The sequence below is a fragment of the Leuciscus leuciscus genome (genome assembly GCF_965113295.1).
Source record: "Leuciscus leuciscus genome assembly, chromosome: 22".
NCBI lineage: Eukaryota > Metazoa > Chordata > Actinopteri > Cypriniformes > Leuciscidae > Leuciscus > Leuciscus leuciscus.
The window spans coordinates 4,723,467-4,795,555 of NC_138746.1; the positions used below are offsets into that span (position 1 = coordinate 4,723,467).

General features: G+C 37.4%; 1 protein-coding gene and 3 long non-coding RNA genes across 4 annotated transcripts in view; 2 read left to right on the forward strand and 2 right to left on the reverse strand.

Moving 5' to 3' along the window:
* Window positions 1–2,441: 2,441 nt before the first annotated feature.
* On the reverse strand, window positions 2,442–9,632 carry syf2 (SYF2 pre-mRNA-splicing factor). The gene is made up of 7 exons (XM_082153498.1): window positions 9,544–9,632; window positions 9,204–9,302; window positions 7,402–7,527; window positions 6,271–6,388; window positions 5,916–6,006; window positions 5,047–5,145; window positions 2,442–2,890 (listed from the first exon to the last, which is right to left on the reverse strand). The coding sequence occupies exons 1-7, from the start codon at window positions 9,559–9,561 to the stop codon at window positions 2,725–2,727; spliced, it is 717 nt and encodes a 238-aa protein (XP_082009624.1). The 5' UTR covers window positions 9,562–9,632; the 3' UTR covers window positions 2,442–2,724.
* Window positions 9,633–10,222: 590 nt separating this feature from the next.
* On the forward strand, window positions 10,223–41,948 carry LOC309486279. The gene is made up of 3 exons (XR_014201445.1): window positions 10,223–10,367; window positions 14,718–14,882; window positions 41,466–41,948. It is a non-coding gene; the product is annotated as an uncharacterized lncRNA (long non-coding RNA).
* A 15,704-nt stretch (window positions 41,949–57,652) lies between these two features.
* The window catches only part of LOC309486284, an 84,804-nt gene continuing 70,367 nt past the window's right edge, over window positions 57,653–72,089 (reverse strand). Inside the window, exons 2-3 of the long non-coding RNA XR_014201450.1 lie at window positions 60,255–60,423; window positions 57,653–58,119 (exon numbers count right to left, since the gene is read on the reverse strand). This is a non-coding gene — a long non-coding RNA (uncharacterized lncRNA). The remainder of the gene's footprint in view (window positions 58,120–60,254; window positions 60,424–72,089) is intronic.
* On the forward strand, window positions 64,592–70,517 carry LOC309487143. Its single transcript, XR_014201785.1, has 3 exons — window positions 64,592–65,881; window positions 68,410–68,499; window positions 68,589–70,517. It is a non-coding gene; the product is annotated as an uncharacterized lncRNA (long non-coding RNA).

The following is a 72,089-nucleotide window of genomic DNA, read 5'->3' on the forward strand; positions in this document are numbered from 1 at the left end:
CAGTTGCTAGCGTGCCTTTTGAGGCCAGGGGAGTGAGGTTTACACGCACAGCTCTTACAGGCCGATGTACGTCACACTCACCCTCCTAAACCTCACTCCCATCCGGGTCACGGCACCAAATGTAAACGGTCCTCCTCGACCCGCTCCGAGCGGGACTCGAACCTGCGTCTCCAGCGTGGGAGCACACTAAACACAATCTATAAGTGTTGCATGTGAGTTTACGCAGAACAAATGTTATCATCTAGAAGTGGCACAGCCAGAAATATCAGTTCCTATACAGTTCCATACATTGTTGTCACTTGAACTCACTACACTACATGAACGCATGTTCAGCGGGTGTTGTCTACTCGGAAATAAAACCCTCATTTTACATTTGCATTACATTTTGCAAATCAGCATATTATAATGATTTCCTGAAGGATCATGTGACACTGAAGACTGGAATAATGATGCTGAAAATTCAGCTTTGATCACAGGAACAATTTACATTTTACATTTAAAAAAAAAATATTTGAAAACAGTTATTTTAAAATCTTTTTTTTTTTTTTTTTTATCAAATAAATGAAGCTTTAGTGAGCATAAGAGACTTACCGATCCCAAACTTATTTGAATGGTAGTGTATTTTCATACATATTGCATACCACAGAAATACTACAACACACAGTATTCTCTATATATACACATTAATACAAAAATCTCTCTCTATCTGTATATACATATATATATTTGATTTCCACAACCAAACACAGAGCGACAGATAAATCTAAAGGTTAACACACATAATTGGTCCAATCCTCCAGAAACAGAACAAGACTTCCTTCCGGTGATTGGGAAGGGCCATTGGGATCGTAAAGCAGGCACCAGTCGGACATGACGAGCCTTTGGCAGACATTTGTCACTCTGTGGTAACCAGTAAAAACACCCCCAGCACTGTTTCAGTCATGACTGCGGCTCTTGTGGATTGTGACACATGGTTTTGAGAAACTGTTGAATGGCATTCTTTCTCACAATGGAAGGCCAATTTCTCCATATTTGAAAAAAAGAGGTCTATATGAAGAACTCAAGTCAAAGTTGCCCAATGAGCAGCTCAGATATCAAAGGGTTTGATTTGTGTGTCCCCCTTCATCTAATCACCCGCAGCCAATACTGCCACTGAGAACAAAAGCAGGAAATCATAAACACGCATGGCTCTAATTCTCAACACACCGAGCTTTGAAAGCAGCCGCCCAAAGACAATTACCCCTGCTCCCCCCACAGGGATAATTCATAACATATTCATTTATGCAGATGCCAGAGATCTCTGATACACGTTCAGTCCTATGATTCTTGCTTGTGGATTTGAACGGGGCCTTGATGAATGCAAATTTGATGAACCGTTTACTTTAAATCATACTAGAAAGTTCTGTGATGACGCTTTATTATTGATATGATTTACAGTAACAGACAGTTACAACAGTCTGGGAAGATCTGTGATTCGCTTTGAAGTTGGTTCAGGTCACAAGCCTCTTCTCTTATCTCACGTCGCTTAAGGGCAACGATGACGGAGATATAACACAATAATTGACACTTTGATGTTGAAGGAATCTTCAATAAAAGATAAACGACCACGTCGAGTTCTCACACTCACTGATGCAGCCGCTTTAATCGCTCTCTTTTTTCCGATATATGCATGCAATAATTCAATTTGGATGGAATTATTGCAAATTAATACACACCCCTGGTGGTCAATGTGGCTCTTACACCTCAAGTGTTCAATGATATTCTAATAATGCTAAATAAAACTGTCTGGAGTCAATTTCCTTTAATTAGTACACGGTTAACAAATGAACATGTTTTCATTCCTAAAATGCACTTGTTTAGAACGACTTCTTTATGCCAACAGTGAAGTAATAAACAGCCATAACTAGTACAGAAAGAACATGGCGCATTATTATTTTAGTATTATTTATCAAATATTATAGTATTCATTTATATTTTGAATTAGCTTTGATTTTTATCATTTAAATTTAGTTTTAGTAATTGTCATTTTTATTATTTTTCTAAATAGCTTTGATTTGATTTTGTCATTTTAGTACTTTAACAAAGTTATTACAATTATTTGCCAAAGTTTTTCACCTAGTATTTATATTTACTTAATTCAATTATATAATTCAGCTATTGTCAGCATTTAGAACTGAATACTTACTACTAAATGAATACTGAGCAGTATATACTATAATACTGCCAAATATTGTGATTTAAAACCTTCATAGGCATTATTCTATCATGAACGTTTCAAACAATAGTAAGTTTTCATGTGAACATCACTTTGCATACGAGTGGAGTCCAGATACCGTCTTGAAACGTAAATTAAATTTTGTTGAACAACAACTTTCCAGTCACATCTGTTAACCAACCAGAATCAACAATCATAAAACATCATAAAACCCCATTAAAGTCAATTGTGTTTGATATGAAATTGCTTTATTGAAGTAAATATCAACTGCTGCGGAAATGACTTAATTTACACACACTAAAGCGAAACTCTGACAGGTAGACATCTGCTTTCCCACTGCAGGCAAATCATTTTGCCGGAATGAAAACTTTTCTAAAATACAATATGAAGAGGAAAAAGAAAAGAAAAAAGTACCACCGTAGAGAAAAACCTCAATGGAGCACATCTTAAAAATATTTGCGAATGACTTCTTAGCGGATGTGGAGGCTTGGAGTCGATAGTAACAGTCTCTACACGGCTGTTCCTCTCTCCAGGTTCTGTTTGATCTCTGCGGTGTATTTCCCGTAGAAACGCTCAGCCTTCTTGTTGAACTTGGCGTTCCTCTCGTTGATGTAATCGATGTCAGCGTCGTCGTTGTAGGCCCTGCGGCGACTGTATTTCGAGCGCTTTTCAATCCTAAACACACAAGAACACATTAATGGAGATCACATGCACATATATGAACTCTAAAAAGGGTTGGAAAATAGTTTAAAAAAATAAAATTAAAAAATTAAAATCAATCTGAAGAACCAGAATGAAAGAACTAAAAACACAAAAACCTAGTTACAAATAATCCACACTGTTTTTCAGTAAAAAAAAATCATTAAAACGATTAGTTACTGATTAATCAGTAATCGATTCATTAAAACGAATGGTTTAAACTGATTCACACACACAAAAAAAAACTTAAAGAATTGAATCGCTGTTTTTGACACTGAAGTTGAAATCAGAGATTAATATTTCATCTAATATTATAAATATTAGATAAAAAATAAAAAAAGTTGCCTCGGCAACTAATTGAAATAAAATAGGTGAAGTTAAAGAACTAAAATTACTAGAGATGCACCGATACTACATTTCTCTGCCAATATCGATATCAGATTATTCCGTATATCTGCCGATACCGATACCTATAGTTTGATTTACTTAAGGAAAAAGATCTTCCCCAACTAATGCTGTAAACTATAAAGGAAACCCTCTCATTTGGTACATTATTATATTATTAGAGGTTACAATTAACAACAGAGCTATTATACTCAACTGCTATTTATTTTTCAGATGTAATTAAACAAATAAAAACTATAAAAAAAAGTAAAAAAAAAAAAAGTGTATAACTTACTGTAACCCAGTTGCACATAGTAGTTTTCATAATCACTTGTCTTTATGGCAAGTTTATGCAAACAAGCATATATCATACATTCACAATTAACAGTAAATGATCTCCTCTCTAGTGTTTCTTTGATAGCTAACTAACAAACTGTGAACACTGAGAACTTTCCTGAGGTACGTGCAACGTTACGTGACATTGTTCATGAGCTGTTTTACTGCCGTCTTTCTGCGGTTGAAACACAGATTGAGTGATTGCACGAGACATGATTCATTTTGGCAAGTTGTACATTGTATCTTTCAAAATACCTTTTGATGTTCATGCATGTATTTATCATGCTATAACATGTATTAAAGTGAAAGAAAAGACTCTTCTTAAACTGAGGTGCTACAGCGATCTGTCACGTCACATTTAAGAGCGTCAAAACGCTATTGTTTAAATTTAGTGATAAAATGGGCAGAATTTGAAAGCTGAGACTGTTTATTATCAGAAGTAAAAAGCTCTTCACGATTATTGGATGAAAGGTGCGCTACAAATAATGTTTGGTGTAGGGAAAAACACGGATCTGGCAGCTCTGGCTTGAACTACGGGTGCTTCATAGGGTCAAATAGAGTTATGTCGCATTAACTTCGACAGCCCTAAATTCAACACAAGAGAGGATTTCTTTACACACAGTGTTCACTTCACTTAACAGACATTCTTCTGCCCCTTTTTGATTGACAGGATGTAATCAGTCGATAGTGAAAATAATTTATTTTATCGGCTGATACTGATTATTGGCATCGATACATCTGTGCATCCCTAAAAATGACTAAGACAAATCACGAAAAAACCCTCTTTAAAAAAAAATATTAAATGAAATACTACAAAATATTGATAAATACTATAATAGAATATAAATTATACAAAAATAACACTGTCTTTAGGAAACAGTAAAAAAAAAAAAAAAAAAAAGCACATTACAATTTGACATCAAAATCATCACAGAAGCACCACACATCTGATATATTACCCAGTTACACTCTTTTCTAAAAGTTTGATGCTTCAACAGACAATGTCAGTTTAGTCCATCAAAGAGACTCGCACGCCCCCCCACGCACACACACACACACAGACGTTTCTTCAAACATCTTCAAAGAGTGTTTGTGCGTCACAATCTGGCAGCCGTAGCCCTGTCTAATGTTTCTCAGAAGCTAAAAGCAGCTCCTCCAAAATAGAAGAATGCCTTCTCACGCATAAACAAACCCTCGGCGGCGCACACATGCATGTGCGACAGGCACGCAACGGCACAAACACATCTGGAGCGGGGAACAAACACACACCAGGAGGCTGAGCTCTCAAACATCACATTGAAAAGAGCCGCTATCTGCTGTGTCTGTGAGGTGTGTGTCAACAGATCTGCTCACCAGGTGCTTCTGCTGAAACTGAGCAGATTCCCTACGGAAAAACAAACACAGATTCTTACTGTTTCTCCACGTCGTCCACCATGCGGTCGATGCTCTCTTTGGAGGGGACGTGAGTGCCGTGAATCAGACTGTTGGAGGTGGGGTGGAAATCTTCTCCACTAGGAGTAAATGAAATCACACAAAATCATCAACTTCTTATTTTTATATATAGTGTGTAGTTTATGTACCACTAGCATCAGCAGAACAGACACAAAATTTGACCTTTGACTCACTTTCTAATCTTCATTAGACTTTTCCTAATTCACTTTTGAAGATGCGCCACACCAGACGTAACGTCATTAAATGCATATTCATTGGAATGAAGGTCTCATAATTAAAAGACTTCAGAAGACTTGGAATATAGTGCACAAGTTGTATCGACTTTTATTTTTATTTTATTTTAATTGGCATTTTGTAAGGCTGACAACTATCAGTCTCCATTCACTTTCATTATAATGCAAAAAAACACTATTTATTATATTTTATGAGACAAAAAACCTTCATATGACTAAATAAAAGTTATTGCTCAAGGATTCCAGTATCAATCCATATTAAATAGGGCTACAAAATTTGGGAAAAGATGTGACTTAAAATGTGGCTTTAAAAAAAGCTCTAGGTTTGCTGGGCTGCACAGTTGTGCAAAAAAAAATTGTGATATCAATATGACTATAATAATAACATTTTACAGTAAAATTGCAAAAAGAACACGGTGTAAAAGAAGCTCTTCACTCTAAAACATGCAGCATATATTTGTTTAATTAGTAATTACACCGCAGGCTTTGCGATTTGATAATTGCACTAATCCACATTGTGATTTCAGTGTTGAATTAGAGTCTCGATAGAGTGTGTGAATATTTCAGAGGATGAATGAGAATAAATGAAGTCTCACCACTCCTCTCTCTGTCTCTCATAGTTGTCCATATCTGGCTTGATCTGCCTCGTCAGTCTCTGGTACTGTCTCAACTGGGCCTCAGCGTACCCTACACACACACACACACACACATGAATAAAAACACATATCCAGCTGTGGGGGTCTGGAAAAAGGGTCTTACAAGGAGAAGCAGAAGGAAAATTATAATAATTGCCAGAACCAATGATAACCAGGCGTGAAACACAAGCTCTGCATGTTTTCATTTTCACATTTTTAGCATCACACATGGCAGCCACATTCCCTCTTTCTCTCAGCCAATCAATCAAGACTGCTTAATAATATTCATGATGTAACTGAGATGAGTGTTTTATACCGGAGAACCCTGGATCAGGGTTTCTCTTCTTTTTCTTTCTCTCCCATCTCTCTGCATCTTCAGCGCTGATCTCCAGGAGCTTCACGCGGTTGTAGTCCTCGCCACGCTCCGCACACTCCTGACACACAGACAGAAATCACTGCGTTACACACTCGTCCTCACAGACTGCATAAACAGAATCAGTGCTTGACTGATGACAGCAAATAGCACGACTGGTTGGGGTCAGTGAGATTAATAAAAAAAATTATATATATATATACTTTTTTTCAGTAACAGTGCATTAAATTGACTAGTGACAGTAAAGACATTTATAATGTTACAAAAGATTTATATTTCAAATAAATGCTATTCTTTTAATCTTTATATTTTTTATCAAATTCAATTCACATTTATTTATCAAAGAATCCGGAAAAAAATCTATCACTGTTTTCAAAAAAGCACAACTGTTTTTAACAATGATAATGATCAGAAATGTTATTATCATCATATTAGAATGATTTCTGAAGGATCATGTGACACTGAAGACTGGAGTAATGATGCTGAAAATTCAGCTTTGATCACAGGAATAAATTATATTTTAGAATATATTCAAATAGAAAACAGCTATTTTAAATTTGTACTAATATTTTACAATATTACTGTTTTTACTGTGTTTTTCCATTCAATAAATGCAGCCTTGGTGGGCATTCAGTGAAACTCAAAAACATTAAAAAAAAATCTTACAGACTCCAAACTTTGAATGGCAGTGTATGTACCGAAAAAAATTGGAAATTAAATGAAAACGTATTTTATACAATATTTATTCAAAAGTCACCGATTCAAATAAAAAAATTGCTGTTAGGGACCAACGCTGAGTAATAGTCTGACCCTTGCTGATGACATAAGAGATTCAAATCAAAGACAGACAGACAGAAAGTTATGTCTTAGTATAATGAACTCATCTATAGCAAAGCATCAGAAAACGTTCAATTGAAATCTGGATGACCAGCGCTGTGGCTCAAACATCTTTGTGAGTTTGGTCACTATATGATCATTCGCAAATAGCGTGAGTGTTTGTGTTGTCATTATTATTGCAGCTCCGTTTGATGGAGCAGAAACAACACACTGCAGGTCTGAATCCAAGTCCTGTACCTTCTTCTTTTGGTCCACCACGAGTTCATACTCTAGACGAGCTTTCTTGGCCTCCCAGTTTGAGGGCAGCTTCAGTCTCTTGTCCTCCTCCACCACCTCCTGATGATTCAGCTTACGGGCCTCATTCTACCAACAGAACACAATCACATTTCACACGGATGTAATAGAGCAGGTTCTGTTTTTCACCCAAAGCAACAACAGTACAGAGTTTGCTCTCGATCTACACCAACTAGACTAAAGGTCCTTACACATGACTTACATCAGGGATGCGACACATGCCTCACAAAGTAGGCAACATGCGCCATTTTGACTAAGACTCACCTCTTAAAGGTGCAGTAAGCGATTTCTGAGAAACGCTGTTGAAAGTGGATCAGACCGAGCACCACAACACACTTGTGGCCAATCAGAATTAAGGGGTGTGTCCACTCATGATGGGGTATAGAGAGAGAGAGAGTGAGCAAGAGGGAGAATTGAAGACTGTAGAAAGAGAGATGGCTGAGAGACATTACAAAAGAGAAAAGGTCATAGGAATATCACTGGAAAAAGAAGTGTTATGATCAGGCAAGATGATCAGCGCTGGAGAGACCCAAGCAGGAAGTCCTGATAATGGAAGAAGAGGTTGCGATGTTTCTGCCTGAGTAACATTGGTTTTGTCATTTCACAGAACCAAGCTGTTGTTGTAAGGTTAACTACAGTAACAGGACAGTTTACTTTTGAGTGTAGTTGTTTGTCTGGAGCTGGAGTGCTGTTGGCGACTAATAACCAACTCTTGCTTGTATATACTCTTGTGTACTGTATGTTCATTTTTTGTTCTTCCTTGCCGTTCACTCGTCATCTTCGCTTTATTGCCTGTGAAGCACTATTTTGCTTCGCTTCAGCTATGATAAAGAGACTTCCACTCTTGCATTGCGTGTTCGTGCATTTTGGGGGCGGGAGAATGAAGAGAAGATTGTGTTTGTTTGTGTAATTTCAAATATCAACAGTGTTTCTCAGAAATCGCTTTCTGCACCTTTAAGACAAGAGATTGCAAGTGAATAGGGTAAAATATCTTAACTAATAGATCTCAACATACTTCCTCAGTTGATTAATGACAGTACATTAAAACAATTTGTTTGATTTGTTCACAAGTTTTCTAAAATGTTGTTTAAATATGCAATTGATGCATTATCTCATGGTTCTCCAACCATTTTGTATGTCTCCCTCATCTATCACACCGAATTCAACTCATGAGCTCCTTAGTAGAGACGGCAAGACCTGAAATGGGTGTGAGAAATACAGGGGGACATACAAAATGTGCAGGGCTGGTGGTGGTATTCCAGGACAGTTTTGAGAACCACTGCATTATCTAATTAAATATGAAGCAATTTGCTTTAATTTCCAATTAAATGTTACATAAACCAGACGATTGATATACGACCAAACCTTGTTTGGAAGAGGAGATTTATGATTTAGTAAATAAGAGAAAAGTCATTTTGAGAAAACAGCCTTTAAAGATATGCATTGTAATCTAAATCTTCAGAAGCACATTATATAAAAAGTGTGGAAAAAAAAGAAACACTTAAATGTGTATTTTAGTTTTTGCTCGTCTGAAAGTATTTTGCCGTAAAATCCAATTACAAGAGGCAACAGGAGACAAATGTTGCTACCAGGTGTAATCGGTCCCATCTGACCACTGGTGAATGTGATATTATCAAATCACCCAAGACAGATGTTAATAACAGATTTAAACTGGGCATTAGCTATAATAAAATGGTCTCGGTTTAATTATTTCACTGATATGAGGGAAAATGTGACGTAGTTACCCTCTTGAAATGAAGCTCTCTGAACTTTCTGAGTCTCTCTTCCCTCTTCAGCGCTGCTGGAGTCTCTGCGGATTCCTCTTCACCGCTGGGAGCAACAACCTGAACGGGGAAGACAGCAATGAACCGCATTCAGGGCTTAATAATATCACTGAAATCTCAGATACTGAACATCCGAGTCTGATGTTAGCATCGTTAGCCATGACTATAAGAATAGTGTTCTGATAACAGATAATTCCACGGTTATAATAACTATTCAACAATATAATAAATATATAAATAAACAATAAAGACGTCTGTTAGATTAACACTCAAAGTATTTGGAATCTCGTATTTTGTTTACCTCTGCGCTAGTGGCCATGTTGCTTCTGTTAAAGAGGAAGTACGTCACACAATTCAGTTCGACCGAGAACTAAACTCTTAATATGTAGTTCCGCTTTCTTAACAGTATATATATAATAATATTAAATAATATGAGGGGAAACGGTTTTGAATCAAGTATAGTAATATCCCTCTTTCTGTAGATGTACTGTATATTAAGCTAAACCTGATGGCTTAACAGGGTGAATGAAGTTGCAGTTCAAACACAATGGCGACTCATCTCGACTCATCTGCTATGCGCCATTAACATAAACTGCACTGCTCATCTGCTCTGATTATGTATAATTAAGTTCCTTTTAAGAGGATGTAATTAACTAGAGTTTACAATTTTAGATTAAAGCAACCTCTAGATCAGAAGCTACACTAATGAACTGATGTGCTTGTTCTGCAGTACAAAAACCAAACCACCCTCAAACACAAGACTTAACATCAAGTGATGGCTTTTTATGATATTTCATATATTCCACATCATAAAAATCTATCTATCTAAGCTGAAAATAAACAAATAATTTAATTTGAATGGTAGTCAATGGAGAATGATTCTCTTTGTAGTCAGGTGGTGTGTATAGTTCCAGAATCTACCAGCAGGGGCTAAATGAACCAAGCTAACCAGGCAACTAGCTAACCTTCAACCATTCATCTTCATTAGTCACATGGCATGTACAGCTCAAGTGTCTGACTCAAAATGTTCTGGGATATTTCAAGTCTTGTACATCCAGGAAGGACACGCATGCATCATGTCAAGCATCTGCCCTTCAGATGATACTAACTGAAAACTTTCTCAAGGTATTATGAATTTTCTTGATTTGATCTGGCTGTCAAATTACATATGCACAAAAGTGAATTAAAATAAGGCCAAATGCTGTTTCCCATACTATATTAAACATTGTGTATGGAATGCGGTGTATATTTACAGTATTCAGAAAATAGTAAGATATACGATTCCTGTCTGAACAGGCTTTCAATGTAGGAGGTCATTCAGCTGGATTCCATCAGCAAACTACCTAAACTGTAGTGTTGTTTGATAAATTGATGCATCCTCCATTTTGCTTCATGGCTCAGACCAGCTAGCTCCAGTGTGTTCAGCTGCATGACATCTGGGTTGTAACTGGTATAGAAAACACAGCCAATAAAATCATTCCATTTCCCTAATTACTATTTCTTTCATTTCCGCTGACCATGAGCAGGAGCTCGAACAGGCCAAACCAAACAAAGCTTTGACTGCACCAGCTCAGTTACCCAGCAAGGGAGGGTCCAAACATGCACACAATGGCTGCGTCCGAAATCGTGTATGTACTCTCTTGTCTTGAGTAGGTACTTATTTTGAATAAGTAATTTATTCACGACCGCTAAAAAGTATGTTCTATATAGTATGAGTGTGAGTAGTATGAATGTAATCCAGGCGCACTACATTTGCTATGCTCTCATTATCATGTGACCTGTCAGCATCAGTTGCGTCGCTTCACTGCCATTCATAAATCCTCTCCCGTGGCCTCATGGGATAGTAAAGTGTCCATCGTATGAACACTTCAGAATCTCGGCGGAAGTAGTAGGTCACTAATGTTTATTTGCCTGCTATATAGTAGGGAAGTATGCGATTTCAGATGCAGCACAGAGTATTGTCAGGTGGCCTGCTTATCAAGCATCAGACTACTTTTGATGATGCCTTGATTTGTGGATGTTCATAAAAAATAATATCTGGAACAGCTACTGCAGACGAATTCAACAGTGACCGCTTTCTTTTTCAGCCTTAGCCCTGGAAGTGTAAAAAACATGCTATTCTGATAAAATATTCTGATCTATGATTAATTTGAATTATGGTAGCAAACAGGAAGCAGAATTCTATTTAAAATTTGAATGTAAGGAAGTTCAAAGAAATTCAGCTGTCTTTTTAAACTTGAAAAGCATAAAGTTTGTCCAGATAAACTGAATTTTGCCTTGACAAAGTTTTGAAACATGTTTATACGCATGTCTTACTGACAGATGCAAAAATATGTTTAAAATGCACCTATAGAATTTTATTTTATTTTATAGCCTATATACACTATGATTCATAAGTTTGAGGTCAGTCAGATTTAAAATAAAATAAAATAAATGAACACTTCTTTTATTCACCAAGGTCACAATAAATTGTTCAAAGTGAAAATAAAAACATTTGTTACAAACTATTTATATTTTAAATAAATGCTCAAACTCCCTCTTTATCCAATGAAGAATCCTGAATTTTAGGATTTAATAAATGTTTCTTGAGCATCAAATCATCATATTAGAATGATTTCTGAAGGATCATGTGACACTGAAGACTGGAGTAATGATGCTGAAAATTCAGCTTTGATCACAGGAATAAATTACATTTTTAAATATATTCAATTAGGAAACAGTTATTTTAAATTGTAATAACATTTCACAATATTACTTTTTTACTAATATTTTGATCAAATAAACGTAGTCTTTGTGAGCACAAGATACCAGAAAATCCCAGAATTCATTTCACCCTGTTTTGCGCACCTGTTTCTGCAAACATTTCATAAACCGTGTTATGATGACAAAATTTAATAACTTTTCATACATCCACATCTCTGCAAAATCGATGTCTCCAGAAGTTTCCAAGTAGAAAGTAGAAAGTTCTGCTGTAGAAACACACACACACACACACACACCCCACATTGTGACACAACAGGAGCTGAATCACACGCACATCTCGTGTCAGCAGTCTGGGAACTCAAGCGTCAGTAATCATATGCTACTTATCTGATCAGACGTAATTCTCTGGACTGATTTTATGCTTCGGAAGTAAACTGTCATTACTTGTATCCTAGGGGCACTCATGAGCACAACAGGCTGATGGATATTTTCATAATTATCCCTAAAATGAGTAACTCCAACAAAAAAAAAGTAAGATGTAAGAAAAAGAAACTACACTTTCTTACAGCACCTGAACTTTGTGTGTTTGTATTGTAGCAAGAGCTCAGTTTGAGATGTTTAGACCCTGATTTTACTCATAATTGTAAAAGAATTATGGGAATGTCCGTCCTTTGGATGAGACGTTAAACCGATGTCTCTGTGGTCATTAAAAATCCCATGACACTTCTCGTAAAGAGTATACAGGGGTGTAACGCCGGTGCCCTGGCCACACTCCACCCATTGGCCCTTGCCAATCATGGCCTCCTAATAATCCCCTTCCACTGAATTGGCTCTATCACTCTCTCTCCGCTCCACCTGTAGCTAGTGTGTGGTGAGCGCACTGGTGCTGTTGTACTGTGGCTGTCGTCGCCTCATCCAAGTGGATGCTGCACACTGGTGGTGGTTGAGGAGAGATCCCCTGATATGATTGTAAAGCGCTTTGGGTGTACAGTAGTACATACGAAAGCGCTGTATAAATGCCTTGTTCATTCATTTATTCAATGTCCTGTTGTCACTCAAAAATTGCTCTAAGGTGCGTGTCAATAGGGGGCGCCATGTAACATCAAGAGCAGAATCAAGCAGAAAAAGTTTTTGATTTTGTGTGTGTGTGTGTGTGTGTGTGTGTGTGTGTGTGTGTGCTGCTGTTTTTCCATCGTAAGGACAGTTGAAGGCATTGCCATGGGCTTTGATTTCAGATTTAATTCAGCTCAGCTCATCAGCTGGAAATAATTACATTCTCTGATCCCTTAATCTTTAACAAAAGAAGCATGAGGCTCTGTCTTAGATTTCAACACAAGACGAGCACAACACAGACCAAAGATTGAGACTGTGATGCTCAAATACAGCTAACTTCAGCTAAAGGCCTGCAACACACTTCTCAAGTCTGAAAAATCATATACAAAACAGCTCAAAAGTTTGGGTTCGGTAAAAATGTGTTCACCAAGGCTGCATTTATTTGATGAAAAAACATACAGTAATATAATGAAATATTATTACAATTTAAAACAACTGTTTCCTTATTGAATATATTTTAAAATGTAATTTATTCCTGTGATCAAAGCTGAATTTTCAGCATCATTACTCCAGTCTTCAGTGTCACATGATCCTTCAGAAATCATTCTAATATGATGTTTTGGCACTTTTGATCAATTTAAAACATCCTTGCTTAATAAAACTATTTCTTCAAATAATAAAATAAAAATCTGCCCCATTGACCATAGACAGGAGTGTTTGGGAAACCTGTTAATTATTTATTAAAAAAAAATGTTTTGCTGTTGCGTTTGGTGACTGCAGGTTGATCCAAGTTTTATTCCAGGATATTGAAATATTAAAATATTTTGTTTAAAAAGTTTGACTGTTAAATATTAAAGAATCACTCATAAATGCACTGAACACACTTGCGCACTGTTATCACATGTTCTTCTCCAAATGCTCCAAAGACATCACAGAATGGTGAACATGTGCCCTCAAATCCCAAGACCTTATTATTCTGTTTGACATTCTGCTTTGAGACAGTCCATTTTGTTAAACACACTGGCCTTGTATATTCCATCTTTTATGGGTACAGATTAAACTTTTAAAAGATATAATACAGACTCAGTTGGAAAACCTGGTCATACCAGGTCCAAGATGGTCTACCATCCATGCTTGACAAAGTTTGACAAGGTTAAACCAACTTAAACGAACTAGCTCGATTTCCCAACAGACATTTTAACATTGGACATTATTATTATTAGAAGGCATTGGAGTATCTTTATTGTTGATGGCAATCCCATAGTCAGTGCATTGATTGTCTGCGATGGTGGATGAAGCAAAAGAAATGTAGTTAATGCATAAAATTCCTTCAATATCCAATAAATGAACTTATTCACTTATATTTCTTTATATGTATTTTTATTAGAGTATCACAGGTTTAGATTAGCAAAATATTATCGGCAAACACTGTTGAAATCAATTGTGAGTCGAGTCTCGGGTTGCAACATTTATATTGCACACAGTTGCTGCTAATGTAGATCGTGTTTATCAGACAAACACACATTTGACCTTTCAACCCACCTCTCTCAACTCAAGGCCACGTGGACGAGTGTTTGGTTCACCTTCTCAGATGATGTAAATGAATAAACACTCTGCCAGAGAGGAGCTCAGCATGCCAATGAACCATGTGTCTGTTTGTCTTAATGCTCACTTGTCACGTCTTTCTTCCTTCTCTCCCTTTTGTCTGTGTGATCATAGGATATCCTTCCAGCGGGAGCTGGAAACGATTATATCATCTCTGCTGAAGCTCACGCTCTTTCATCTGTGTGGAAACATCCTGAATCAGGATGAAGCGGCACGGAAAATCAAGCTTCTGAGAGCTGAATCAGAGCTTGCTGGAGTTGGATGCGAGTATTAACCGCAGTAAGTAAGCAGCCATAACTGAAAGAGACGGGAGTTTTTAAAAGGCTTCGTACAGGCTGAGGGCTTTCTGGGATGCATTAAGGAGCGCTGTGGTTCGCTGAAGGACTCTGTCCCGCCCACCATGTTTAACAGGCCCACATGTGCGTGGCGAGGGGGATTCGGATGAACCGTGCCAAGCTGTGGCGTATGATCTCACTTCCCCTGCTCGGTCATAGCGGTTTAAGATTGGCCACCGATTGCTGTGACGATTTGTGGCCCAATGGGAAGCCAATGACTTTGTAGGCCTCTGTTCTTTATGGAGCGATGGTTTAAACACAGTGTCTAAGTAGGAAGCCAGACGCCTGCATGCGGTCAGAACATTCTCCATCCTCTATCCCTTTTTTTCACTGTTCTCTTTTAACGCATGGATTGGATGGAGTACATTTCCAAACTCTCTCTCTCTCACACACACACACACACACACACACAGACACAAGCTGCAGAAAGCATTTGAAATCATAATGATGATGAGTAACAATTTTTGAATTGCTTGTGTCCACTGCAGTCTTCTTTTATTTATTTTTATTTTTAATTCAGTTCCACAACATTGTTTAGGCATGTTTCTTTCTAAAAACAGCCAAATCTATTAGACATTTTTGTAACACTTTAGTTTAGGGTCCAATTCTCACTATTATTAACTAGTTATTTGTTAGCATGCATATTTACTAGGATATTGGCTGTTTATTAGTACTTATAAAGCACATATTAATGCCTTATTGTGCATGAGCATATTCTACATCCCTTAATCGTACCCAATACCTAAACTTAACAACAACCTTTTTTGAGGCAAAAGTTGTAGTTAACAGTGAGAATTGAACCCAATCTAAAGTGTGTCCGAAATTTTGCTTCAGTTTCTCTTAATCTGGTAACTGTGGTAGCTGAGATTTGTTTTCACCCATGATAAAACCACATCCTTAATATATGATGAGACTAGCTATTGTTGTCACATGACCTAAGGAAATAACCAATCGAAAGCAGAGGTAGTTCCTCATGATAGACTACTTAGTGTAAAGTACGTACCAACATTGTGCAAAATTGATGAATTCACGAGTGTGAATTGAATGGGCCACACTCCACCAGAAGCTGAATTGGATTGAGAGGAAGAGGAATTTTCTGAATTGTAATGCAAATAAATTCAGCAATACATTCTGCTTATCCATATCTGTCTGTATATCAGGCCTATAATCCTTCAAACTAAAAGGCTTTTCAAACTTTCTTCAGAATATGCCAACGGCAAGATTCAGAATTGATTTGAATTCAGTTCATTGTAATTCTACGTGCATTACAGTAGAACATTCAGATTTTCTGTTTGCAACATTCGCTGCATCTTGTTTTCTACCTCAATTAAAATGTTGTTCATATTCAGGAATTGAACTGAAATTCTGCATGTTTTCCCAATTCTGAATGGTGCACAACGTTCATCTGTGAGAGTGAGTTAGATGCTCGACCTACAAATCCTCTCTGTATATGAAGCTGTGATAGGACAAAGTATTTGAATATCGACTAAATGACACACTTCACCTGTAACAATAGGATCAACAGGCCAAACTAGACAAGAAAAAAAAAATGCAGATAGTTTTACTTATTTTTTTATACCTGACATTTGACGCATGCCCGGTTTTACTAGCTCTACAGCCTATGCACATACCCTTCTGCTCGAAGAGTTTACGTTGGATCGGAGTGTGTGTGTCTATTTGAGTATGTACTAGTGTGTGGTGGTTGATGATTGACAGGAGAGGAAGTGGGGAGGGGGGGTTGGCAGTCACACACTGGAAATGCGTGAGTGGCGCCAGAAGAGTTTTGTCTGGCTCACACACACCTGCTAACCAAACCAGCTCTCATCTGAAGCCAACACTAAGACCGACTGTGTGTACATGCCCTGTGTGGTGTGTGTGTGTGTGTGTGTGTGTGTGTGTGCGCCCTGTTCAGCATGACAGGGTTTTGAGCTTTTGACAGGATCCTTTGATTTAGAATCAGTGAAATTAATATTCAATCTCACGTCAGATTCATTCCAGTTATTGATCAGTGCATCAGAAGTGATCATCTAGTTTCTCATCAGCTCATATTCTCTCACTGTTGGGTGTACAGATCTGTTCCGGTTACACTGTACATCATTCATTTTCTGTGAGCTGCAGTCTCAAGACTAAATTTACATGCACAAAAATAGACACGATTTTTTTTTATGTTTTTGAGAGAACTGAAGTCTCTTATGCTCACCCAGGATGCATTTATTTGATCAATAAAATAGAGCAAAAACAGTAATATTGTGAAATATTTAAAATAACTATTTTTCTATTTGAATATATTTTAAAATGCAATTTATTCCTGTGATGCAAAGCTGAATTTCAGCATCATTACTCCAGTGTTTAGTGTCACATGATCATGTATATGCGTATATAAACATTTTAACATTGGATTATTTTGTGAATGAAAATGCAGGAAATATATTTATATATTTTTCACTTATATTATGTGAAAGAATATATGGAATCCTTCATGCCATGTAAGAATCATGGAAAAAGTTTCCCTCAGGCATTGTGTTGGAGAACGCTGATCTAGAGTCTCTGACAGGAATCAGAATTGATGACAAAATGTAATGCTTGCACAAGTAAAAAACATATTACTGAATTATAAATCTGAACGTGATTTGAAACAAATGTGGTGTGATTTGGATGATAACTGCATTCGACAAATCTTTCGTTCAGGAAAATTGATCTTCAGCTGCAAAGTTGGATCATTAGAGATCCATAATGGAACGGCTTTTAAGAAACTTCAAAATTCTGGTGACATGACAGAATTACTGCAGTAACGTGCTTTCCAAATCCACGAACACGGAGATCTGATCCAGAAGACCCTGCCCAGTATTTTCCTCTTCTGTTTTATTGCCGTTCCAGAAGAATCTAGACAAGAGGCAGAACTCATGACCTTTTATTTACAGTCTCTTTCCATGAAATAATGTGGATGCTGTTGAGAGAAACATGGAATAAATATGACAGACTGGTAGATTGAACTCAAAAACTGTAAACCAGTGTTATTTTACTATCATTCAGATACTATTATAGTTTATATCAATATTTTTTTATTTAAATATTTTTGTTAAAGTTTTATTTCAATTTTAATTATAATTTTTGTTAAAGTTTTATTTAAATTTAAATGTACATTTTTGTTAAAGTTTTAGCAATTTTATTGTGTTTTTGTATTTTTTTTAAAATATATTTTTAATTTCAGTTTTAGTTATTTTTAGTAACTAAATGAAGTAAGAAATGTTACCTTGGCATGTTGCCATGCGTCGGGTCAGAGGTCACTCTTCCACAGTAACAAGACTTGCGTATGGCTGTTACCGGAAGCCAGTGATTATAATTTATAAAGTCATATACACCTAGGATGGCTTGAGAGAGAATGAGTAAATTATGGGATAATTTTCACTTTTGGGTGAACTAACATGTGCTGTGCTGTAAGCAATGTTAGCTATATTGGTAATTTCCACTAGAATTAGGCAGCACCTCAGAGTCTTCTGATTGGATAAACAATATAGTCCGGAAGTCACTTTTTTCCTATAGCCCAATGGCCTGACCTCATACCAACCTGAGGATCCATGTGTGGCCTCCTGTCATGGTTATTTTAATGCTGTGACCACGTGCAGGGCTGGACGGCCGCGGCCGCTGTTGGCTTGGTGGTATTTTCCTGCCCAGATACACTGAGCACAGCTACAGATCACTCCAGGCCAGATGGGTAAAGAGTCTCGCGCAGGCCACCGCTGCGGCCACTGAGTTTGAAACCCAAAGCCAATGAGGTGGTGGAGAAACCGTCTACACACACCACACACACAAACACACAGGAAGAGACAAGGACTTCCATTCATTCAGCAAATGCTTTTCCATCATGTTCATTGAAGACTAAACATTCTGTACTTTTGATAAATGCATAGTTTTATCAGTGTTATACAATATGTCTAGTATCTTTATTTTTCCATGCAATGCTACTTAAACATAATCATTTTGTATGTTTAAGGTACCTGTTGAGGTTCGACCTGTGTGACCCAAATTGTCTTTTGGCATTGTTTTCATACACAAATATTGACAAATAGTCCATTTTGAATTAGATTAAATTTCTTTAGCAACACTTTTTTTTGTTAAAGTATGTTTAATTTTTTTATTTTTTTAAATCCATAAGCTGGGTGCAATGAATGGATCATGGAATACTGCATGTATCTTAGAGGGCAGTGAAGATGCATTTCATTCCTATCTAAATTTGTGATTACTATAATTCCTGTTGTAATATACATAATTAAAACTACTTACACTAAACTAACTTCTTTTTTAATTAACAAAAGTTAAATAATGACTCAATACATCATCAATCCTTCTTCCAAAACATGCTTTCGTCTTACCCTGATTCACTATGGTAAGCCTATTATAAGTGTTTATATTTTATACCTGTCGGGATGGTTTTCGTGGGAAACTGTGTATGTCACTTGCCCGTGCATGTCTTGTCATATTCGAAATTAGAGGAAAAGTTGCTCCCGCTACTTTGACGCGTATCTGGTTTGGAAGTGGTAGGGGTTGGGGATTGCCCCACTGAAAACTGGTGGATTATATTATTGACCGCTGCAGAACTCTGGTCAGGGAGTCGGAGTCATCAGATAGAGTTTAGTCGTTTATTGCCCAAGAGTGACCATATACACATAAGTGTACTTGAGGTAGTTTCTGAAATAAATCATATAACAGAAATAAATATTCACTGTCTAAAATTATTCAACAACTTAAGAGATTGCAAACTCAAATATAAACATCTCTGTAAAGTGCACTGATACATGAAATATAAATCGAGAAATATATTAGTATGAGTCTGTAATAACAAACTGCATAATGCAATGAAATTGACAAAACACCAAAATGTGGATTATAGAAATTGGACTGTCTCATTAATACAGGCAGTAATAAATGACAACCAGTGAAAGATATTATCCACGGAGAAATTCACTTCAAGGTAATAACTATTAAACATGAACAATACGTGCCGCGATGCTAGCGGGATAATCTGCTCGTTAAGCAGGATCAAATTACACTAAGAAAGATCGCTAAATGTCAACTACGCCACAAACATGTTCTAACTTAGCACAGTTGGGATACAATGTGACAATCTGTGTTATTAACAATATACATAGAAGGAAAAACTTACTTTGTCACAAACTTTCTCTTGCACATAAACACTGCACATGAATGCGTGAACGCGATATGATCACTCAACTGGAGTAGCTTAGTGAATAGGCAATTACGCTGAGTCCGTACGTGCTGAGAATGCTGCACTACCTTATTTGTGTACACGTAACCAACTTAATATTTAAAGGGACAGAATTCACAACAGCAGGGGTTAGTTGTCACAAACCTTCATGAGGTTTGACATGGAGCAGCTAAATCTAAATCAACCGTTTAATAATACGCAGGACAGAGGAGAGTCTGCTGGCAAGAAGAGAAAGCGACAGATCTTGTAATAAAACAAGAATCAACATTGGCATGTTGGGTATATTAGGGTATTGTTAAGAGGTATTTATCAAAAGTAATATACACTTCTGACTTTTGATAATTCATTCCAGTGTTTATTAATACACTATTCATTTATTTTATAATTTTTTCCCTTTTTGTTTTAATAAATCCTATTGTTAATCTCTTTAAACTTACCTTTTGTGTTGATTGAGGTTTTTTCCTCTTGAGTTTAATTTCCATTCGGTATAAGAATATTACTAAAAGAGTATAAATATAGTTAATCTGGGTTACAGTAGCCAACTAGGGTAATAGGAGAGACAATAAATGATGATGATGGCGTTTTTATTATACAACAGGTGAGTAAGTTAATTTATGGAACAGGGGCCGTATTCACAAAGCATTTTATCTTACCACTAGGAGTACTCCTAAATCGCACTAAAAGATTTTAGCTAGGAGTTTTCTCTTAAAAGTTATTCACAACGCCTTTCAGACCTACTCTTAGTAAAGAAAAATGACAACTCCTAAACTAAGAGTGAGTCTTCGTTGCTATGGATGACGTCATTACTCATGCACGAGCTTGACTGAAGTGACCACCTTGATTGGCTGATGATTGTAACGTGGGAATGATTCCAAACACCTCCCCTACGATGATGAGTGACAGGTGACAGGTCTGAGAATGCGTGCGCTACACAAGTAGTGCGAAGGACGGAAGATGATGAATAACTGAATAAATAGCCTAAATAAATAAAGAGTAAGGCAAAACAAATATATAGTAGCCTAATGAAACATATGGATTGATGCAATATCTTTGCAACATTATTGAATTAATCTGTCTCTATATGCCTCTGCCTACGTTTGCAAAGAGAAGAACATTTTTGATTCACAATGAAACGTTACAATTAGTTTACATGCAATGAGTAGCCTAGTTTTGGTTGTTGTTGGTGGCGTTATTGCATCCAATACAAAATTGTTCCCTCGCGATTGGAAGCTCCTGTAGCCGCCGCATACGCATTTCAAAACATCGCAACGTGAAATGCCACAAAAAGCGGTTTGTGAATAGGTCTTAGTGAGTTAGGAGTCCTCTCGACTTCTTTTAAGCTGTCCCAGGCTTAGGTGCTACTTTTAGGGCTAAAATGCTTCGTGAATTACTCTTAGTCAAAAAAATTAGGAGTCCTAAAGTTACGAGTGACACGCCCATTATTTTTAGGAGTTGCTCCTAAATTCGCCAGTTAGGAGCTACTTTTAGCCTTAAAATTCTTTGTGAATACGGCCCCAGATCATTTGCCATATGTCGCTCTCTAACAGAGTTCATTGAAAAGCATTATCTATTGTGAAGATCATTTCATTATGGTTGTTGTAGCGCTGTGCTGGAATTTATTCTCAAGGAAGTATCGTGTCTATTAATGGGTAAAGCTACAATAACATCTTCTAGTCAGCTTGAGATCCTTTCCATCTAAACTGGTTATATCTCTTAAGCCTCTTATGAGCAGTAGGATAACCATATTCATCCGCACAGTCACGCAGAGCCGAAGCACATCCAAAACAATGTTCTTCCACAAAATGCATGTAGTTTTGTTTGCTTTTTTACCGCTAGAGGGACAAAAAGTTACATGGTGTACCTTTAGGATTTTCCAAACCTTTTGTTTTGACTTCATTTGGAGATCCCCCAGTAACTGGCACTGTTTGACTTTATGCATTCAGAATCTTCATACTCAGTTTGTTGGCATTGCTGTAGGTCTGTGTAGGGATGTTATATATTTGTGGTGGGTTGGTGCAGTATAATCAGGGCCATTTCTTGCTGTCTTGGCTCTTTCCTTGTGCGTTCACAGTTGAATAGCACTGCGTTACTGCGCCAATGACTGCGGTTTCAATAAAATCTAATAATTTCAGTCTTTATATCTTATTACAGTCAGTCACTTTAATGTCAGCCCTCTGTAGCGATGCCAGCGTTACCCATGAATGACTCGAGGAACGGAAAAGAGAGGTACAGAAAATGGGTAAGTGGAGTGCGTTAGTACCAGAGTTCCTCAAATATAGATCTAAATACAAACAAGACGAGTGGGAGAAAACTGGTTCACAATTACACTAAAAAGACTTGGGGTCAGTAAGATTTTTTTAATACTTTTATTCAGCAAAGAATCAAAGATGCATTAAATTGATCAAAAGTGACAGTAATACATTTATAATGTTACAAAAGGTTCCCATTTCAAATAATTGCTCTTCTTTTGAACGTTCTATTCCTCAAAGAAGAAATAATAAATGTTTCTTAAGCAGGAAATCATCATATTAGAATGATTTCTGAAGGATCATGTGACACTGAAGACTGGAGTAATGATGCTGAAAATTCAGCTTTGATCACAGGAATAAATTACATTTTAAAACATATTCAATTAGAAAAAAGTTGTTTTAAATTGCAATAATATTTCACAATTTTACTGTTTTTACTGTATTTTTGATTAAATAAACGCAGCCTTGGTGAGCATAAGAGCCATTTAAAAAAATCCCCAAACTTTTGAAGTGTATTGCATTTTGCGCTTTCACAAACCATCTGCATTTATCGGTGCTACATTTGGCAGCATTTTGTCGTTGCTCAACCTAAAAGTCTAAGGTTCACACGATAATGACCCTCACCCTCATGTCAAATGTTCTCCTAAGTAAAAGTCCCCAGTTATCTCATGTGTCTCCTTTAGGCCCTGCTTCGCAGACAGGGCTTAGATTAAGCCAGGATTAGGCCTTTTGTAGGCCTTCAATTAGGACATTTAAGTAGCTTTTATACATGTGCCTTAGAAAAAGAACATTACTGATGTGCATCTTGAGACAAAACAATGGCACTGACCTATTTTAAAATATGCCAGTGCAAGTTGCTTTCAGTTAAAACATCTCAAACATGCATTTTAGTCTGGGAATAGGCTTAAGCCTTGTCTGTGAAACTGGGGGTTAGAGTTTCAGAAGTGATTTCAAACGTTACCAAAAACTGCAATCAAAGGTCAGAGATCTCAATATGAACTGGAGAAGCTCATCGCATTCTTCTTATGCACATTTCTCCAAAGGAATTTTAGGCACATAACTTTGAATGTGACCGAGGTACCAAAAAGACTGAGCAATACAACTTTCTTTAGGATTGTAAAGTGAGTTGTGTGTGCAGACGTACCTGACGCAGCACTCTGAATTTCTGTGACTGTGGTCGGTTGCATTACTGAAGGAGCTGGAAGTGGGTTTGTGGCTTCGGTTCTGTTTACTGCCATCAGTGCTTTTGTGATTGTTTGTACTTAGGGAAGGGTGGAGTGTACGGTAAATGCCTCCTGTTGGGCAGCCACACTGCAGGGAGCATTGGCCACAGAAACCCTGGAGATGTGCAAGACAAGATGAGGTGTGCTTCAATTTGTTTTAGAGAGAGGATGCATTTGAGAGTGTGTATGCGTGTTATGCCTCATTAAGAGAATATGTATGCCCAGCAAAAGCAATATTCTACACTTTTCTAGCACTTTATTTCCCCCCTGAAGTCCACTTAAATGGTCAAGTTTTTGCTCAAAAAAACAGTCATAAATAAGTTTTATATGACCTTTTGAACCTCTCTTTGACCATTAGAGTTAAACAGACTGTTTTTGCTATACTATATAGTATGTGTGTACATTACCTCTATTTTGATATCTGGAAACTCCGATTTTTCATGCATAATGGATATAAAAGCACCTTCCCCTGATCCTAATGGCTAACTAGTCTTCTGAAGCCGTACAATACTTTTGTATGACAAGCAATCCAAATGTCAACATTCACTGAATGAGATTTAAGGTCGAAAGTCATTGAGTCAGTGACTGAGATTTAAGATATAAAAATGTTTGTAATTAATCTTTGCAGAACAAAACTGTAAAAATGCTACAGTAAATTAGTATCAGTAACTTGTAAGTTACCTTATACGGTAAAAATGTTAATATCACATTATATGTAATTTTACTGTAAAATACTGTTAAATGCATGTTTTTTGCAAGTAACAACTATCATGTAATTTATAGTGAAAAACTGTAAAAGACATGTCTCTGTGTGACACATCACATATGATTATTTTTCATTTAGTTTTGTTTCTTCTTTTTTTTATTAGTAATGTACATTGTGTTTAGCTACATTTTATGTTATTTAGTTAATGTTTATTGTACTATGTGTTATCCTGATGATGTTTGTCTGATTGTCTCACACGAAACTGTGAATTAAATTATATATATATATATATATTTTTTTTTTTTTTGCTTTTAGTGTATTTTTTGTGCTTTCTGGAACTTCGCAGTATAACTAACCATCTACTTTATCTGCACAGGGGACAAACAAACCTTGGGTATTCTGCCTAAGTCTTTGTTCGTGTTTTTTAAAGTCAAGTCACTAGCAGTTTCTCGTTCTTCTTCCTTAAAGCAACAGGCAGCAGGTAGGCCTTTTCAGCATGAACAAATATGATAAGGTCCGCTGACAAGTGTGTACATACATCAAAATGGACTCTTATGTTACAGTGTTGATCCATTAATAATCCTCGACACAAGAAACATCTGCGTCATAGTCTCCTGCGGCGTAATGGATGGCTTTAATTTTCCCTTCCAGTCATGCTCCGTGATCATTTCTATATTTGCGCAGAATTTCAATCCCTCAGCGTGGACATATAATCATTGGCTGTGAGTAGAGGGGGTACCTGGGTAATGTGTTTAACAGCAATGATCCTGTTTAACTGCAGCCTCTGTTTGAACATGAGAAACTGCCTGATGGTCAGAATCAATTTCCTTACGGCCAAATTACTCCCACATCGGCTTAGAGTTTCACCTAAATGGCCAAACCTTAAAACACTAATACTATTGCTATTAAATTAGAGCCTCAATCATATAGTTCAAGTTATGCTTAATGCTGTTTGCTTTATTTATTGATGCACTGAGGGAGGCAGAGAGACTATGAGTGTCCTCCAGTGTTTTGTATTCAAAGAATAGCTGTATCTGTCTGTGTGTGCATGTGAGCAGTGAGCACACCTTCTCTGATGAATAGATACGTGTAAATGTGTGGCTGTTAGTAGATGTGTTTTTAGAATTGAAATCATACTTAAGGGCATTGCTCCAAATTATGGTTTATAATAATTTGGGACAATAATTTTTTTTGCATTGCTGCAAAAATGTATTATCTAATTTTTCAGCCTTTTGGTGATATCCGATGTCTCAACATTTTTGCTTTTTTTCTTAAAGGAACACTCCACCGTTTTTTGAAATAGGGCTTATTCACCTTCTTTCCTACACATATCTGCCTAGGAAATCGCCTAGTGTTAATCTGCATCACTATTTGTGCTTGTTGTGAATACGCAGGCCACAAGAAGTAATTAGGTAGGGTTTTTAAATTTTTTATATCACTTTTATTCAGGACATGCTAGCTGGCAACAAAGGATTCCATTCATTATGCTAAGCTAAGCTCACGCCGACCCTGTCAAACTAAAACAATGCATGCACTGAGACAAAAATGCATTTGCCCACCTATCTAAATGTGGGAAAGAAGGTGAATAAGCCCTATTTCAAAAAACGGTGGAGTGTTCCTTTAAATTTCTTTTCTAAGAAACCATTATTTCAATACAATTAGATTCAAAATGTTTAATGCAACTAAAATACAGTAAAGATCTAACTGTTATTCACTTACTGAACACTTACTGAATGATTGTGAATCATTTAACCATTTATTTACACCAACATAACATCATCTACCTACACCATTCAAAAGTTTGGGGTCAGTATGATTATTATATATTTAAAAAAAAAAAAAACGTATATTCTTATTCTGAACTTCAAATTGATCAAAAGTGACAGGAAATAAATGTATAATGTAAATAAACTCTGTTCTTTTGAACATTCTAAAAAATGTATCGCGTATCCTAAAAAGGATTATGGTTTCCACAAAAATATTAGGCAGCACAACTGTTTTCAACATTGATGATCTTTTCTTTTTTTTTTTTGAGCAGCAAACCAGTATTAGAATGATTTCTGAATGATCATGTGACACTAAAGACTGGAGTAATAATGCTGAAAATTCAGCTTTGCATCACAGGAATAAATTACATTTTAAAATATATTCAAATAAAAAAATAATTATTTTAAATTGTAATATTATTTCACAATAATACTGTTTTTACTGTAATTTTGATTAAATGAATACAGCCTTGGTGAGCATTAAAGTTTTCTTTTAAAACATTTAAAAACCTCAAACGTTTGAACAGTAGTGTACATATATGTAAATGTTGATACTTTTATGAAAACTTTTGAGTCATTATGCAAATGAATCACTGAATTGAAAAGACAGTTTAAAAAGATTCACGGAAACGAATCAATCTTACCAACATCAAGGGCATTTTTCCTGAAGTTTAAATCAGAGATGCCATTAAAACATCTGGCAGGTTAGAATGGAGTCAGTAAGCGGTTCAGACTGAATGAATTGCTGAAGTTTAATGTTCAGGGTTAGAGGTTTCGCACAAACCCTGAGCAGAATGCCTTGTGAGAAGTGTAATTCACCAGATCCCAAATACCCCAGTGAGTGGGGTTTAACTGGTGGTTAGAGTCAGAGATCAGCTGCTGAACACCAGGCTGTTTAGGGGTGATTCTGCACTGGGAGAGAGGCTATAGATCTGTGGCAAATGTGGGCACTCGGTAGACCATCTGACCAGCCCACACACCAACAGAACACAGGCCTGCCACCCTAACTCACACAAAGAGAGAGGGAATTACTGTCAGTCTGCTTTTTCACATGTAGCAGTTTATGTATATTTTGTGTGGCAGACCCTTGTGGAAAAATGCACATGAATTTTACATGTGAACACATGTTAATCATATATGTGCATGTTGAATCCATGTGTTTTTGTGTGAAAATGGCATTTGCGGCTTGAAATTTGCACATATGTGACTTAATCATATAAATATTTGGGAATATTTCCAAAACCACATAAAAATCACATGTGAAATTCATGTGTTGGTTTGAAAGGCAGTGGTTCTCAACTGGTTTTGCTTTAAGAACCAGATTAGACATCTAGTGGTGATTAAACTAAAATATCATGCAAAAGTGTCATTCTAAAATGGGCAGCAAATGCCACACAAATAGTGTAACGTTGGTTATTTGAATATTTTCAAAAATAAACTTTGTATGTGATCATTATCATCTGTAATAAAATTTAAATCAACTAATTTTTAACCATTTGCTGTGAGAAAATGCAGTCAAAAGTTTGAAGGTGGCAAGATTTTTTTTAATGTTTCGTATTCTCACCAAGGCTGTTTTTATTTGTTTTTATCAAAATTAGTAAAACTGTGAAGTATTATAACAATTTAATTTAACTTTTTTCCCCCCTTTTTGATTCTGATGTGCTGCTCAAGAAACATTTATTATAATTCTCAATGTTGAAGGCACTTCACTATTTTTGTAGATACATTTTCTTTCAGGATTATTTGATGACTAGAAAGTTAAAATAGAACAGCATTTATTTGAAATAGAAATCTTTTGTAACATTATAAATGTCTTTACTGTCACATTTAATCAGTTTAATGCATCCTTGCTGAATAAAAGTGCTGAATTAAAAATAAATAAAATAATTGACCTTAAACTTTTGAACAGTAGTGTATATGCACAACTGAAGTGTCTGTTGCACACTCCACAGCCTTAGCCTTCAAACCTGTGATGCATTAAAATGCATGAACGTATATAAGCAGCTCTTGGTTTTTTGTTACAGAGCAAATGAAATATGATTATATTTGTGTAAATAAGCATGTTTTCATGCCCATGTTATTCACCTGCTTCCTCCAGTGTGCGGATCAGTTCCGAGCGCATCTCGTGTTCTCCCCGCGGATGGCCACCGGGTCACGCTAATAACCTCTGACAGCCCGTCAGGCGTGAAGAGGGTGTAGAGTATCACCAGGGGCCGGAACACACCCCACATTCCCGCTCGTTCCCGCTCCTGTGCTCTCGCTCACACACACTTACAGCACGTGCGGAGGGAGGGGTCGCTGCCACTAAAGTGACATTAATGGGGCCGTGCTGACACAACAAGGCGAGCGCAGGGACCACTTTTCCGCCTCTTCATTGGTGAAGCTGTCGCCTCGAGTTTCACCATCCCCTCCATCCCTGGACCGGCCCGATCAGGCTCAGGATTAGGGTTTCGTCTCGGGGAAGCGGTCACGTGATTTACTGTTGCTCCCTCGCTGGGCTACAGGTGGCCGGGATAAAATGACTACGGAACGATGTGTGGTTCAACCGCACCTCGGATCTTAAAATGGGCCAGAATCCTTTGCTCTGTGACAGGGAGCCACGCGCGGCGTCACCGTATACTTCAAACACACACACATACGCTAAAAGCCAGTTAATTATTAATGGACAAAATTAGAGCTTGAAAATTGTACCTTCATTAATCAGAAGTAGTAAATCGGCACAATTTAATCTGAATATCTGAATCTGAAATAATGAAGGATGGTTTATTTCAAATTGGTCTTTGGAAAAAAGTTATAAAATATGCTGCTATTAAAATCTAAATTAACCCTCTTTACAAGCAGCTTGTGAAACTAGATTATCGTGGGCCAAGATGACTGCATATTCAGATGACATTTTCAGGCATTTTTATCTTATTTTGCAGAGAAAACTCACAGTTTATCATTAAGAGAGAGTTTATCATTCTTGTGTTACACATCACCTTTGAGCTTCAGCAAGAACCAATGAGGTTCATTCTCGTGTTACGCATCACGTTTGAGCTTCTGCAAGAACCAATGAGGTTCATTCTCGTGTTATGCATCACGTTTGAGCTTCTGCAAGAACCAATGCGGTTCATTCTCGTGTTACGCATCACGTTTGAGCTTCTGCAGAACCAATGAGGTTCATTCTCGTGTTACGCATCACGTTTGAGCTTCAGCAAGAACCAATGAGGTTCATTCTCGTGTTACGCATCACGTTTGAGCTTCAGCAAGAACCAATGAGGTTCATTCTCGTGTTACGCATCACGTTTGAGCTTCTGCAAGAACCAATGAGGTTCATTCTCGTGTTATGCATCACATTTGAGCTTCTGCAAGAACCAATGAGGTTCATTCTCGTGTTACGCATCACGTTTGAGCTTCTGCAAGAACCAATGAGGTTCATTCTCGTGTTACGCATCACGTTTGAGCTTCAGCAAGAACCAATGAGGTTCATTCTCGTGTTACGCATCACGTTTGAGCTTCAGCAAGAACCAATGAGGTTCATTCTCGTGTTACGCAGCACGTTTGAGCTTCTGCAAGAACCAATGAGGTTCATTCTCGTGTTACGCATCACGTTTGAGCTTCAGCAAGAACCAATGAGGTTCATTCTCATGTTACGCAGCACGTTTGAGCTTCTGCAAGAACCAATGAGGTTCATTCTCGTGTTACGCATCATGTTTAAACTTCAGCAAGAACCAATGAGGTTCATTCTCGTGTTACGCATCATGTTTAAACTTCAGCAAGAACCAATGAGGTTCATTCTCGTGTTACGCATCATGTTTAAACTTCAGCAAGAACCAATGAGGTTCATTCTCGTGTTACGCAGCACGTTTGAGCTTCAGTAAGAACCAATGAGGTTCACTCTCGTGTTACACAGCACGTTTGTCGAGGTTTGTTCTTATACACATGAATCAAATACTGTTGAGCTTCTGTTTATATTCACTGCTCAATGTTTATATGTGAATAAAAGCCCAAATCAATCTGTTCATATAATCATCACGATCATATAACGCTATCGTGTATCTTCGAAAATTTGGACTAAACCACTCAATTCATATGGATTCGTTTTACGATGTCTTTATGTACTTTTTGTGCACTTTAAGTGTCAAAGTGGCAGTTGCGTAGCTGTCAATGGAGGGTCAGAAAGCTCTCAGATTTCATTAAGAAGATCTTCATTTGTGAAGATGAGCAGACGTCTTACAGGTTTGGAACAATATGAGGGTGAATGATGACAATTCCATCATTTTTAGATGAACTATTTAAGTCTAATTTTATTGGCGTTTACTTCAGTTAGGTTTCTACACAAGAAGTTCAATTAATTGAGTTTGTTCAGTATTATTAATTTCTATGGATCAGTTTTAGTTTGCAATTGTGTGGAAACCTTTTCTTGGGTTTAATTAAGTCAATGAAACATCAGTGCTGTAGTGATGCTCAGAATGAAATTCACAGCAAAATAGCAGAAGATCAGTTCAGCATTAACAGCATGTTGATCGATATGATTGGCCTGGGTCTCATGGATATTGATTAGCTGATATCGCTTCCTTTATCCCTCAAGTTCATGCTTTATGCTTGGAAATTGCAAGCTTTATAGGGTTGGTGGAGTTAATTTTTAATCTAAATCACAAAATCCTGGAGGGACTGTTTAATAGATGGTCCTGGTCTTATGTGTGAAATTAATCAGTGCATTATGCTGATATAAATTATTTATGTGCTTTAATGTTGCTGCTGATATTCTGAAGAATTGATTTACTATAATAGTTAAAAAATATGTTTATTTAGTGTTTCTGCTTAGAAAATATGCATTTATTCATGCAGAAATATTTCAGAGAAGCACATGTTTGTGTGCATATTGAGTATAAATAAATGTCGATGTAGTTCTAGAATTATCTTGTGCATCGAAAGCAAAACTGTGAGTGTGTGTGTTGGTCTATACAGTATGTCAACAGTAGATGTGCTCACATATCTGAAGGGATCCTGTCTGCGGTGGCTGGGTGGCCGCTGGCTCTGTCCTAACAAGAGCATTTATTGTCTCTGGTTATATATACCCACTCTCTGGTCTGCATGCCTGCTAACACAATTGAGCCCGAGCCAATTAAACTATCACACCACATCTCAAACGAGCCTTTCATTTCTGGCCTGCCTTTGGTCTGAGACTGCAATAACAAACCTGATGTAAGATCATGGTTAACCTAAAGCATGACTCCACCACATCTTGCTGTTTGGGTTCATTATGGTTACAGTGGCCATGATGCTTGGATTTGTGCAGGATGTATAGAAATGTTACGTTTGTGAATGGCTTTAACATCAGGCAGACATGAAATTGAGGATCTCTCAAGGTCAGACACTGTGTTTCTGTGTGTGTGTGTGTGTGTGTGTGTGTGTGTGTGTGTGTGTGTGTGTGTGTGTGTGTGTGTGTATGTACATACACAGAAACACCAAGTCTGCATTTTCTACTTTAATATGTGTTCAAATAGAGTTTATTGATGGAAAACGAATTTTCTGCATTATAACGCCAGTCTTCAGTGTCACATGATATAAAACCAAAGAACCAAAACTCTTCATTTAAATAAGAGCCATATTGAAGTGACCCACACAATTAGCACTTAATGTCAAAGATATGTTTTGGTCTGTCAACTTCCCTTTTTTAGACTAGAGGAAAACAGGGCTCGACCTCTAACGTGTTCAATATGTTCATTTTATGAACTATGAAGAAAAAAGAGAGAACTGCATTAAAAACTCCACTGAAATGAATCAGGCATGTACATGAGTCATCAAAGTGATATGAACACAGGAATTTCAAGCAAATCAGACAGAAATAGCTCACTGCCATTAAAAATATATTAGCAACACTTATAACTAGCATATGGTTCAGCCATCAGGCCTACTGCAGTCAGGTTTTCCATGTTGCCTTTTTGTATTGTTCTTACTATTATACAATATTATACAATATTTTCTCGCTTTCTCACATTAGAATTTCACATTCTAATGAACTGAAGGCATCATAGACACGTTACTGGCAAAGGCTGTTCTAAAAAGTAAGCACCACAATAGATTATGTTTTTTTGTGATACCTTATTTTGGTGGTTGATCAATTTTTGTTGATACCTTATTGATTATTATGAATTAAATGAATTCTGTAGCAAAAAGTATTGGTAAAATTTGTTTGATCTAATAAAAAAAAAAAGTTTACCCCATATTTGTTAATGAAAAGCTGATCATTTATTATAAAAAGTTCCGTCCTTGTGATTCTTTGTTGCTGCATGTGTTGCTTGGCAACCTCTTTGGAACTACATTGTTTGGCGGAGGAATAATGTGTTATAACTTTATATTTTTTGTTGCTGGTGTTTATTTTATGAGTAAAATAACTATTAAAATGAGTATTTTTATGGAGTAACCGTTTTATAAAAGCAATAAGCACCTTGAAGCAATGCTTACAGTGAATTTAGAACAGCTAAGGGGGTATTAGGCACTCCGCGTCGTGTCTAACAACGCCCCTTAGCTAAATTCACTGTAAATCACGGCTTCGCAGGGCTTATTGCTTTATTAAAGGGAGAGTTCACTTTGAAATTAAATTTTGGTATGTTTTAGCTTACCTCAAGGGCATGCAAGATGTAGGTGTCTTTGTTTCCGCAGTAGTTTAAATTTAGATATTTTTAGGTCAAACCGTTCTTGTCTGTCAGTCATATAATGCAGGTCTATGGTCACTATCTCAAAAAGAGCATGCACAGAGTCCAAATTAAACAATTCCCCATCGTAAGTACACATTGATGGCCTAAGACACGAAACGAGCGGTTTGTGTGAGAAAACGAACAGTATTTATATCGTTTTTACCTCTTGTACACTTTCCGGCACTTGCGCAAACTAAAGCCAGAACGCGCGCACGCGTCACACACCAGGAAGCGTGCGCGCCCTCAGATCACTTGGACATGGTTGTGTAAAAACGATATAAATACTGTTCGTTTTCTATATATATATATGTGTGTGTAATATAAAAAATGAAAATGTAAAAAAAAAAAAAACTTGCAAAAAAAGTAAAATATTTAATTTGTTTACCTTCATGTCATGTGACCATTAACTGACATTAGAGGACCGTGAACATGCAAAAGTGTTGGTAAATTATTGAAAAATTAACTTTCAAGTAAATATTCTAGGAGCAGACAAAATGTTTAGGAATCCCTGTATTAAAGTATTACAGTGCTTTCCAGACTCACTTAAATCAATTGTCTCCCTCGCGCTTCATGTTTCTGCCTAGATCCGCTCACTTATGAGGTTCGGTTTCAGTTAGGATGCTGCCTTAGAAAACCACTGACTTAGTAGTTATGTAGGCAGGTCACACAACCTTTGTTTTCAGTGACAGCAATCTTAACAAACATAAGTGGACTTTTGCAGTGCTGTTTTCTCATTTTCATATGAGTGAGATGTGAAGGAAGCAGGAGACAGGGAGTTATTAAAAGATCTGAATAGTAGCATACTTTCCTGCAGTTTAAAAACATAAGTCATGAAGCAAGATATACACAAGAGCAGAAATAAACATGTTCAACACTGTGTCTGTGCGGCATTCATTCATGATGCTTCTCGGTGCTTCTCAACTCAAATATTGTGTACTCGTTTGTTTTTTTAACTCATGGAAAAGGTCAAACTCCCAACCCCCCATATGCATTACTCTCCTTTATTGTCCTCTCCGCTCTTCCTGTTTTTTCCTGCACTACTTCACATTGATCCTAAACAGATTCATTTCAGATTCCAGTTACAATACATCTCATTGATCCGTACATCTCCTCTAATTAGCCGTTTGAATTTAACACTTGTATGGTGGCGGCCCAGTCACAGAGTAAACCATACTAGAGAGAGAGAGAGAGAGAGAGAGAGAGAGAGAAAGAGGTCAATGAATGAGAGAGGTCAATGAATGAGAGATCTCCAGATAGGAGACTTTTCTTGTAACCTGTAGGCTCATTGAAAAAATGTCTCTATATACATTTTTGAAAAACTCTTAAAATGTACCTACAATCACTGCAGTTTCTGACTGAAATGAACACTTCATGATTACTAGGGTTGGGTAATCGTTTGAATTTTAACGATTCCGATTCTACTTATCGATTCCGGTTCTTATTGATTCCTAATTTCGATTTCAATTAAGCCAGGGATGCACTTTACGACTGTAAGGCCAATTATGAATGTAATTTGACACTTCCGACTGATCATGCCCAAACGCGGCGAGTCAGAGACGGTTGCGTTCAGTCGGTGGTTCACAGTCGGTGTTTAAAATCTTGGAAATGGTCTGTAAGTGTGTTCAGTTCAGTCTTAGAATGTTTCAGATAGTCGTTAAGTGTGTCCTCGGAAAAAACATTTTTCTTATTGCAAAACATTTCATTGTGGCTGAATACCATGAACAAAAATCAACAGGCTAATGAACACTTACACAAGATATTATCCCCCCAACTTTTCACAAAATATATATTACAAATACAGTTACAAAAGCTATTCAGTCAAGAACAGCAAGTGAATTTTCTTTTTATCATTTGTTGTTTGATTAACGTTATTAAAGAGATGGCAGCAGGAATATAAGGCTGCTGTCACTTTAAGAGCTGCATGGATCCAATATACTGTCACACATGCGTTTTCTTTGTCAACTATTTACGTACACTTAAGACATAACCGACTGTGTTTACGAGGATATTTTGACATATTTTTGTGTGTAATCGTCTGTTCAAGTGCTAAAAGACGCGACAGAGAACTCAGTTCAGTATCGCACACTATACAGTATGAGAGGCAGCTTTCTGTGTGCATGTTTTGGATGTGTGCGCAGCACAGTAAACAGCATGCAAGTCTTCTTGGGCTTGAATGGTTTAAAGTCATATTAAAATGCACACAAAGGAATCGATAAGAGGAATCGACATTTTTATTTTATAACAAGTTTCCGATTCCAGAATATGAATCGATTTTCGATTCCCATCCTTAATGATTAGAGCAGATTATTGATTAAAGTCAGCATAAAACGGAAGTAGCAAACTTAAATTTGTGTAAAAAGAAAGGGCAGGATTTGGTTTTGTCCATGGGGAATTGATTGGTTGGTTGGATGGATGTGGTTTGCTATTGGTCAGTCTTATGTGAGTGACAGGTTGCTCTAGCTCTTAGTCTTTAGATATACAAAGACGGTGCACTTATATTACTATGAATGGGAGAAAGTGCAATGGGCAATATGACAGAATAGCTCTCACCGTCTAAATTAAAGAGCCAGTCGCTCATTGATAAAGTCATTGTGTCGCTGAGAAGCTTATGACTGCACGTGAGACAGTTGTTGTCAGATTTCAGTGGTGATTTAAAATATGAAAATTAATCGTAAGCTCGGTGAACAGCTTTGGAGAATTTGATGTTTCCCCATTCAAAGAGAAAGGAGCTGTACTTGCATGACTGAAATACTGAAGATCCCCAAGAGGAGTTTCAAAGATGGCCGCCGACTTTTATTAAAATCTATCATCAGAGAAGAGATTTTGCTGTAAGGGAGAGGGGAAGATATTTTGGCTTTTCTGATGTAGTCAGTTCGGTAGTTCGCCTGGGACAGCATTGCACTTTCGATGTGGAGTGCTTAGGTACGAGTCCTGTGCAACACGAGTCACGATAAAAGTACTCAAAGACTTGTAGAAGCAAGTAAAAATGGCATGGTTGCTTCAGAAAATGCAATTTTATCTCACGTTTGCTTTTGTTAACACTATCGGGTATGTTAAAGAAATAGTTCACTTTGAAATTAATTTTTGGTATGTTTTAGCTTACCTCAAGGGCATCCAAGATGTAGGTGTCTTTTTTTCCGCAGTAGTTTCAATTTTGATATTTTTAGGTCAAACCGTTCTTGTCTGTCAGTCATATAATGCAGGTCTATGGTCATTATCTCAAAACACAAGCACAGAGTCCAAATTAAAACAATTCCCCATCGTAAGTACACATTGATGGTCTAAGAAACGAAACGAGCGGTTTGTGTGAGAAAACGAACAGTATTTATATCGTTTTTACCTCTTATACGCAGACATGTCCGAGTGATCTGATCTGACGTGTACGCAGACTGGTGCATAGATATATACACACTAGATGTCGCCTTGTCTACGGCAGTTCATTGGAACGAATGTCTTTAAGGCGACATCTAGTGTATATATCTATGCACCAGTCTGCGTACACGTCAGATCAGATCACTTCGACATGGCTGTGTATAAGAGGTAAAAACTATATAAATACTGTTCGTTTTCTCACACAAACCGCTCGTTTCGTGTCTTAGGCCATCAATGTGTACTTATGATGGGGAATTGTTTAATTTGGACGATGGGGAATTGTTTTAATTTGGACTCTGTGCATGCTCTTTGAGACAGTGACCATCGACCTGCATTATATGACTGACAGACAAGAACGGTTTGACCTAAAAATATCAAAATTGAAACTACTGCGGAAAAAAAGACACCTACATCTTGGATGCCCTTGAGGTAAGCTAAAACATACCAAAAATTAATTTCAAAGTGAACTATCCCTTTAAGGTTTAGTTTAGGTGGTGTATTATTTTCAAATGTGAAGAGCATTAACTTTTCAGTGCCGCTGACCGGACATTTCATTTCTGAACTGACGCGATACACCAAAAAAGTCAAGTCAAGTCAAGTCAATTCAAGTCACCTTTATTTACAGAGCGTTTTATACAAAACAGATTGTTTCAAAGCAGCTTTACAGTAAAAAAAAAAGGGAAAATTATGCATTTCATTGCGTCATCACGTTGGAAAGGTCACGCGTCACGTCATCTATCTAAGTTATTTGTCTGTGTAGGCTACTCCGGTTCAAAAAGGTAGGGAAGAGCGAAAAATTCCATCTCATTTTCTCCTCCAACTTCAAAATCGTCCGACATCTTTGTTTTAATTTATTATTATTATTTTTTTATTTTTTTCGTGACCTTTCCAACGTGATGACGTAATACGCATCTCAGAGATGGTACAAGACGGGCATTTGTGGTTAAAAAGTATATATATATATATTTATTTTAGAAAATGACCGACCGTTTCGCGAGATAAGACCCTTATTTCTCGACTAGGATCGTGTAGAGACTTTGAAGCTGCATTGAGACGGACATTTGAACCTTCTTTGAACATTGGAATAGTTGGTTGCCATTGAAGTCCATTCTGTGTAGAAAAATCCTGGAATGTTTTCCTGAAAAACCTTTATTTCATTTCGACTGAAGAAAGAAAGACATGGATATCTTGGATGACATCGGGGTGAGTAAATTATCAGCAAAATATGTTTTGAAAGTGAACTAATCCTTTAAAATGACAATAGTGTCATTATTCATCTGAAGTCAGTTCAGTGTTGATTCAGTTTGGGTCAATAACTGTGTAAAGTTAATCAATTATGAAATAAGTTCAATTCAGCAGCTCTGCAGAAAACAGTTATGTCATCATCGAGCTAGGTTCAGATCTCGTCCAAAAGTGTCAGCAAAATAAAACGTTGCCAGATTCACATTCATGTGTTTCGGATAAAACTGAATGCCCTTTTAGCGCCACTCACCAGACATTTTATTTCGAACTGCCGCAAAACATTCAAGAAGCAACATAAAATCATTTTGCAGAGATGTCGCCAAAGGCACGTTTAGGCCGGGTTTTCTTTTGAATTGTTGGTGTGTTGTGTAAAACGTATGTTCTTCTCAATTATTACTTAACTTACATTTACATTTACATTTATTCATTTAGCTGACGCTTTTATACAAAGCGACTTACAATTGCTATATATGTCAGAGGTCGCACGCCTCTGGAGCAACTAGGGGTTAAGTGTCTTGCTCAGGGACACATTGGTGTCTCACAGTGGATTCGAACCCGGGTCTCTCACACCAAAGGCATGTGTCTTATCCATTGCGCCACCACCACCCCGTGGTACCAACTTGTACACTCTCTTATGGTTTTTCCAAAACATATCCCCCAGGTTAGCTTTATTAGCCACAGTTGATGTCGTTCCACAAGCCGCGGGACCACCCGGTTGACATCCGATCAAAGGAGGCTGCGTAGGAACACCGTAAAGGTCCTCTAGGGTCTCTCTCCACACGTTTGCAGGTTTGGGGTTTTATTAACCTGGAACGACTGTACATTTGCCAGACCCTAAAGACTCCAATCACTGTCAGTAGAAACACATGTGCAGGAAGACTAATGTGTGACAAAGTGGCTCACACACACACGCTAGACGAGTTAGTGAACATCATGGAGCATTTTGCTCTGTCACCAGCACTAGAGAGGAAGTTACACTCCCAAACACACATGCATGCCCATTACTCTTAGTGTTATTCCACAGAGGACTTAAACCCACAGAAGCACAAACATCCGGGATTAAACACACCACACTGTGTACTTCAGTATATGTGTATGTAACTGCCACACTGAGACCGGTGTGAAAGGAGAACCCTCGTCTGGCTGGCCTCAAACTACCTTAGATAAAATAACGATAGTAAAATAAAATAGTTGGGTAAACCGTCTTTTTGAATTACCTCACTTTTTGAGAGTCTTTCTAGACTTTCTAGAGTAATTCTAGTAGAATCAAAGGTTACACTTGATTTCGATGGTCCACTTTAGACTCTCTACTAACTAAGTTTGCAAGTACATGTAAACTATCAGTCATTAGTGTATTAGTAGACTGTAGTAAACTGTTAGTAGACTGTTAGGGTTCGGGTTAGTAGAATAAGTTGACATGAACGTTACTTATAAGAGAATGTCTGTTTAGGAGCATCAGAATAAAGTGTTAGCAGATATTAAGCAGACAGTCTACTAATACTCTAATGACTGCTAGTTGACATGTTGTTCCAAACTTACTAGTAGAAAGTAGAAGTGGACCATAGAAATAAAGTGTTACCGAATCAAATTGTGAAGTGATTATGCCGACTGAAAATCACTATGTGTTACAAAAACTGTTTGATGTAGATCTAAGACCGAAAAAATCCTTCTCCATTTTCTAAAAATGGAGGACATGAATGGCTATTTTTCAGGCCTCGGAGTGGACACACGCATACATAGTGAGCTGTGTGTCAGGACTGGTTTTGGGGGCGCCACCGTGGTGAGACTGGGCTGTAGAAGTGAATAGTGGCCCACTCAGATTCTCTGTATGGGTGGTCTACACCGCCTGGACGTGAGACACAAACTGACACAGTCAGTCACACAACACAGACACAGATAACCACAATCTAAATCGGTAGGTTTGACACACACAGAGAAACTGTGTTAATATTTGTGTCTCTCTGATGCGGCTCTGTCTGTGTGTGTTGGGGGTCAGACACTGAGCGGCTTCAGAAACCTGAAGAAACCTCAGATATTTTCAGCCTAGATTTCTGGCTTCATTTTTTTTCCCCTCACAGAAACCGGCAGCAGTCTAAACAGGGATGTGGACAAGTTTCCGATTTTTTTTTTTTCTTCTTTTTTTTTTTTTTTGCTCTGGCAAAAATAAAAAAATTATGTTATGTAAATGGTTTCTGAGATTTTTATCAGAGCGACCAAAAATGTTACAGATAAAAGAGAATGAAAAAATTCCCTGAAGGTCTGAAAACTCTTTGAAAGGTCACAGGTCATGCAAGGCAAAGAAGAAAATAGCTTTTCAGAAGACAAGACAGAGGAGTGTGAGACTTTTCACTGTAAAAAAACAAAACAAACAAAAAAAACTATATGTATTTTTCAGTTTACTGGACCTTTTGAACCACAAAGTCTAAGAAACATGAATTTACATTCGTGAAACTACATAAAAACCCATGTTAGAGCAACAGAATTTCCCCAAATGTTGTCCCAACTAGTCAAACACAGTTGTCTGATCAAAGAATTTAAGTACAAAGTAATACTGATGAAACGTTAAGGGTTTGTGAGTTCTCAGCATGCATTGAGGTAATTATGCATTTGCATACGAACGAATGAACGAACAAAAAGTTGATAAAACAGCAGTGATACTTGAATGAACCTGAATGGATCATGCTGCCTTGAATTTTCAACTTTTTCAAGTTTTTATTAATAAAAAAAAAAAAAAGTGCACGTATGTTGTAAATGACCATTATATTAGCATTCAAGATTCGTAAAAATGTGTTTAATATTCTTTTATTGTTGTAAAACATGTTCTTCACACTTCTGCCTGTTTTGTTTGAACGTTTTTCTGTTTTGTTGCTATACAAGGGGCTTTAAAACTCAATGTGAAACGTCCGCAATGCATTTTACATTTGTATTTGGACATATTCCTGATTGATACAGGATTTGATTGCATCTGACTGATCAAAGTAACCCACTATTAGTTACTATTAGTTTTTAAACAACCATTTCCCGTCATTTCAGCCAGTGTATATCTATACTATTGCACTAATTTCCACCAATCAGTCACTTTGTGTATAATTCTAGCGATCCCTTAGATGTGAGTAATGGTTATTCAGCCGGAGTGGATGTTTTCTCTATACTGAATGCATTGCAAGATTAAGCTAGGGTGTTGTTGTGGGTTTGCTAGGATGTTTTGAGTGGTTTCTAGGGGTTTCATTTCTCAAAAGAGCTCACTTTGGTCTTTAGATATGGTTCAATGCAAGTCTATGGGATTTTTTCCCCCAACCATTTGTAATGTCTGCCATGCAAAAACTGTATGTGCAGTTGCTTAGAAAAGTACACAAAAAAAATAAATGGTGTAGGTTTTTTATTCAGATATATATATTTTTTTTTTACTTTTTAATTGAAATTTTATAAGACATGACATTTTGAAGTAGATAGACTTAAAAGGGGGTTATGTGATGCCAGAGAAGAACCATTTTTAGTTCCCTAAAGAACCTTTTAGTGAACAATTCTTAAAAGAACCATTTTGTGAAGAACATTTTAACAATCTAAAGAACCTTTTTGGAATGGAAAGATTCCACTGATGTAAAAGGTTCCATAGAATGTCAATAAAGAACCTTTATTTTTAAGATTGTAGCACAAACAAACAGTTAGTATGAGAAATAGTAATAGTGATGCTTGCCTTAGCAAAGACCTCTGATAACCTGTTGAACAGTATTTAGCTTTTTCTGTTCTGATGTTTTTCATCAAAACAACTGTCTACAACTCTTTCTGGCTTGCTAACGTTTGAGTGTATTGATTAACACCAGTGTAGACATCTCCACCTGAGCCACTGCAGCAGAGCATTGTGGGTAACCATCTCCTCCATCACCAACCACTCCTGGGCGATCATTACAGATGCTCAGGTCCAGAGTGAACCCTCTGCTAACACACACACGCGCATCAAACACTCAGTTGTGGTTTACTCGGGCACTTAGTCGTCCTCTGAGCAGTCATAACTGCCCAACCTGATCTAGTTCTCCATTCCTTCTCTCTCTTTTACAGACTTCCTGTGATCATCAATCAAGAAAACCAAAGAGAAGTGAGTGGGAATCGTGGCCAGAGACCTTAACCTCAAAGATACAGTAATGCAGAAAGGCTCTTTGCTGGATATCTCAAGTACCAATGGCACTCCTGTATAAAAAGCAATGGCATCAATAATTAAGCACTGATTAGGTTTAATATTTAATGTTGGCGACATGTAATTTACACGTGCAAACCAGAAATCCGAAGCTGCCGACTGAAATAACTCTATTTCTGTATGGATGGAGACGGGAGGGGTGACCTGAAACATCCACATGTCTGTGTTCCTGTTATCCTCACTCCTCGTCGTCTTCACATACAGCACATCTTCATAGATTCAAGAGTTTCCCACTAAAACTTCTTCTAATTCAGGGAAAACTCTTGAAAATGTAATTATCCCATTTAATCCCACTGGTAAAAATTGTGACCACAATTTTTCCTCAAATATTTTAGTGTGGTATTAAAAAGCAACTCTTATTATGAAGCACATGTTCATTTATAATGCAAATTTAAGAAGTCTACATGAGTTCAGGGTAGGTCTAACACGATTAGGTAGTTTGGTCATGTGACCACACACATTTATTTCCTGGTACTGCCATCTTAACACAATGATGACGTCAAAGCTCAGAAATGACTGGTAAGTTTATTAAGTTCATTTTTGAGTAGCTCATACATTTTTTGCTTATCTAATCTATCTAATCTATCTATCTATCTATCTATCTATCTATCTATCTATCTATCTATCTATCTATCTATCTATCATTTATTGTGTTATTTATTTCAATTTATAATGAAGTTAATAATAACTACCTTCTAATTTCCTATTGTCATTTTGTCGTCATTTTATTAGATTATTTATGCCGTACTGCTGCATAGGAATGCTATTTTATCCTTTTTGAACTGAACCAGATCATATTTCCTTCTTTGTTAATGGAATAAAACACTAATTTCAACTATTTAACCCAGTCTTTAAACTTATTGCTGGAGGTTTGTCAGTTTGTAAGTGCACTAACACCATAGACCTCAACTCCCTGTGTTCTACCAGTCACATAAAACCCACTTTTTCATGGACTTTTCAATTATAATTTTTTAACATAATTGGCATTGATTGTTTAATATCCTTACAAATACCATACAAATTCATATATGTCATATCTGGGAAAAATTTGGGATTAAATGGGTTAAGATTGTGTAAATCTTCAGTGTCACATGATCCTTCAGAAATCATTCTAATATAATGATTTGCTGCTTAAGAAACATTTATTATTATTATCAATGTTTTTGAGGATTCTTTAATGAATAGAAAGTTCAAAAGACCAGTATTTTAGCCTATTTGAAAAATAAATCAAAAAGTAAATGTCTTTACAGTCACTTATGATCAATGTAATGCATCCTTGCTGAATATATTAATTTCACTAAGTCAAGTGAACAAGATTTGAAGCAAAGCACAGTTTAGTAGTTTAGCAGTATTTACTAAATATTTGTGTTCGCCCAGCTTGAAGAGGTCATTGTTTGAAGCAACAAATGTGTCATATATCCCAGTAAAAGTTTTGAACAAGGAAATAGCTTGTACCATCAAACAGAAATACCCAGATGTAAGGGAAGTACATCGAGCCAAGACTGTTAATACAAATGGAATAAGTTACAAAAAGGGCACTATTCTTCGGCCTAGATTTGTAGAAATAATGCAATTTTGGCAGATTGAGTTTCATTTGTTCCTGGTGCATTTTAGAGTCTTTGAAGTAAATGCATCACATCTGATAGAGTTGGTCTTCGCGGAGCATGACAAGCTGTTAGATGACTATCCATTGGTTGGGACTGTCTAGATAGTGAGTTTCAGAAATATTTTTTTGTCTTTCAGTGCAGATGCAGTATGTCTTCTGAGACAGCAATGACCTCCAATGGGTCTTACAGGTGAAGGTAACTTTAAAAATAAGATGTTCATGCACAGCATTGCTTGATCAGTTTAAGACAAGCATGCATTAAGACACCAAGCATGCATTTTTTTTGTCAGGAATACAAGATCATCAAAAGTCTCATCATGTAGCTCACTTATATATGTTATACTGTACCTCCTTCATCCTTACAGTGAAGCTATAAATAATGCATAAATCATTTGTCACAGGCACAGGACAGTGGTGGAAAGACAGATGGTGATGTAATGGGATTTTTGTGGCACTTTGTACTCATGGACACAGACTTTCACCAAAGGTACAAACCCTTGACTAAAACATTGTCCTCATTACTGTGTTGCCTTGTCTTCTGTTGTGCATTTCTGTTGGAAACACTATAGCTGTTATACAAGAAACTTTAATAAAGGCTTTTGTCAGATTTTTCTAAGATGAAATGAGCTTTGAAATCATAATGTGACAGAAGAAATATGTGTGTATTTATTTTCTCTTGATTACATGCAGCGTCATTTCATGGCAGTCATTTTGGATGATCACTTTCTTATTTGGTATGTTTTTGTTTTTCTCTGAATGATCTTTTTTTAAATCAAATTAAACTGATTTGGTCACTGAATCAAGATGTGTTTTACCATTTACTTCCATTCATTGAGTATAAATCTGTTAAGTTTGGGAATGTGCGTTACAATTATACTCAGTTTTGAGCTAAAATGTTCATTAAATGTTTCATTACTATAGGCTACTTATTCAACCACAACAGCATAGCAACCCCCTGGCAACCACCCAGAACAACAAAGACGTTCTATGAATTAATTAATGACTAATTCATGTGAATCAATAGAGACTTGATGACTTTAGAATTTAATTCTATTGGATTGCTTCAAGAAATTGAAAGGGTTTTGGTCAAACGTAGTCCATGTGTTGCTGCATTTATGATTTTAATCTGCACGTCAAGATTTGACCTTTCATTTCAATTTCCTCTCATACTTTCATCTCATTAAATGCTACAAAATCTCAATCACCAATCATATAGTCACCAAACCATAACATGATTCTGCGTATTACCAAACAAGAAACGGTCGAGTTGCTTCTTTAAATGAGAAAAGATGAGTGGAAAAAGACAGGAATTAATCAAGTGTTCTCTTTATTATTTGCGGCGGATGCAATAACAGCCTCTAATTATGGCAAGATGGCCTCAAATATCAAACCTTCCTGAGATTTCTATAAAACTCTTTCCACAAATACTTTAATTTCGGCACAATATATATTTTTTGTTCTGTCTTTAATTTGCTTGACATTTCAGAATCAGATTTTGAGGGAAAGAATTAAATCTGAGCAAATGAACAGAAAACCTTTTTTTTTTAAGTGCACTTCATTGCTTTTAAGTCTGCAAAATCAAATTAAACAAAGAATTTAATAGAAAAAGGTATGTCAAAACATATCCAACTAGATTTAGTGGTCTCTTCTTGTCTGTGCAAAACTGATGGGATTGCTACTCCAGTCTATATCCAAATTAATAAAGCAAATTTTTTGTGTTTTGCAGGCAGACACTAGGGGGCGCTATTGAGTCTGGCTTCATACAGCTGCCAGTCTATTTCAGTCGCTCCAATATGAAAGCGCTCAATATCACAGACAGAGGCCCTGAGGTTTCTTCATGGCATTATGTAAGTGGCCATCATGGATGACTTCCTTACAACGACTGGCGCTTTTCCACACGTAATGTTACAGAAAGGATTCCCACCTCTAAATCGGTAGTGCAAGGGCTGAAAATTGGTGTGCAGAGAGAATGAAAGTGTAACCGTGAACAGTAAATAGAGAGCGAGACAGGAGGGGAGAGCTGTTGTAGAAGTTGTGGCTTTATTGGTGATGGGCACTGCTTCAAGTTTCTCTCTTGCGCTCCACCCCAAAAGCCACTTTTATGGTGCTGTTTACTAGCTGAAGCTTCCAGAGATCTTTATCACAAAGTCTTTGATTGGCCAGATTTCTTCCACAGTCCATGTGCTGCTGGATCCGAGCACTAGACCACAAGAGACGGCAAACCAACAGCGCTTACAGGACAGAACAACACTTCACTTGTGTGTTATGCGCTTAAGTCGGATATGCTCGACTACAGGCAATTAATGATGTGGACATTACCTAAAGCCAGTGAATAACTATTTAAATCACAGAACAAAATATTGTAACACACAGGAACTGAGGCTGCTGATAGTTTCACTGTAAAAAACAAAAAAACAAACCAAAAACTGTCTGCAGTGGTTGCCAGAAATTTGCCGTAAAATAATACGGTAGCAACATTTTAGGTTTTACAGATTTAACTTAAATTTACAGTAAAAATAAATAAATAAATACGTATTTCAATCTGATGTAATGTTAAATTACCAACCTTTTGAAGAACTAACATCTGCTTTGTACCTTTGTAATACACTAACAACCACAAATATGAAGTGGTGATGATCATGAGTAAGTCACATGATGAATCAAAGCTCATCACAAGCAGCTTTCTCACATGTAGAAGGTGCACACAGTCTCATTCACACAAACACTAAACACCATCATGGTAACACACATGACATTAAATGAATGCAATAAACATTAGATTTAACATTAGATGTAACATGAAACCCTAATGTACATAACTGAAAAAACGAAGCAAAAAAACGAAGAAGAAACAGTTATTTCAACGAAAATATACATCAAATGTGAAGTGTCACGCAGGGAAGTCTGGGAATGTCAATTTACGTTTTTCACTGTAAATTATACAATGACTTGTTCTTTTTCACATCTAATTATTGCACTTGGTTCATTTCTACATCTATTACAGTTATTCACCGGATATAGTACTGAACGTTTCTGTTAACCAATTAAGTTTTTTACGGTAGTATTTTTACAGCCTTTCACCGTTAAAATAAGATATGTTTTTTGCAGTTACAAAAGATTTTTAAATAAATGCTGTTCTTTTGACATTTCTATTCTTCAAAGAATCTTGAAAAAATATCACGTTTCCACAAAAATGTTAAGCAGAACAACTGTTTTCAACATAAATATTTTCAATATTTCTGAAGGATCATGTGACACTGAGGACTGAAGTAATGATGCTGAAAATTCAGCTTTGAGCACAGGAATAAATTACATTTGAAAACAGTCATTTTAAACTGTAATAATATTTTACAATATTACTGTTTTTACTAGTGAGAATTTATTCATTCTCGTGTTACGCAGCACGTTTGAGCTTCAGCAAGAAAATCTCTCAGATTTCATTATAAAGATCTTCATTTCTGTTCTGAAGATGAACGAAAGTCATACGGGTTTTGAACGACATGAGGGTGAGTAATTATTAACAGAATTTTCTTTTTTGAATTTAAAATTGTTTTGTTTTAACCCAATATTGATGTGTTATTTATGCATATTAGAAAAAGAAAAAAAAGTTTTTATGTTCCAGAATCTGCCTAGCAACAACTCAGAACACCTTAGAAATAGCCTAGGCTAGCAACCACTTTAACACCAAGCACTTATCAATCACCTATAGCTATAGTACTTTTAATGAACACATCCATTCTATATATATAGTATGATTTCAGATATATGCACAGAGATTATATGCACATTGCAAAACACAGAAAATAAACCATAGAACAGACAGGAGGTACAGGATCTCCTCCCACTTCCACCTGGAAAATGACTGTGGAAATGACAACTGCTTCCCCTCCAAGCCAAAGCATCGAAGTGTCTTCCACATTCACAACAAATAAACAATCTCTCCTCTGTAAACTCACTGAGAGAATCTGTGCCAGGCCTGACCAGAGCGGATCCTCTGATTACAGTGTGTTCGGTGGACGTTATTCAGTCAAACCGGCGGGGCCGAGAGGAACAATAGCAGCAGCGCTTAGTCAATGAAGGCCAAACCAATCTGGCACTGTTATCAGCATTAACTTCCTATTTACAGTCACATGACCAGGGTCAACAGGAAGTCCGTTCTGCACTTCCCTTAGAAATGGCAAGTGATTGAGGGTTTTCTGAGGATATAGCTTTGGTTTGAATGATAGGTTTACCAGAAGATTATAGGTTTGGATTCGGCTCTATGTTGTCGCTAAGAGCGAACTGCTTCTTTCTCTGACAGAAATGGTCTGTGGAGGGGAAAGGAGAGGTGAAAACCCAAAGTGACAAGGAATGTGAAAAAGAAGGAAGGAAAGCTTGTAATTCCTGTCGGGTTTCACACGGTCCAAAAACGGAGACAAAGGTGGTCTGTGGAAAACTGCGCGGTGACCCTGCGACTGAAGATCATTTACATAATGGTGCCGACGTTTGGAAGAAAGGTTAAATTTTAGACTTCCATTATAACACAAATAATGAAACCAAGCCTGGTAATTATTGCCTTCCCCACCCATCTAGTGCTGTATAGTTGGAGATAAAAACATGTTTTTTTTTTTTAGATGAAACAGCTTCAGTGTTTAAGAGGTTGAGAAACCTCACATACTGTGCTTACAGAGATACGTTTACACTGGTGTAAAGCATCAGGGCTTGTAGAGACATTAGAGGCCCAGAGTCTGGAAGATCTGTGGTCTACCTCTTTCCCTCTGTCTTTCTCTCTGTTTACGTTCCTCCTTCGCCTTCATGTTCTATCACTCTTAGTCTTTCTGCGGTGTTTCCATGTCAGATTTTCCCTTTCTGCTGTATATGTGGTTGCTGCCGCTATTACGAACGATGCAAACATCTGAAATACACCACTGTTCAGTTTGGGGTCAGTTAGAAAATAGTGCTTTTTATTCAGCAAGGATGCATTAAATTGATTAAAAGTTACATTGTATTATTAAAAGAAATGCCATTCAGTTTGTACTTTATGTTCATTTAAGAACCCTTTGAGGTTTGGGCACTGGGCACCCACCAGCAGAAACATAAATTGGCTTATGATGCTGAAAATTCAGCTCTTTTAAACATATTCAAATAAAAAAGTTATTTGAAATTGTAATAATTTTTTTTCACATTTTACTATATTTTTTGTTCAAATAAACGCAGCTTTGGTGAGCATTAGATACTTTTCTACAAAAACATTTGAAAAGTCTTCCCGACCCCAAACTTTTCAGTGGTAATCACTATTTTATATACACTGTAATATTTTTTTTAGTAAACTAAACTTAATTTACTGTGTTTATCCAATTGATTTGTCTTTGTCTGTCAATGTATTTGAATTGACATAATAAAGTTATCTCAACTTTTGGGAGCAAGTACTCAAAAATTGCCTGTGCAAAAAATAAACAAAATATAATCAGTTGAGTTATTTTACAGCGTAAAAATGTTTTCAGTGGTAATCGACTTCATGCCACAAATGCTGTTTATAGATCTAGAACTTGTTGACTAAATTGTCAAAAATGCACAAAAAAAAAAGAAGTAAATGTAAGATCTCAGCACAGGAAACATTACTTGACAGATCACAGTTTGCTCTTAACATGACTTGATTGACATCTGAAGCCCATGAGAGAGTATGTGAGTACCTGTGAAGCTCAGAGGTCAAAGGTCATAAGGTCAAGCGTTTTTATATTAATGGAGCGGCAACATTACACCACACACTGTGTTTCTATTCCGGTTTGCAAGTATTGCTGGCGATCCAGTATTCACTATATATTTGTGATGATGTTGTTATGATCATAAATATTAATATTTAACACTATTTGTTTAGCCATAAAGCTGGCTTAGTTCCGTGTCCCTATCCTACACAGAAATTACAACCACTGAAATAATGTTATGAAATTCATGTTTTGAATATGAAATTAGAAATAAAGAAACAGGAGGTTCATTAAAAACATGAGATTACAATAAAATCTTTTTTTAAATGCAATATTTTAAAATTTATAATAATAAGAATTGTATTTCTCATATTTATATTACTTTTTAAGCTTTACTGGCAAGAATGGCATAAGAGTTGGTAAGATTATTTGAATTAATAGAAGTGAATCAGCACTCAAACATCTCTCTTCATATACTGAAATGTTTTGTCTCTCCTCTCTCTCGGTTCACCTTCATCTTTCTCTTCTGAAATGCAAGAATAATACCCAACTTTTAAAGACCAGAACTAGAACTGAACCGTATATAATTTTATAATTCCTCACAAAAAAAAAAGAAAGAAAGCGTCTTCCCCTCTGTTGCACACACACATCTGGAGAGAATTGCCTCGTGTTTGTTCTCCTCTCTTGTGTTATTGGCAGAGATCTGACCAGAGCGTGCTCTCGTATTCCCAGTGTAACACTTTAGAATGGAAATATTTAACTTACGCTCCACCCTGTATAAACAGCTTCTTCTCTCCGCAACACTCCTGCCCACGACCGGACGGCACGCGGGACGGGGATCTGATCGGGGAATGGGACTCTTGCATGCAGATGTGATTGGCTGTATGTTTCAGGGAGTCTGGATGCACAGGTTTAGATTATAAGTTAACATTTCAATAATTCAACGACACATAATAGTGGCATGACATGCTAGTAAATAGATACATATTTAGGGGCCGTTTGCACGAGACCATTTTCCGAGACTTTTTATCCATTTTGGCCGTTCATTTACACGACAGTGGCGTTTTGGGGCCTGAAAGCTTTTGAAAACGGGTTTCAAAGTGACGTTTTTGAAAATTATACCTTTATCGTCTCTGTGTAAACGTCAAAAACACGAATTTGTGAAAACGGTGACGTACATGTTCAGTAGGTGTGTAGTGTTTCTTTACAAAGTGACATCAGCAACGACTAATACGACATTTTAATCTTTTTTCTCAGATCTGTGTTAACTGGGATCGTTTTTGTTGTTGTCGTTTGTAAAAAAAAAAAAAAAAAAGGAAAAGCTTTTGTTTTTAGTAGATCATTGTCATCTAAAGGGACCCTGGAAATGCTGCAAACACCGGATCATAAGCTGCTCAAGTGTGCACTGGACACAGTGTTGTCCTTCAGCGTTCGTGAAACCCTGGTTTCAAACATTTTCAAATCAATTTGACATTCACCTGACCCTAAATGACATGTACAAACAAAATGATCTGTGATTGGCCACTTGACATATCATTCAGCCAGTCTTTTCTAAGAGACGCTGCTTGAGCAGAATGAACTGCAAAAAATGCACGACAAATAAAACTCAGGCTCTGAGAGACTTTACAGTAGTAATATGATAATTGTTTGTTGATCATAAAAGGCTTCTGAACAATACAGTATCTTGACCGGCTGTCAGACTTTTATCCATGACACAAACTCTCTCATTTGGCCTCGCTTTGACCTCTGTCCACTATTTTAAACCGATAGTCGTCTCTCGTTTCTCTAGCAGCTTGGCAGAGCCCTGTGTCCGACCGCAAGACCATAAGGAAACCGCCACTCACCAATACAAGCACAAAAGCAGGGGTCGCGACTGGTCACCCGTCCAGACGTCCAGCCCGTACGCCACCACATCACTGCACAGCTGGGCCCATTTCCCTGGAAGCTTGACCTTTAACCCCCGACCTTGAACTTGAGCCTGGCCTCATTTTCTGAGCGCGGTCTGACCGCCGCGTGACCCCGCAGATGACCCTCTCTGGGTTTAGGGAAGGGTGCAGTGGTAATGGCATTGATTAGGAGGGTCTGGTGCCAATATATTTTCTCTCTGAAGCCGATTTGATAGATGAGGCCTCGTCTAAATAGATGAGAGTCTGACTGAAGAGGCAGGTGTGGCGTGAAGTTAATGTTTCTAAAGTGATGTGGACACGGTGGAGGGATGCTACCGCTTGACCTCGGGGTCACAGACGTCACCCTCCCCTCTCGTTTACCACATTTCCTCTGTGAAGTGCTGGTCTTTTGTAGTCTGAGAGCTCAAACACCAGAACCACAATCCGCCGTTAATTAAAACGTAGCTGTTGTCATTGAAACACTTGATGACTTTGACCCTCATCTTCTATTTGAAGTGTTAGAGACTCCAGTGTCAAGAGTGTTAAGCCTCGTTTTAGTTGAAGGTTTGTACTTTAAACTTACGAGAAGTGATTTAAAAAAGGTTTAAAATTTTTTTTTTTTTTACATTACTAATATAATTAAATGATTTGTTCACAGTTTTTTATTCACAGTGTGTTTCGCTGGGATCAAATTAATATTTTGTATTACTTTTTGTGGTAAAACAATGTTTAAGTTTAAATAAAATCTGTTTACTGGGCCTTAACTGGGTCAATAATAGTATAAATAGTTGAGCCTGGCAAACTGGTCAAATGTATTACATTTATTTATATGATTTAAATTTGTCATTGTAAATAAACCCACGTTTTTTTTTTCTTGAAAAGTATTAGTGGATGTCCAAACGGTATTCAGCCAGTGTTTATGAGGATCTCTACAGGGACAACAGGGGAAAATAAATCCAACTGTCCATTCAGGCGTCGCACTAAACGACAGGCTATAATGGGAAATGAAGTGTTCAGAGAGTGCTTATGATATGGGACCCTACAGAACACTACAGAAACATCACACTCTTTGTACATTAATATTTCAAAAAGCACATCTACACAAGCACACAACACACATTCTCACACACTGATGTTGGTGGATATTGAAGAAGGACATTTTTAAGAAGGACATTTTTTATTTTATAATGTATTATATAAAAGTAGGACTTTAAATGTAATAGTTTTTCCTGAGGTGCACTTGTAATGTACTGTAAGTAGGATTTTTACATTGCATATCTGTCTGTCTATAAGTAATTAATATATAAATGCACTGATTTTTGCCCCCAGTGGATCTCAAGCTTTTTGACTTCAAGTCCACACAATATTTGGCGCACTTACAATTTCTACCCAATAAAATATACTTGGCATAACTAGAACATATATAATTGTTATAAAAATAACCAAATACTAAGAGATCTTGATTAATTATTTTAGCGGTAACACTTTATTTTACTTGTTACACATGTTACATGTACTTACCATTGTAATAACAGTAAATTATGCATAATTACATGCAACTAACCCTCAACCAAATCCTAATCCTAGTGCATGTAGTTGCTTAATATAACTCAGTACTTAAATATATATTTACACTGTAACAATGACACCTTAAAATAAAGTGTAACCATTTTAGCTCATTTTAATGCCATTTGAGTTACAAATTTCATGTACCGATTCAGAAGAGACAAACATCTCCGTGTTTATTACAGAGGTGTGAGTGTGTGCTTTCTAGACGCTGGCGTTACAGAAGGTCTGTGCTGTCTTGCATGCATCATGTATGACGGAAATGTCTCTTAATTAATAATTTATTGATATCATTTTAATTTATCATAAAAACCCTATAAGTAAACTTCACATACGTTTATAGAACTGGCTGTTTATAATAAAGAGAAATTTGGACAAGTATTTGACACTGATATTAAAATGGCCAGTCTTAGCCGTTTCCACGATTTGGCTCTATTTATTAATTTTATGATTTTATTTTTTACATCGGAGATTGTCCATGTTGAAATGAAATGAAATGAAAGCATGCTTTTGGTGTGCAAGCTAGGTCAAAAAAACACGAGGAGTGTTAGGATAATACAACAGCAGCAGTCACAGACATTTGCTTTCGGACAGTATTAGATTTCTCAGAGGACCGTTGAGTTAGCCAAAAAAACTGAGGTTTTACTGAGGTTGTGTGAGAAAAACACAGACATGGCAGATTTGGATAGAATTAAAATCACATAGTACGTCTCTAAAGTCTTTTGAGGAAACCAGTCCCGTCCGAATAGGGCTAGTCTCCGCTATATAAACCAAGAGTATGTACAGATAGGGGTGCTGAATATAAAAGTACAACTGGAGAACAGGTGTTTCATGTCATAGTTGCTATTGTTTTTAGCATGACTGGAATGCACTATTGACAGATCCAGCAGAAGATACAGAAAGACCCATTTTATCCTGGAGTAGCCTCACCGCAAAACTCTGGAACAAACCCACAGCACATACAATCAACATCCAGGACTGGAACTATCAGTTTTATAATCCTAATTACTGATAAAGATAAATGAACCTACGAATAAAGAATTCTACAATACAAGCCATTTATCACAAGGACCGTAACATGAGTTCCAGAAATGGCAAGAACAGCACAATCCCGGACAGAGATGAAGCGTCTCACTTTGGCAGGTTGTTAGTGTGGATTAAGAAAGTGCAGTGATAAATGTGTGAAATCATTTCACAATTATTCCTTCTGGATTTTCCATCATGCTCCAGTCATCCCTGGTTTGATTTCTGATACCCGGAGTGAGCGGCACCGTCTCATACCCTTTGCCAAAGCCACAGCTGGTTCGTATCGCCGGTGTAATCGTCTCCAGAAGCTGTTTTACTCGAGATTTAACAGCTCTAACGTATTTTCACATTACTGACATGAATGCCCTCACCCATAGAAAAAAAAAGCCAGTGCGTTTGATCAAATTTATTTGGGGCTGTGTGGAAGTGCGTTTTATCCCTGTTTTGATCAGGCTTTCTCTTTTCTCCTGTTCCAAAGGTTCTTGTGTATGTGCTGTGGGTTTGTTCCAGAGTTTTGCGGTGAGGCTACACCAGGATAAAATGGGTCTTTCTGTATCTTCTGCTGGATCTGTGTCAGTGACAGAAAAGGGATGAGCAACAGGCTTGGAGAACATTCATCTACTGTGATGCTGAGCAGAATCACCACATGGACACGTTTAGTGGCTATGGACAATAGTTAAGCCACAAATCTCTCTCTCTCTCTCTCTGTCTATCTACACACAAACTGGTCCATATGGAAAGATTTCTGCTGAAGTTTGTACCAGCACATTGGTGTCATACTGCAAACCTCCAATGTTTGAAAAAAAAAAAAAAAAAAAGGCAATCAATGCCTTATATCAACTATCTCATTGCTGAGACAGGCTAAATGAACCGTTGACAGTTAGAAGATAACGCTCGCAATCAAGACCCAAACCAGTTTCTAACAAAGCACAGGCACTGGAAAAAGAGTCTGCAATCAACAGAAATAAACCCAAAGCCATGTGACTGTCTGTGTCAGTGGAAACATTGTAGAAGAATGGCTGTAATGAAGCCAGAGAGTTCAGGTCCAGATAAATGTTCCTGAACATCAGACCAGCTCTTCAAAAATAAATCTGCTTCTTAAAAGATCAGTGATGGGAGTTGATTTCTTTTTGGCTTCTTTGGAAATATCAGTTTGGCCTAGAGCTACATAGAGTAGATCCTCTCGTCTTTTCTCTCCTCTCCTCTCCTTTCGCCTCGCATCTCCTGTGCTCTCCTCTCCTTTCCTCTCTTGTCCTGTCCTGTCCTGTGCTCTACTCTCCTCTCTTCTACTCTCTTGTCCTGTGCTCTACTCTCCTCTCTTCTACTCTCTTGTCTTGCCCTGTGCTGTACTCTCCTCTCCTCTCTTGTCCTGTCCTGTGCTCTCCTCTCCTTTCCTCTCCTGTGCTCTACTCTCTCCTCTCTTGTCTTGTCCCGTCCTGTGCTCTACTCTCTCCTCTCTTGTCCTGTCCTGTGCTCTACTCTCCTCTCTTCTACTCTCTTGTCTTGTCCTGTCCTGTGCTCTACTCTCCTCTCTTCAACTCTCTTGTCTTGTCCTGTGCTGTACTCTCCTCTCCTCTCTTGTCCTGTCCTGTGCTCTCCTCTCCTTTCCTCTCCTGTGCTCTACTCTCTCCTCTCTTGTCTTGTCCCGTCCTGTGCTCTACTCTCTCCTCTCTTGTCTTGTCCTGTCCTGTCCTGTGCTCTACTCTCTCCTCTCTTGTCTTGTCCTGTCCTGTGCTCTACTCTCTCCTCTCTCCTCTCTTGTCTTGTCCTGTCCTGTGCTCTACTCTCTCCTCTCTTGTCTTGTCATGTCCTGTGCTCTACTCTCTCCTCTCTTGTCTTGTCATGTCCTGTGCTCTACTCTCTCCTCTCTTGTCTTGTCCTGTCCTGTGCTCTACTCTCTCCTCTCTCCTCTCTTGTCTTGTCCTGTGCTCTACTCTCCTCTCTTCTCCTCTCTTGTCCTCTCTTGTCCTGTCATGTGCTCTACTCTCTCCTCTCTTGTCTTGTCTTGTCCTGTCCTGTCCTGTGCTCTACTCTCTCCTCTCTTGTCTTGTCCTGTCCTGTCCTGTGCTCTACTCTCCTCTCTTCTCCTCTCTTGTCGCATCCTGTCCTGTGCTCTACTCTCCTCTCTTCTCCTCTCTTGTCTTGTCCTGTCCTGTGCTCTACTCTCCTCTCTTCTCCTCTCTTGTCCTGTCCTGTGCTCTACTCTCCTCTCTTCTCCTCTCTTGTCTTGTCCTGTCCTGTGCTCTACTCTCCTCTCTCCTCTCTGTCTTGTCCTGTGCTCTCCTCTCCTTTCCTCTCCTCTCTTGTCCTGTGCTCTCCTCTCCTTTCCTCTCCTCTCTTGCCCTGTCCTGTGCTCTCCTCTCCTTTCCTCTCATATCCTCTCCTCTCTTGTCCTGCCCTGTGCTCTACTCTACTCTCTTCTCCTCTCTTGTCCTGTCCTGTGCTCTCTCTACGCTCTTGTCTTGTCCTCTCCTGTGCTCTACTCTATTGTCCTGTTCTGTGCTCTCCTCTCCTCTCCTTTCTTGTCCTGTCCTGTGCTCTACCCTCCTTTCCTCTGATTTCCTTTTCTCTGATTTCCTTTTCCCTACTCCTATGCTCTCCTCTTCTGTGCCCTTCTCTCATCTCCTCTCGTCCTGTCCTGTCCTGTCCTGTGCTGTCAGATAAACTTTTTAAAGTCGACACAAAATAAAAATTGTCCCTATTTACTTTGTTAGCGCATATTACTAGTCTTGTGGTGAACAACTAATCCGTGCAAGTTAATACACAGAAAAAAATGGTTTGCCGTGGTAATCTTTAATCAAAATCTGAAAAGTTACTTCCGGTCTGGAATGACGTTCCTTTTCTGATGACGTCAGTTTGACGGCTCGGGTTGAAAACGCTTAACCACTCAAACCACTAGTCTGCTATGAGCGGAGATGGAGAAGAGGAGCGCTAAAGTAATACCCTGCCCTCTGTTCAATATTCCCTTTCACTTGGAAATACGCCACAACACTGGAGAAAAGTCGTTTGCAACTTCCGGTTCACGGGGGCTTTAAATGCACGTTTTATCAGGTAATGGTATACAAATTGAAAACAAAAGTGTCTTTAAAATTGTAGATATAACTCAAGTTATATAATCTTCTTCATCACCAGCGCTGAGAGAGAGAGAGATGCATACAGTAGCTCCGGATCTTCATCTGCCATCAGGAACATTGATTTATTAATGTTAGCGAGGCCTGCTACGCTAATAGGGTTTAGATCCAGGAAGTGAGTTAATGTAGCTGACAGCGATACAGGAATTTAATCTCTCGAGTGCAGAGAATTATGACTGCTCTCTATCAGAGCCGTCAGCGAGGGGGAGAGGAAATCAATTGGTGCTGAATGCGGCCCACTCACAGCAGTTTAACAGAGATAACACAGACTCCTGTGATGTGCACGTAAGGTTGCAAACTACAGTTTAACTTCAGTGACATTAACATGCATTAAATAATTTAGGGGAAAAAAAAACTTTTGCTAGGTTTTTCCTGCTAAAATGACTTCAAATTAGGCTATTTAAACTGTAAAGCAGGACTATGGCCAGCATATTTAACGTAATTATTTATTCCATTCCTGCAGTGGCCCGTCTTTTCCACTTATGTCTCCAATGCCTTTTGGTTTTAAATGAAATTTGTTTAATATTTCAACTAACTTGAACTAAAGTTTTCTGTAAATGTTACAGATATTATATGCAGTCATTTTTTTGAATATTTGTAGATATGTTTTGTTTTTATTTACACTATACACTAAGAATTAAAAATTTTAAATAAAAAACAATATATATATTTTTTACAATATTTTACTGTATAATTATAAACTGAAAATGATATCAATGATAAATGATAAACTAAAATTCATTCAATATTAATAAAAAAGATATTTCAACTCAAACTAATATTATCTGGAAACATTATATATAATAATTATATTAATATTTAATATGAATATTTAATTAAAATTGAATATTTGTAATATTTGTCTTCTTTTTGCTTAACATACATTTTCACCATATATGGTAAAGTAGGTTTGCAGTTAAAAAAGCAAGTATAAAAATGTATTACAAATATTACATGAAAAAATTACATTTCAACTTGAACTTTAGTTATCTGTAACTATTACACATATAGATACAAATAATAAATATAGTTTTAAAATAAAAAATCTACAAATAATTATAAGTATTGTTTTCTTAAACATACAATTTAACCATATGTGATAAAGTAACAGCACGGTTAACAAATCAACATGTTTTAATTTGAGCATTTTATATTATTTATCTGTTAAAACTGGTTAAAAATCACAGTGTAGTTTAATGAATAGAAGTCATTTTCGTTCTCTATTTTCCTGACTGCATAACCTCAAATGACCACCAAGCCAAGAAAAAGTATTTGTCCATGGAAAACTACTTCTACTAGTATTCATCAGTAATTGAAATTCGTATTCTGCCTTTGCTGAGCGTTTAGAAACGTAAAGCTAAAAGTAGCACATGGACGGTGGTTTGTCTGTATGTCTACACTGACTCAGCTGTAATTGGCTGTTGGTTTAGTAGGTGAGGTGGTGTTGAAACGCTGGTGCCGGTGGGGAGATCTCTTCTAATGGTGTCCAGCGGCCTGCCCAAAACCACACAACACACTCAGCATTCACTCCACACGCTGTGCCGCCCAGACAGGCGAGGTGTGTGGGCCTGGGTGGGTGTATCACTCGCGCTCTGTGTCTATCACTTCTTTTTCTTCTTCTAGGAAATCACAGAAATGAGAGGTCATTGTAAAGAGGAAGAACACATGCAGAGAGACGATGAAGATTCACATCCAGTGTTTAGCAAAGGAAAGGATAAATTAGAGGGAATATTTCTCTTGTCTTTTTGGTAGTTCATGTAAGAGTTATAGTGTTTATACAATATTATGGTCTAACGTGTTCTTCTATAAGTCTTGAGTTCATTATAAAAGTTCATTTATATGTTCAACATTCCCCCCAAAAAGTATATGATCACTCATACATACTCTTCATCTGTTTAAATGTTTTAAAGGGCTCATACGGATTTCCTTTCTCTTTTGAGTTGTGTGGCCTACTATATACAGTACACTCACCTAAAGGATTATTAGGAACACCTGTTCAATTTCTCATTAATGCAATTATCTGATCAACCAATCACATGGCAGTTGCTTCAATGCATTTAGGGGTGTGGTCCTGGTCAAGACAATCTCCTGAACTCCAAACTGAATGTCAGAATGGGAAAGAAAGGTGATTTAAGCAATTTTGAGCGTGGCATGGTTGTTGGTGCCAGACGGGCCGGTCTGAGTATTTCACAATCTGCTCAGTTACTGGGATTTTCACGCACAACCATTTCTAGGGTTTACAAAGAATGGTGTGAAAAGGGAAAAACATCCAGTATGCGGCAGTCCTGTGGGCGAAAATGCCTTGTTGATGCTACAGGTCAGAGGAGAATGGGCCGACTGATTCAAGCTGATAGAAGAGCAACTTTGACTGAAATAACCACTCGTTACAACCGAGGTATACAGCAAAGCATTTGTGAAGCCACAACACGTACAACCTTGAGGCGGATGGGCTACAACAGCAGAAGACCCCACCGGGTACCACTCATCTCCACTACAAATAGGAAAAAGAGGCTACAATTTGCACGAGCTCACCCAAATTGGACAGTTGAAAACTGGAGTCTCGATTTCTGTTGAGACATTCGGATAGTAGAGTCAGAATTTGGCGTAAACAGAATGAGAACATGGATCCATCATGCCTTGTTACCACTGTGCAGGCTGATGGTGGTGTAATGGTGTGGGGGATGTTTTCTTGGCACACTTTAGGCCCCTTAGTGCCAATTGGGCATCGTTTAAATGCCACAGCCTACCTGAGCATTGTTTCTGACCATGTCCATCCCTTTATGACCACCATGTACCCATCCTCTGATGGCTACTTCCAGCAGGATAATGCACCATGTCACAAAGCTCGAATCATTTCAAATTGGTTTCTTGAACATGACAATGAGTTCACTGTACTAAAATGGCCCCCACAGTCACCAGATCTCAACCCAATAGAGCATCTTTGGGATGTGGTGGAACGGGAGCTTCGTGCCCTGGATGTGCATCCCACAAATCTCCATCAACTGCAAGACGCTATCCTATCAATATGGGCCAACATTTCAAAAGAATGCTTTCAGCACCTTGTTGAATCAATGCCACATAGAATTAAGGCAGTTCTGAAGGCGAAAGGGGGTCAAACACAGTATTAGTATGGTGTTCCTAATAATCCTTTAGGTGAGTGTATATAGACATAGTCTAAGCAAGTGGTTTTATATCAGGACCCAGATTTAACACTGGTCATCAAGGTATGTCCCAACACAGTTTCAATATTGTTCTTTAAGTGAACGAAATCTCTAGAAGCATGTGCTAGCAACATCAAGGACATGGGTTCGATTCATACACATAAAAACGGTATTGCAATAGCAACGCAAAGGTCATGGGCTCGATTCCCAGGGAATGCAAGAACTGATCAAATGTGTTCCTTGAATGTAAGTCACTTTAGATAAAAGATTTGCCAAATGCATAAATGTAAATGTAGACACCTGGCTTTTGATCAACAAAAAAAAATATGACATTAAGCCTATTTATTTAGCTATTTTAACTATGCAGTTATGTACTTAGTCGAATTTCCAAACTGAATTTTCATATTATACATTTCCATCCTAATTTGAAATGAAATCTGTTTTTGTGCAAAAAACTTGACTTATATTATCTGTGAACTATATGAAAAATAAAATGTAGAATGGTGCATTGCATCTTTTAAAGATGCATTTTATCCTAACAAGAGTCCACAAGCCAGACTATTAGTGGAAACCCAGCGTGACCCCATCCTTACTGTAATGGATTGAGAAAAGAGATGGATGCATTAGATGAGTCTCTCTCTCTCTCTCTCTCTCTCTCTCTCTGTCTTTTCTCAGAAAGGAGAAGGACTGCGCTGCCCACACTCCAAGTCCTCTTGCCCCGAAAACCGCATCTGACCACCAGGACCTCAGGGAAACCACGGCCTGATGGAGGAATAAAGAGAGTGAGAGAGATAGAGAGAGAGGTGGAGAGGCTTTGGCCCCACAGCAGCTGATGGTGGTATTAAGATATTAATTGCTTTTTGACATTATTTGGTTGCGGGCGGGTCGGTGAACCCTTGTTTTACACTGAAGGCCACACAGACTAAAACACACTTCATATTCCCTCTGCCTGAACACAGCATTGAGTCTAATATTTGAAATGCTGTAAATGGCTATACTGAGATAAATACGCAAGGCTGAATTTTCTATATTGCACTCAAAAACAAAACAAACATTCATACGTCAGTTCATGGTTCATGCAAAGCACTGTAGATCTGACTTTATTAGATCTCACAGTTTAGCCAACAGTTAAAAGTCAGGCTTTGCTAACACTAACCTTGGAAAGACGCAAACCTTGTGTAACCTGTATGTACACCACAGGCCCATAAACACCAGTTCCTGGTCAGGATCAGAGCGATGGAGAAAGTGAATCACCAGGCGTTCGCTCTGAAGGTCATACCCTATACTTAAACTATACTGCCGTCATCATGCATTCAGCATGTGTGTTTAAATACAGGCAAGCTCACATTACGTATATTAGGTGACCTTAATGCATTTTTTTTTTTTTTTTTTTTTAAGAAACAGCTGCAATTTAAAAAGTCTCTGAATGGATATTGTTGTATTCTGTGAAAAATCCCTGTAGTCATTTTGCCGGCTTTGCATTCACATGAATCTAGTCAATGTCTTTTTGAAAGTCAGTCATTTTTTAAATTTTTATTTTTTATTTTTTTTATTTATTTGATTGGGACAGTGCATTTTAAAGAACATAACATGGAGTACATGCATGTAAAAATGCCGGATTTTAGCCAAGGGCTAATTTCCATCCGTAGTCCCACGGGCTAGGATCACACAACTCACAAAAATTTTGCTAAATAAAATTTACATCTACAGTCAATTCATAAATTAGCTAAATCCTATATACAATATTCACACAAGACTACATTCAACTTCACAAACACTCATCCATATACACATTACAACGTAAAACAATTTAAAAAAGGATAAAACATACATACTAATGTGTGCAGCTTTGATTTGCCCATAGCCAGTTTTTCAGCTGGACTTTAAACGAGCTATATGTAGTACATTCTCTTAGTGTTAGAGGAAGACTATTCCACAGGTTCCCACCCCGGACAGACAGGACCGTCTGACCGAAGGTGGTACGCCTGTGAGGTATTATCAAGTCTCCTCTAGTAGAGGCTCGTGTGGTCCTCAGAGAATTTTCTTTGGATTTAATAAAGTCCTTCATAGGTGGCGGAGCGAGGGAGTGAAGGACCTTATATATCAGACAGGCCATTTTCAAATTAATCATATTTTGAAAATCTAATAATCTATGTTTTTTTAGCACTTGTCAGTGGTGGTGGGATAGCGGTTTTTTATCTAATGTTTTTAATGCCTTTTTATATAGAATTTCTATGGTTTTAAGTGTTGTGGGGCAAGCAAGAGACCAGGTAGTCAAACAGTAATCAAAATGAGAAATAATCATTGAATAAAAATATGTTTTAGCAGCACCCATAGTTAAATTATTTCGAATGTGCCAAAAATTTTGAAGATTAAATTTGACAATCTTTGCTACTTTTTTTTTTACATGACTTTTAAAGCAAAGTCCACACAATAAAGTATTTCACACATTATATATTTTTACATAATGAATTGAACTAACAATATTTTTTTTGTCTTTTACAGTTTCTGTTCCACTAGTTGTTGTTTTTTCTTCAAGTGGTGCTTGCCAAACCCCGAAGCGCAAGTATTACATTTCTTGTCCTGCAGTGTTTTGGTTACAAACATGAATGATTCCTCAAATCATGTGGATTTCTGAAAGATATGTGTGCTATCACTTTTTTCTAAGTGCAGTTTCAGTGCGAAACAAATCTGTGTACGTGTGTTTTTAAGGTCCTGGGATGTCATAGTTAACGGATTGATTGATTGTGCTGGATGATATATAGTCCCACACCTCTTGAGGTTAAACTCAAGCAGGAGAAGGGTTTCCACTACTGTCAAAGAAAGGCAGCTTTCATCAATAGACCTGCACTGGAAAACAGAAGCATGTGCCAGAACAACAATTATATCCAGAAGGTGTCAGAATACATATCATATCAGGGTGATTTTAAGATACAAAGTGAGATAACAGATAAATATTTAGAAAACAGAAATGTTCCATTGAAACTAGAGCTCTAATAATGTTCCTTTGGAATTACATTTGAATGACATAATTGCAAAATTATTACAATTACCTGTTTTAAATAAGTGTAATTTTAGGATTATTTATATACTATTATATTATATACTATTATAGTCTTCCAAAGAATATGCAAGTAAGGTTGTCTTCACAATGTTAAGCGTGCCGATGTCAAAGAACTAGCGGTGACGAAAGCTGACTGTGTTGTCGCCTCTCGTCTTCTGCGTCTCGGCCAAAAAGCTGCGCTTGAACACACCAAAAAAGGACTAAAGGACTGTCAACTAGCACGTGCGTTGTGCACCTCAGGTAAGATGATGTAAAATTAAAACAGCCTTCTGTCTGTATCGTCTTGACTTCTTTCGCTTTCATCACTTTCGCTTTTATTCTTGTGCACTGACTTGTTTGTGAACAGCCAATCAGAGTTCTCTCTCTCACCAATGACCCAACACCGATTCAAAATGCTGAATCGGCCCCCAAAAAATGGCAGGTTGTCTTTATGCGAGGTGTTCCAAGTGGTTTAAGTGTGTTACTATCTAATATAAAAAGTTATTATTAACTAAAATTATTATTGAAATAAAATAAATAAAAAATATTAGATGAAAAACTTAAATAATTTTTTTTTATTATATAAAAATGATAAAGATATATATATTGCTCTTTAATAACCCAGACTTTTAGTTTATCCAGTTGTGGAAATTATCACTTAGAATTTTCTTCTGACTCGGGTTTGTATAAGAGAATATTCTAATGGATGATCAGTGCTTTTTTTTTTTTTTTGCGCTGCTGGAACAAGCATTTTTAATCTAGTCAATAGCAGCTTAACATTGACATTCTTGGTGTGCATCTCTGATGCAGAACTCTGGACTGCAGCTCATTAAAAATAGACAGAGCATTTAGAGAGAGTTAAAGTCCTAATGTAAAATCTTTACCAGTGACTTAAGTACAGCATTGAGATCCGTTTCTGCTGAGCGTGCTGAATAATAAACTCACCGTCTACTGTCCGCTGAGTTACAGCAGTGTCTGCGAGGGGCTTTTATTTGATCTCTTTGTTTTTGTCTTGTTAAAGTCGGCATGAATCTGATGTATATTTCAGTGAAACTGCTTCTCGGACAAGAAAAAATGTGGGGCAGGACTTGATTTTGTCCATGAGGAGTCGATTGGATGATTGAATAATTTAATAATTGTGGTATGCTATTGGTGGATCTCATGTGAGTGACAGGTTGCCCCGCCCTCACACCAGTAAACATGTCATCAGATAAGAGATCTGTATATTAATTTAAAAAATTATAATTCTTGACAAAATACTGTTTATGGTAAACTCGGCACAGTCCTTCAGCCTGTTTTCCTGGATAACTTATTGGAATTACAGTTATTACATTGCAAGCAAAAGTAAAAGTATGATATTTTTTAACTCTTCCCCCACACACTGACGTAGATTTGTGGGGGCGTGTTTGAACGAAGCGTTTTAGGAAGGCGTGGCTGAGCCTTAACTTTTATAAAGAATATCTCTTTAGGTTTGACACTTTGAGCTTTGTAAGGAAGAGAGGATAATTTGGTGGATGAATTAAAAATATTCGTTAATCATCGTATTCATTCGATTGTAATCATAACGGTCGCCTGAGGGCGCTCAACGACCACGTCATCTGTGAGTGTGAGAGTTTCTAACAATTTCTAACTGATTATACACATATTAAGCACGATTAACCAATAATACAATCGATGAGACTACAAAGATGTTCTAATTCTTCTAATCTAATCTAACATGTAAGATTAAAGTAGTTTTATCACTACGTGTGACGTTTCTGTGACAGCTCCAGCTCTCCGATGCACAGTGTAAGCGTCAGCGTCTGAATTCACTCACTTAATTTCTATACTCCTTGCAGATATTCAAATGCCATACACTATATAGGGATTTGTGAATGAGTGAATGGCGCTTTTCCACTACACAGTGCCAGCTCGCCTCGGCTCGACTCGACTCGACTCGGCTCTGTTTGGTTTTCCACTGTGTAAAAGTTGTACCTGTACCTGCTTCCAGGTACTTTTTTTCGTACCACCTCCGGCGAGGTTCTAAGCGAGCTGAGGCGAGCTGAGGCGATACTAAAATGTGACGTGAAAACACGGCAGACTGCTGATTGGTCAGAGAGAATCGTCACTATTCACTGCGTCATCATTGCACGCGCCAGACGGAGTATCCTGAATAAAAAACAGCAAAAACAAAAACAAAAACATCCAAAAACAGCATACACTCGATTTCCTCCATTGTCCTGTGTGTGTGGGTAGCGGGTGTGTCTCGCGCGTCTCCCGTAAAAGATTAAGTCACGGCAGTTTCCTGCGGCGTCGCTATGATGACCAGGTACTATTGTGGAGGTACTATCTGCAGTGGAAAACGGAGCGAAAAGCGAGCCGAGCCGAGTCGAGTCGAGTCGGTACTGGTAATGGAAAAGCGCCATAAGTGAGTGGTTTCAGACACAGCTCTAGACTTTTGAAAGACAGTGTATCATTGTCCTAGCAACTGCCTAGCAACCACTCAGAACACCCTAGCAACCAATCAACTCCTTAGCAACCACCAAATACACCTCAGCCACTATGAACACTATAGCAAGCAACTATAAACCACACACAACTTATACAACAAGGTTCTGTTTTAAACTTTCAGACAAGGCTTTGTCAAGCCACATTGTTCCGTTTTAGTACTACTTAGTGTTTGGTTAATTCTGTTTACTTCCATGCAGTTTAAAGACCATCATTTTGCAGGCTTTCACTGAATAACCCCTTCTCTCCCTCCCTCTGCGTCTCTCTTGTACAGCTTCTTTTCAGTTCAGAGCGTGAATGTGAAAAGCGTCGCCGATAGGCAGCCACACAATACCACTAACGCGTTAAAATGACTTCCAGATGTCTCCGACTCCTGATCAAGAGGAGGAAGAGTAGGGGGGGAAACCAGAAGAGTACAGGAAACCAAAGCAAAATAAATGATTTGCAAATGTAGCGTAGGGGTGGGGAGACTGACGGACGGCTAGAGACGGCGGTCTGGTGCTGGTTAGATGTGGTGCTGGCTCCGGGTGGGCTAGTGAGGGGTGACAGTGATGGAGGAGGTGAGAGAGAACGCCCGGTGTGATCGGGCAGACACCTGTGCCAGCGCTCGTATCGGCTCCCAGAATACACTCACAGATCGTCCGTACCCCGAGGGCACCCGAGGGCCGTAAACTACAACAACAGACTGAGGTACACATGATAAAACATTTATTTCAGCTCTTAAAAATAAAGGATCTTTTCATAGTGACGCCATAGAAGAACCATTTTTGATTCCCCAAAGAACATTTGGGTGAACATTTTCTTAAAAGAACCACTTTTTTCTCTGTGTAGAACATTTTAATAATATAAAGAACCCTTTTCCACTATAAAGAAACTTTTGTGCAATGCAAGGATTCCATGAATGTTAAAGGATCTTCATGGAATTCATAGATGCCAATAAATAACCTTTATTTTTTTAAAGTGTAGTGTAAAGAACATTTTAATAATCTAACCACTGAGATCTCACTCTTAAAAAATAAAGGCTCCAAAAGGGTGTTTTCACAGTTATGCCATAGAAAAACCAATTGGTGTCCAGACTGTCCACTAAATAACCTTTCACTGAACAATTCAGTGTGAAGAACATTTTAATAATCTAAATTACCCTTTACCGCTATAAAGAACCTTTAGCGATTGAAAGATTCCATGGGTGTTAAAAGGTTCTTCAACCATTGATTCCAATAAAGAACATTATATATATATTTTGTTTTTTTTGTATTTAGAATGCAACTTAAGAGAATGAAAACTCTGTTAAAGTAGACATGGCCACTGAAATTATATTAAACTGTGACTATAATCGATCTGAGTCATTCAACATGTCGGTTAGGAAGCTCTGAATGTGTGTTTGATGGATAGGAAATCGTAAGTTGAGCTTTTAGGGTGAGGAAAATGGAAAAATCAAGCAGGAAATTCAAGCGACTTCTGAATGCACAACTGGAATTACTTGTTTATCACTACCAATATTTCTTTCAGTAGTGGCTGAATGCATTATAAATATTTATATACATTTATGTTTATATAGGGCCTCGATTTCGGGGTCAGATTTGAGGTGAGGATCTCAGTGGTGAAATCTGTCAATGTTAAACTCAAATCTGCAAATTACTGTTTTCTTCAGTAATATTGCATGTAGAATAAGAAGACTTTCTCAGTATAGAATTTTTCATTCTGTAAACAAAACAAGCATCATATGATAAATGTTGAAAGCAAATATTTGTCAGTGTTAGTGAGCGTTTTATAGGGGTGGAATTGAATTAAGTCATAACCTTCAGCTAAGTGAACTCAAGGGAAGACGAGGGGAGGGCAGCATGAAAAATGTTGGAAAAGGAAAAAAAAGTGGAAAATAAACATTACACCAAAGCATGTGAGATGTTTTTCTTGTAAAATGTAAGATGTAAAAAACACACAAAAAACATGACATTTACAAAATGTAATTTTCCCTCATGTTAGTAATTTGCAATGGTATTTATGGTATTAATTGGTTTGTTTCCCCCCCCCCCCAGATTTTTTTTAAAAACAATTAATACTTTCATTCAAATAGGATCCATTAAATTGATAAAAAGTCAAACTAAAGATATATAGGCCTATTAGTTCCTTTGAACATCCTATTAAAAACTGTTTTCAACATCGACAATAATAAGAAATGTGTCTTGAACAGAAAATCCAGCTTTGCATCGCGGGAATAAATTATATTTTAAAATATATCACAATAGATGTATTTCACAATATTACAGTTTTTTACTGTATTTTGATCAAATAAATGCAGCTTGGTGAGCAGAAGAGACTTCTCTCAAAGACTCTGAAACAATCTTATTGACCTCAACCTTTTGAATGGTATACATAGTATATATATGTTAGTGTACCTATATAGTGTATCTCAAAATTAAGTAAAAATTTGGGATTCATTAAAATGTTAACATTATTTTGACACCCTCAAGTAGCTGTCAATCCTTTACTGAGCAATAACTAACTTAACTCTTTATTTCCGTCTTAATTTTCTTGCTATTGTGTAAAGTGGTCTACACTTGACTTCCTTAAAGGGATAGTACACCCAAAAATAAAAAGTCATGATTTACTCACACTCACGTTGTTTCAAACCTGTCAAGTCAAGTCACCTTTTTTATAGCGCTTTATACAATACATATTGTTTCAAAGCAGCTTTACAGTGATAAACAGGAAAAATTATTCATTGAATGAGTTTCTTTCTTGTGCTGAATAAAGAAGATATTTTGAAGATTGTTGGTAACCAAACAGTTGATGGGCCACACTGACTTCCATAGTATTTTTTTTTTTTTTATCTATACTACAGTATGGTAGTCAATGGGGTCCATCAACTGTTTGGTTACCAACAATCTTCAAAATATCTTCTTTTGTGTTCAGCACAAGAAAGAAACTCATAAAGGTTTGGAACAACATGAGGGGTGAGTAAATGATGACAGAATTTTCATTTCTGAGTGAAATATCCCTTTAAATTACAACACAAGCATATTCATTATAGTTATAGTTTAAAACAAAATAAACCAATATGTGTTTTCATTACTAAGTTAGCGTTAAATGATTGTTTCAGCATTTGCACTTTAAGGTTTGCTTCTCTCCACTTAAGCATTTTTTTTTTTTGGTCCTTTTCTGTCTTCCGTCTACCAGGCTTCACTGTTTTCACTTTTTGTCTCTCTCTTCGGGCTCAGAAAGAGTCAATTATAGGGCTATAAAGGTCTCTTTAGCCCAGAGACGGGCCGCCCGTGTCGGGGGAAGCTGAAAGCTAACGTGATTACCGGGTAAGTTTATAAGCTGTAAGTGCTGAGATGAAGTGAATGCTCTCTCAGAGGAGACAAACAGAAAGATAAACTCTCTTATTCTCTTTCAGAGTGGAACAACTAGCAGCACACAGGAGACACACAGGAAAACTGTATACATGCCTCTGGAGGCTAGCATTGACGGATCCGTGTCCTGACTGCATCCTTTTTCTGCGTAATATAAAGCATGGAGAGTTCATGTTGGTGAAGTTCATTTGAAATCCATTGAAAAAGTAATTAGCTTGGCTATCAGTAGCAAACTACTCAGAAAATGTAACTGGATAAGTTACACTATAGAAAAACGGTATTCATATTGACCAGGGGCAACAAAAAGGTCAAAAATCACAATAAAAGTAGTTCATGTGGCTTATGCGTGAGATTTCCTGAGCCATACAATACATTTGTGTAAGGAACAGGACTAATCAAATCAGTCATTCATATTCAATATTCTGAAGCTTGTATCTAATCTGTTTTTGTGTGCCATTTTTTACTTACGGCACACTGTAAAGCTTGAATGTAACTCGACACCCTTGCTTCATTTAGTATATGCAACCATTATGCAAATTAGTCCCCGCCTCCACTCAATCACATCAGCTCTGACTACCTTATCCACTCTGTCAACTGTAGTAAACGCTACACAATGACAAGTGGAAAATTGATTTAATTCAGCCATTTATATTTGAACCAGAAACTGATTCAGAATAAAAAGAGGAAGAGTGAATTATACAAGTCGATGTATCAGAATGTGTTTTATGTATCGCTCTCTACAACGATATTGCTAATATTACACAAACCATGTTCCTGTTCACCATCTCAGAGTCAGACAGCTGTCTTCTAAAAATCAGCATCCTTACAAAGGCTTTGAACATTGGTGAATGTCATTGGAGAAAAGCCCCGCCCCGTCATTGATGGGATTGGTTACATATTTGTGACGGTAGGAAACGGGGGCACTTTCAAACTGTGTTTTTGAGACTTTCTGTGGCACACTGCAGTTTTAAGGAGAAAATACTCAGCAATGGTGTTGTCTGATGAATTCACACATGGTTTTTCTTAATGGGATAGTTCACCCAAAAATGAACATTTTGTCATCATTTACTCACCCTCAAGTTGTTCCAAACCTGTATGAGTTTCTTTCTTCTGTTGAACACAAAATAAGGTATTTTAAAGAATGTTGGTAATCAAACAGTTGATGGTAGCCATTGACTTCCATGGAGGAAGACCAAATGGACAAACTTGGCCGAACATCCATGCTCTCCGACCTCCCCCTCCAGCCCAGGGAGGGTGGATCATTCCCGGTCAAAGTCAGATCCGTCCGCCCTTTGGAGATCATTCTCAAGTATGTACCGGGTGAAAGCGGACCACATAGGTGGTGTAGGAGGAGGTGCACTGGTGGGTGCACAGGGCCTCCTTAGACCGTCGTGAGGCCCGCTCAGAGTGACTCTGGGTGGCATGAGAGTTCAATTTCCACCGCGGTGGAGCTCTGGAAGTATGAAACCTCCAGGAATTGACAGGCTGGTTTTGTGAAACTGCATCCCAGGCAGGATGCACCGTCTCGGGCACGAATCAAGCGAAAGACACCCTGGAGGAATGTCCTCCTAAAATACTATCGAAGTCAAATTAACTGTTTGGTTACCAACATTTTTCAAAATATCTTCTTTTGTGTTCAACAGAAGAAACAATTTCATGCAGGCTTAGAACAATTTGAGGGTGAGTAAATAATGATTTTTTTTTCATTTTGGGGTGAACTATCCCTTTAAAGCATATTAAAAACAGCACATGTAAACAACATTAAAAACTTGATTTTCACCACAGTGGGTCTTTAAGATATATTACAGTATGTAATATTGTAAACAAATACACTGTAAAAAAAGTAAAGAATCAAAATTTGAAGTTGACCAAAAAAATCGGTTTAATTCAATGTGTTACTTGCTGTTTCTGTGTAATTAATTGTGAAATGTGCCCGTCATTTCTGAGTGAAAATTGTTTCTACACAAATTGAAATGAACAGCCCTCTCCTTCAATGACCCCTTTAGATTTTTCACTAAATGTGTTTTATTTCACCCAGTGGTGAAATCACACATATCTGAGGAGAACCACTGACTAAAAATATCTCCTCTCCACAAATGGAACATCCATTCACACACACTTCTAACACCACATACTGTACACGTGCGAGCGAACACACACTCACACAGCTCCGCCCCGGGTACAGCTTGCCCTCAGTTCTCCTGATCTTTCGCCAATGTCCTGCCAGTAATCTGGGTGGTCCCATTCCTGTGGTTCTGGCAACCCATACGTCCACCAAGCCAAAATATTACAAACACACCCATTTACTTGTCATGATAGAGTGAGGTTAAATGACTAGATCATGAATGCTAGTGACCCTCCAATCCAATGACCCTCCAAAGCCGTACACTTACACATTGTGAACTATTGTACGGCTTCAGAAGACTTGGAATATAGCGCTCAAGTAGAACTGGTGACTGTTATGGTGCTTTTGTCATTTTTGGAGACTAACAGTGAAAAAGCAAGTCAACTTGCAAAAGTTTAGCTTCGGGAAAGTCCTGGGAAAACTTCTGGTAAAATCCTAAGAAACAAACCAAATAAGACAGCAGACTGACGTTTCCTTATGAAAGTGTTGAACCTGCAACCATCACAAACTACAACTTGGACTTTTCGACTATCGCAAGACATTCAGTGTCAAACGTTTTGACATATTAATACCAAGGGATGCCATGGTGGCCAGATACTTGTCTAGCATTTCGCATGAGTTTACATTTTTATATATTAGAATAATGGGAATAAAAAAAAAAAAAAAGAAAAAAAAGAAAAGAATAATGGGAATTACAAAAATAATAGTTATAATACAGTATTTTAAAAGGGAACACTTTATTCTGATGCTCAACAGACATTCTACTGATTGTAAGTAACTTTGCAACTTATTCTCTAACACCAAACCTTAAACTACCAGTCTGCTAATACTCTAAAAGAGAGTTAGTTGACATGTAATTGCAAAGTTACTAGCAGTTAGTAGAATGTCTTAAGTGGACCAACGAAATAAAGTTTAACCTTTTAAATATATTATGTAATTCGATAAAATTACATTATTATTTTTTTATCAACACTTGAATGTGGGTAAGTTTAATCAAAAAAGCAATATTTTGAGCAAAAAGCTAAAACTGCGTCTGGATCAGATTCAGAATGATGATCAAAACACAGATGGAGTAGATTGAGTCTATCAACACCCCTAATGCTTCACAGTCCTGTACCTCGTCCTGGTTCTACACTTCATTCGGTAACATTAGGCAGTTTTGATTTATATGCCATTTAATGTTGATGATCGCATTATTTATGCATCTGCTCATATCGCTTGTTTCTGCTTCTTGTTCACGTGCCTTTTGATCTGGAGATTCTGTATACTTTCAGAAGATGCCTAATATCGTCCCCAACCGTATAACAGTGAAAACTCTGTCAATAGCGGGGAAAGAGTTAATAACAACACTGTATTAGAGTAATTAGAATCACCATCAAGAATAATGGGAGTTACAAAAAAAATGGCTTTAATAATAAGG

Coding starts and splice junctions, on each gene's coding strand:
- syf2 (XM_082153498.1), bottom strand. Junction 5,146..5,915: donor GAGAGACAGAGAGAGGAGTG/GTGAGACTTCAT, acceptor ATTTACTCCTAG/TGGAGAAGATTTCCACCCCA. Junction 2,891..5,046: donor GTGGACGACGTGGAGAAACA/GTAAGAATCTGT, acceptor TTGTGTGTTTAG/GATTGAAAAGCGCTCGAAAT.